Source organism: Lacerta agilis, chromosome 17, assembly GCF_009819535.1.
Source record: "Lacerta agilis isolate rLacAgi1 chromosome 17, rLacAgi1.pri, whole genome shotgun sequence".
In the NCBI taxonomy this organism is placed as follows: Eukaryota; Metazoa; Chordata; class Lepidosauria; order Squamata; family Lacertidae; genus Lacerta; species Lacerta agilis.
This window is the reverse complement of record NC_046328.1, coordinates 3,300,834-3,372,384: the sequence shown is the minus strand read 5'-3', so window position 1 is coordinate 3,372,384 and position 71,551 is coordinate 3,300,834. Positions and strand designations below refer to the sequence as shown.

The following is a 71,551-nucleotide window of genomic DNA, read 5'->3' as shown; positions in this document are numbered from 1 at the left end:
TTCAGTCTACCTGAGAATTTGGTGTGTGAGGAGGTCTGGGCTAGTTGCTCCAGCTCCGCTGCATGGCTTAAACCAATCTCTTTTTTTCAGACAAGAACAGAGTGTGAAATGAACATTCTCCTATACCAATACTGTAGTTTAGGAACTTGGACCATTTTGTAACCAAGCTACAGTTTACAGCCTGTGCAACCTTCTCTGAAATAAGTCAGTTGGTAGAGCATGAGACTCAGGGTTGTGGGTTTGAGTCCCATGTTTGGCAAAGATTCCTGCATTGCCGGGGGTTGGACTAGATGACCCTCGTGGTCCCTTCCAACTCTACAGTTTATGATTCTGTATGGAAAAGCACATGACTCTGACCTTTGGAGAGTTTGTAAGTAAACTATTCTTAAATCACCAGATGTGTGGTATGCTAGGGGAAGTGGGAAACATTGGTAGGAACTTAAAGGGCACATTTAAGGTAAGGTAAGGTAAAAGCCTTATGTTTGGCACACGCTTTATTTGCTGCATGTTTTGTGGTTTTGAATCTCTGTTGGGGTTCTTTCACCAAAGAGCACTTGCCCCATACTTGGATCTTGGCATCCAGGAATTAATTGTTTTCCCCAACACTGCTTCCCATTAAAACCCGGGACAGGGTTTACACACCACTCAAACACAACTTAATATTTTATGCTTTATTATGTTTTATATATGCTGTAAGCTGCCCAGAGTGGCTGGGGAAACCCAGCCAGATGGGCAGGGTATAAAATTATTATTATTATTAACAGCAGCCTTGGATGACAGAAAACGATAGGCTGCACATGAGGAAGACACATGACCCAATGATTCACTTATTCACAATGGTATCCTTCCCTTTTCTGCCTATAATGTGGGGCTTTATCATCACAACAGCCCTGTGAGGCAGGTCAGGCTGAGAAAAAAGGGAGTGTGAGTTGCTCTACAGCACAATGTGAAACCCCAAAGCTGAGGTTGTATGGCCATCTGTCATGCATGCTTTAGCTGAGATTCCTGCATAGCAGGGGGTTGGACTAGATGACCCTTAAGGTCCCTTCCAATTCTACAACTCTTTGATTCTATGAACTGGGGGGATTTGAACCTGGATTTCCTCAGTCTGACATTCTTATTATCTGACCCAGGTATGAAATTCCTAAAGAGCCCTACAGGTATCCCACACCTAACAGCTGTCATGTGGCTTCTCACCCTGCCAGAAAAGCCAAGGGCGCCAAGAAGATTTCAAGGAGGCAAGCAGGGCTCTGAAGGGCTACCCATTTTCCTAAAAGGAGGTGCTGAAGTGGGCCCAGAAGTTATCATTAACACAAGAATTGGTGGCCAGTTACCCTGGGAGAGCGTCTCTTAGCAACCCATGAAGCCTCCTTTGTTTCCACTGCATAAATAAGAAAGGAGTCAGGGGGAAAGGAGTTCAGGAATAAACAAAAAGGGAAACAGTGCTGAATCTATCACTGCCTCACACTTGCCCTCAGGGCAAGGTTAAGAATGACAAATTTAGTGGAAAGAATTGTAAAAGTGAGCAATATGCAATACAAAGGAGAAAATGAACAACAACAGAAATAAACATGGAGTTATGCAACTCCATACAAAACAAGGAAAGAGAGAAGACAGCCACTCGACTTTTTCTTACTTTGCTTCTCGATTACTCTTCATTGTGCAGTGCAGCAAACTTAAGACCCAGTTCACGCATGACACTGGGCAAACCTGGGTTTGTAATCTTGAAAACACACTGTGCAGAGGGATACAAAAAGACACCACACATTTAAAGCACACTTCTACCACTTTAACAGTCAAGGGTTCCCCAGAAAAAGCCTGGGAACCATAGTTCACCCAATTTCATAATTCCCAGTACCGATAAACAAACTACAGTTCCCAAGACTCTTGTGGGGAAGCCGTGTGCTTTTAAATGTAAGGTGCAGATTTGACCATCCATGATTCACTATCGGCAGATGTTTGCAAAAGGTATGTTTTTCCCTAACTGATCTTTGCAGTTTGCATTTTCAATTACACATCTAAGACATCTTTATGGCACAACCTTTTTAAAAAGGTTAACTGGGAATCAGGAATTACTGGGTTAATAAAGTGTCTTAAGCAGGCTCTGATTCTTGGTCCATCTTGCTCAGTATTGTTGATACTGGGGGGGGGTGCACCCCACACCTTTAAAGCATGGGCGTAGCCAGGATTTTTGTTGCGGGGGGCAGAACCTCAATTAGCTATGTATTTTTATTGACTGATTTAGGAAGGGAAGCTGCCCCTCCCTGCTGCCCCCCCCTGGCTACACCCATGTATTCAAAAGACATTCTTTCCCGCAGTCAGTTCTGGGCATTGTAGTTTACCGCTCTGGGACTTACAGTTCCCAGGAACCATTAACAAACGACAGTGCCCAGAATTCTTCGAGGAAAAGAATGTGCTTTGCACCTTGAACACATCATCTCTACCCAGTCCGAGTGGCGGCAGCAATCCAGGTTTCTGGCACGGAGCCCTACCTGCAGATGCTGGGACTGAATTAGGGACCTTCTGCCACAAAGGCAGAGCTCTCCTCCTGTGGCCCTTTCATTTCATTTTACAAAAAGCTAGTTTGATTTGCTGGATGAGTTTTTAGTTGGTTAACTGGTTAATTTCTCAGCTGGGGCCACATCCGCAGCTATGGTGCCACTTTAGACCGTCTTGCCTTCTCCCCAAAGAATTCTGGGAGATGTAGTTTCTTAATGGTGCTCAGAGTTGTTAGGAGACCCCTATTCCTCTTACTGAGCTACAATTTCTAGAGTGATATAACAGCCAGTCCCTCTTCATGGGGAGCTCTGGGAATTGTAGCTCCGTGAAGGATCTCCTCTCAGCAAAGTGCAGCTCCCATAATTCTTTGGGAGAAGCCATTTCTGCTTAAAGTGCTTTCAGTATTTGGTGTCAATGTGGTCTAAATCTAGAATGCTGTTCTATTACAGACTTCACAACTCCCACCAGCCCCAGCCAGTACTACTTGTGGGGCTGAGGGGGTTGTGAGGGGAGGAAGCCCTCCTCAATATTTTAGCTACTGTGCTAGCTTTGGCGTTTCCTACTGTTCATTTATATAGCTTTACTGTTTTCAGTGTATGCCAGAATGATCTCCTTAGAGAGGAACGGCAGTATATAAATGATTTTAAAATAAAGAAACGAACTGTAAATCACACCCACACCATAAATTTAAAGCAGACATAATGCTGCTTAAAGCAACATGGCTTCCCCCAAGGAATCCTGGGAGCTGTAGTGTGCTCCCCAAAGAGCAACAATTCCTGGCTATGTGACAGCATCATCCACTCTACCTGAAGAACACTTTCCCCCTTCAAAGAATTATGTACACCAGTTTGTTCAGCGTTGCTGGGAATTGGGAACTCTGTGAGGCTAAACGACAGTGCCCAGAATCCTTTGAGGGGGGAAATGTGCTTTAAATGCATGGTGTGGGCACAGCCACAGTGTGTCCATTCTGCTCCTAAGACCATCCTACAGAAACCAGGGTCCATTTCACTCGCACACATCGCTCAGTTACCAAATGCCTAGTGGCTCATGCTTGAATCAGTCCCATTGCGAAAGGCCTCTGGGCCTCATTTTGTCCGCCTCCCAATATTCCATCAGAGTTCCTTCCTTCCTGTTAATTTCCTCTTCATTTTTACCAGCTTCTTCAAGTTTCTCCTACCCCCCAGCTGTCTGAGAACAAACTGACAGGCTTCTGCACACTTAACTAGAGCTCCTTGGAGAAAAGGTGGGCTATAACTATAATAAATAACAATATAATAAAGTCAGAAAGGGGTTGCTTTCACTTGCTTTCCAAAACAGTAGCAATATTGGTCTATTGTACTAAAAAAAATAATCCTCAGGATATCTCAGAGCAACTCCATCAAAGTAGACAGGGCTTCCTACTAAGATAGACCTGAATAAAATCCTGAACTGGACATAGTGAAGATTAAAGCAGGCAGTTTTCGTTCAGTACTGGCTAATCTAGGACACTTTTGCTGCTGGCTCCACCCATCATCATCTTTGGCTCCACCCACTGCCACCAAGAGACTGTGGCCCCCATCTGCTGCAGTTTAATACGTCAAGCATGGTTTTGATCTACAGTGCACATTCAAGATTCACATGCAAGGCCAGAACTCAAGAGGCCAGAGCATCTGCTTACACTCCAGGTTCAAGCCCCTGAAACTCTGGTTAAAATCCCAAGAAGAAGGGATGGAAATGACCCTTCTTTGATTGAGAACCCCGGGAGAGCAGCTGACCTGGCAGGAGGTGGCTTCCTATGCATGGCCAGCCCACCTATGAGGCAAGCTGAGGTAACTGCCTCAAGCAGCAAAGTCCACAGTGGCAGCAGATTCCAATGTGGATCTTTATTCAGGGCCAGCCTACCCATGAGGCAAGGGGAGGCGACCCTTTCCAGTTTGCAGGGTCCAGAAAGGCAGCAGATCCCAATGTAGATCTTTCTTTCGCTCTTGTTCCTGATGTAGATTTTCCCTCACTCCTTCTCACCTGGAGGTTTTGGGGTCTGCCTCAGGTGCCAAAGGGGCACATTGGTTGCTAGATAGGGAAAAATTTCAGCTCACCTAAACCCCACTAAAGATGGATTTGTGCTTCTTTCATTTTTCTATCCCAGGATCCTTGGAACTCCCTGCCACAAAAACTCAAGCTCCTCCACATAACCCTTTCCTGCTGCCAGGCATTCCCGCAGCTACATCCTATTGGATTCCAGGAAAGAAACCCTGGATTCACTCGGTGATTCCCTTTCTGGTGTCCCCCCCCCCCCGGGCGCATCTTGCATGGGCGCATCAGGGCAGCCGCTTGGAAGCGGCCAAACACAATACAAGCCTGCGAGCAGCAGCCTCAGACGCAGCTGGAAGGGGCTCCGATTCCTGCGCGCTGCTGCCACGAAACCCTGGGTCCCCCCCCCCTTTTCTTCTTTTCCTTTTCAGCGTCACGTGAGAACGCTCCTCCTACAACCGAGCAGCGGGCGCGTGTATTCCCTCCCCCGCCCTCGCTTCGGAAAAAGAAAGAGAGGTGGTCCGGCGGCGACCCGTCCCCACGTCCAGCTTCGCGCCGCCGCCCCCCCAACCCTCCTCCGGGGCTCCAGCCACCGTGCCTTGGCGGACTCACCTCCGCGCCGGGCTGCTGCTCCTGGTGCGCGCCGCCGGGGCATCGCGTCCTTCACCTCCCCGGCCGGCGAGCCTCGCCCGGCCTGCTCTGCCTTCCCGGGGCAGGGAGGGCGCGCGGCTCGGGCTGGCAGGGTCGCCGAGCCGGGCAGCGAGCGCGGCGGCGGGCTCCCTATCCAGCGGGGACGAGCTCCATGCAAAGAGCAGCCCCGGGAGCAGCGGCAGCAGGAGGCGAGCAGCCTTCTCCGGCTCCCTCGTGGCGGCGGCCCTCCTCCTCCTCCTCCTCCTCCAACTCCTCGGCGGCAAGAGCAGCAGGGACCGCGCTGACAGCTCCGGCGCGGCAGCGGCTGCTACTTCCTTCTCCTTTGCGCACATTCCCGCACTGGGCGCCGCTGGGCTGCGGGGAAGAGAGCGGCGCGCGCGCGCCCCTTGCTGGCCGGCCGGCCGGCCTCTCGGCAAAGCCCTCCCGCCTGCAGGTTATTATGGTGGTTGCCGAGAGTACGAAAACAAAACTCATGAATATTAGTATTTCATTGGAATTAGAGGCAAAACCGTGGACAGTGCAATGGATGCAGAGCATTTGAAGGAATACGTTTCTATGTGCAGTGCATGTGGCAGTTTTTATTGTGAAAACTGCTCATTTTAAATAAATTGTCCAGTTAACAATTCCTCACTGCATTGGAAAAGTTAAAAACCATTAAAAAACAAACAAACTAGAACAGTTATAGCCCAGACAGTACGTTAGAATTAAATCAGAAATATCAAGGATATCTGGTTATACAACAGTTGAATGTTAACTGTTGGTTTTGCAAACAGAGCCCAAGCAGGTAGTACTGGTAAGTTTATAAACCTGTAGCAGCCTACAAAAAGCCCCCAACAAGGCTTTCCACACTTTCATTAAAGCACAGGTAAAGTCTCCTGTGGCAATAGGCCTTGAACATATTTGTCTGGACTTGGCAGTTTTCTTACCCAGAGATGCCTCTCGCAAGTGTCAAGTTTTCAAATTGATTCCTCACCCGCATTTTTCTGAAATTGGCCATCATCAGAAGGAGTGAGCATGTCTGCAATTTGCATCTGGAAGAAAAATTAAAATGTTAGAGAAATGTCCTTTAAAAAGGAATTGGTGGAGGGATCCCTGCCTGAAAACCTTTGTATGGATCTGCCTGAAATTTGGCAAATAAAAAAAAAAAACTGTATATAGGCAATTTTGGATTCCCCATTGCAGTTATGTGGAGGAAACAGAGCTTTAGATTTAACAAATCAGACCCAAATAATGAATGAGAACACAGGTCAAGTCTGAAGCAGATCAGACTGCTTTCAAATGCTTACAGATACAAAGTGAATGTACTGGTCACTTGCACACGCCTGATAAATAATTTTAACTAATTAATTTGCATTTGGGGCACTCATGGTTTGAAGCAGGAGTTCACCAGCCTTCTTGTTCCACCACCTGTGCTACCACAGCCCCAGCCAACAGCCATGCATTGTGGCTCTTGGGGGCTCGTATGGATTGTGTGGGGTCCCTATGCACAAACAGATGCTCACATGTAAGGGCTCTTCTGCAGATAACGGTGCTTAGAGGGTGGGGTCTCTCTGTTAGAGTGTGAGTACCTTACACATTATTATTACCCCCCTCCCTTTCACCCTAAGATCCCATGGCTGGTTGCAAACAATTAAAACATATACCTCAAGTGTCAAAAGCCTGGGTGAAGAGGTACATCTTCACACTTGCCAAAATCTGTATGATGAAGGTGCCAGTCACACTTCTGTGGGGAGGGAGTTACACAACAGGGGCCACCACAGAGAAGGCCCTCTCCTGCGTCATCACCCATGAGTTTCTGAGGCAGCAGAACAACCAAAGAGGGCCCCTGCCAATCTTGGCACCTGAAAGGGTCCAAAGACAGGGAGGCACTTCAGATAAGCCCTAACATGAGCACCTGGAAATAGCAAACAGCATGCCTGTTTTAAAATGGGGGTTGTGTTACATCCAAATGGAACCCCACCCAGTAATTTGGCTGCTACATTTTGGATTAATAAAATCTAAAACGTTAAGAGTCACTTAGGGTTGTAGCCAACATAAGTTCACTTCAGAGTAGATCCATCTAAATTACTGGGCATGACTGACTTAGATCCATTAATTGTAATATATCCACTCTGAGCAGAACATAGCTGGATTAAACTCATATATTGATGTGCTTTGGTAGGAACACTGTTGAAACATAAATAAAATTATCATTCACTTTATTGCAGGCTAAGGAAAGGTGGTTGTTTATTGGTGGAATACACAGGGCAGAACCTGAAAGAGAGTGGGGCTGAAGAGGTCTGAGGGTGAAGTCTTGCTCCTGAAGTCTTTGTCTAGGCCGGAAGTTGCTTTCCCTCGGTGACCCCACCATGTTGAAAAGTGTGCAAGAGAGGGGTTGTCTTCTGTCCTTTCCAGAAACACACGCAAAGAAAGTGCAACACCGAACAGCAGACCTGTGGCTCCTTTTAGATTGCAGTGAAATCCTTCTGCGTATCTAAAACTGAAGATATATCATTTGCACAATGAGCACGCATTTATAAAAATAACCAAATCATGCATAACTATTGCATGTGCAAATCTGAGAAAATACCTGACTTTGACATTAATGTTCAGTGTGCTTGCCATGGAGAGTCTCATTTGGGGAGGATAAAGAGCAGGGCACCTTCTTCCCATGTGAGGCTGTAGAAGTAGACAATGATAACCTCAGCTACTGTACAGCAACACCCACAGAGGACAGGGGAGGAGAAGCCCTCCATATCTTGGCTATGAGTGTTCAAACCAGCAAACATCTCACCCATCTGCCCTGCAAGAGGCACATGGGGGGCAGCAAGTTTCCTTTGACTGGTTGGAGGGATCGCTGCTTCTGCAACAAGGAGACAAACTGTCCAGCTGCCCGACAATCTTTCCGGTTCCAGGTTACAAAATGTTATTTGCCCAGGGATGGTGTGGTCTCTGCTTCACCTCAGTACTTCATATATTTATTATATGGTTCCATTACTCCTAATTTTTATGACTGGACACTGCACTGGAGGAAGGGTGGCCGATAACATTTAAAAACAAAACAAAATTGCTTGATCCCTATGAATAAAAATAAGGTCAATGCCCATGGTGGAGCAAGGTTGCTAAAGTAACCGTGGCACGTCCTCCATTGTGACACTGGATGACTTGGTGGAACTTTGGTAAGAGCAACTCATTGAGGAGAGTAAGGTGAAAAAGAGGGGCGCTGTGCGTGGTGGAGTTCCTTTAGTTCCTTTTTGTATTCCGGTTCTATCACCATCCATGTGACCGCTGGAGACCATCCCTCCCCAGTCATGGCGAAATTGTTTTAAAAATATTATTCTTGCGGCCAGTTTAAATACATTGCGGGAAACAGATTGCATTTTCCCTTGTGAGCTGAATCACAACTAGGTAATCTCCATAGGCACCAAAATATGTGGGGCTGCCAGGCCTCTTTGCAGCTGTGGTTGGCCCTACCAGGCCTCCCCACAGTGACGGGGGGCCTTGTTGAGCCTCACAGCCTCCTCCCCATGCACATGACATGATATCCCTGTGGGCATATCCAAGTTTGGGAGGGTCTTTTGACAATATGGCCTTGTGCATTCAACTCCTTGCTGCACTTTTCATAAGATGTTCATAGCAAATTCATTTAATATTTTTTTTTTTTTGCATTTTCTATTTTACATAAATTAATTAAATACATAAACAAATATTCCCTTTTGACTCCCCCCCCCCCCCGCATTGTGGATCTTAATGTAATGATTTTCCCCTCTGCATCTCATAACTTTATTTTTATAAGTCCTTTGTCTTTTTTTTTTTTACAAATCATATTTATTGTGGTTTCCAATAAAACAATATCATATGAAACATTCCAAATTACATTCCAAATTATTTCTCCAATTATAAAACAAAAAGAAAGGTTCCAAATTGTCCAGATTATTACTTTAAATTTTGTTTATAAGTCCTTTGTCAATCCATAGTTGAAGTTTTTACTACAAGTTTTCTGTCATTCCTATCTATGTATGTAATATTAAAGTTACAAGTGGGTAGCCGTGTTTCAGTGTATCTGAAGAAGTATGCATGCACACGAAAGCTCATACCAAGAACAAACTCAGTTGGTCTCTAAGGTGCTACTGGAAGGAATTTTTTATTTTGTTTGTAATATTAAAGACCTCCTCTTCCTGGTTTCTAATTCTTCCTGTACGCTTTGCCATCTCAGCATAGTTCATCAATTCTGTCTGCCACTCTTCTTTGGTTGGAGTTGTACCATTTTCGTTAGGTTTGAAACCTGCTACCTCTCCGAATTCAGAAATTTGTTCTAAAACCCTGACACCAGTCAAGATAGCTAAGATATATCCTGCAACAAGCAATGTGTGTTGGAAATGTAAATCTGCAGAAGGTACCTTTCATCATATGTGGTGGACATGCCCAGGGGTAAAGGCCATTTATAATGAACTTAAGAAGGTAATGAAAATTACCTTTAGTAAGAAACCAGAGGCTTTTCTTTTGAGCATGACCAATTGTGAGATACCCAGTCAGGATAGAGTGTTTTTTATGTATGCCACGACAGCTGCTAGAATTCTACTTGCAAGAAACTGGAAAGGTGAAACTGGAAACTGGAAAGGTGAAGAGATCCCGACAGTGGAAGAATGGCAGATGAAGCTAATGGACTTTATGGAACTCGCCGAACTGACCGCGAGAATCCGAGACCAGAGGGAGGAGAAGGTGTATCAGGAGTGGAAGAACTTTAAGGAGTACTTAAATAAGTGTGTAAAATTGAATATTTGAGCAGAATTAGCTAGATAAATTGGCTTTAGCTAGTTGATGTTAGAGAAAATTGTCTATAAGAAGTATTCTTATGAATGATTTAATTGTTCAAGAATTTTAGGATGTGCAGTTTAAGTGATGAAATATATTTGACTAATTAATGTCCTAAAGATTACTAAGAAGTGTGGTTAATGTTTATGGAAAAAAGATACAAAGTCACCAAAGTATATTGATATTGAATGCAGCCGAGTGAGCGGGGGAGGTCCCTGGTTAAAGAAGATAGAAACTAGAAAGATAGAAGGATAAATTTATGTCTTTGTTCATTTAGGTAGGTATATGTTTCTTCTTTTGTTTATTGTGATTTCTGTTTTAGATGTTTATTATGTTTCTTTTTCATTGTGTTTTTTATTGTGTAGTGTATGTGTAGTGTTTTTGTCCCTTATGCTGAAAATAATAAAATATTTTTTAAAAAAACAAAAAACAGAAATTTGTTCTAAAACCCAAGGTACAGATATCACCACATATCAGCAAATGCCTTGAGCATATATGCTCTCTGCCCCCATAGCAGCAAATTCAGTTGTAAGGTGCCCAATTTTAGTGCAGCAATAAAGAACATGAAGACATTGCAACCCGGTTTATCACCTTCTCCTCATTCTTCCCTGGGTTAAAAAGCCTATGCAAGCTGCTGGTCTCCTGCTGCTGGTCTTCTAAACTCTATCTCCTGGTTTGCAAGGAATAGGAGGATGAGGTGGAGGTAAAAATTCCCCTTATATTTGTTTGGACAAGGGAATGAATGGCACCAGCTCTCTCCTGGTGAGAAATTACCTGTGCAACTGTTGTGAGGCCATTGGGTAGGAAGGAGGCAGGTCTCTGATTCAATAAGACTTGAGGGGCACCCCTTCTGAGGGAGAGAGCCATTTCTCTTTATTTCTGATTTCCCTAATTATTTCACTAACAGGGTCACTTGATCCTGAGATTTCCAGTTAAGAAGCCAAACCAGCCTTCAAAGACAAAGTTTGGGAAACAGCCCTTAAAATCTTCCAGCAAAAAAATTGAACCTGTACAAGGACAATTACGAAAAACTGTGGACAGAGATAAAGAAAGATTTGGAGATATGGACGAGATTAAAACTGTCGTTAATGGGAAGAATAGCAGCGGTTAAAATGAATGTCCTACCAAGGATGCTGTTTCTATTCCAAGCCATACCAATTTTGGATAAATTGGACTGTTTTAAAAGATGGCAAAAGGACCTATCGAAGTTTATATGGCAGGGCAAAAAGCCTAGAATCAAGTTTAAGATTTTGACAGACTCTAAAGAGAGAGGAGGCTTTGCCCTGCCGGATTTAAGACTTTATTTTGAAGCAGCGGCCTTTTGCTGGTTGAAGGATTGGTTTAAATTAGAGAACGTGGACGTGTTGGACTTGGAAGGACATGACAATATGTTTGGTTGGCATGCATACCTTTGGTATGACAAGGTTAAAATCCACAGAACTTTTAAGAACCACATAGTTAGAAAATCCTTGTATCAGGTTTGGATAAGATATAAAGACTTATTGGAGAGAAAGACTCCTAGATGGATTTCACCAGTGGAGGCCAAGGCCTATAAGAGACCGAATATGTCTGCAAGTTGGTTACGATATATGGACATATTGCAGCAGGAAGGGGACTCATTTAAGCTGAAAAGCTATGATCAAGTCAAAAGTCAAGTCCCCGACTGGCTGCAATATCACCAGGTACATGAAACATTTAAATTAGATAAAAAAATTGGTTTTCAAGTGGAAAAATCAAAACTGGAAACAGAACTGATCGAATCGAACTCTAAAAACCTTTCCAAGATGTACAATTTGTTGCTAGAGTGGCATACGAAAGATGAATTGGTTAAATCGACAATGATAGATTGGGCGAAAGATGTGGGACATAATATTATGATGGATGACTGGGAGAGATTGCGGCAGAAAGGTATCAATTTTACTGCTTGTAACAGTTTAAGAGAAAACATAATGAAAATGGTATACAGATGGTATCTGACACCAGTTAAGATAGCTAAGATGAATACTAAAATGTCAGATGTGTGCTGGAAATGTAAACATGCGAAAGGGACCTTTTTTCATATGTGGTGGTCGTGTCCAGGGGTAAATGCTTTCTGGGATAAGATTTATAATGAGCTTAAAAAGGTAATGAAAATTACCTTTAGTAAGAAACCAGAGGCATTTCTCTTGAGCATGACCAATGAAGAGATACCCAGTCAGGACAGAGTATTCTTTATGTATGCCACAACAGCGGCTAGAATTTTACTGGCAAGAACTTGGAAAGGTGAAGAGATCCCAACAGTTGAAGAATGGCAGATGAAGCTAATGGACTACATGGAACTCGCAGAACTGACCGCCAGAATCCGAGACCAGAGGGAGGAGAAGGTGTCGCAGGATTGGAAAAAATTTAAAGACTATTTGGTTAAATCTGTAAAATTGAATATTTGAGCAGAATTAAGCAGAAGACTGGCTTTAGCAGGGTTATGTTAGTTAAAACTGTTTAGAAGAAATTTTTTGAATGAATGATTTAATTGTTAAAAAGTATTTTAAGATTTTTATGTTTAAGTTATGATTTATATTTGATTAAGTAAAGCTAAGTGCATCAAGAAATATGGTAAATGTTAATGGAATAAGATATAAAGCTACCTATAACATATATATGTTTTTGAAGACAGTGGAGGGAACAGGGGAAGTCCCCTGAATAGAGAAGAATGCAATAAGAAAATTACAAAGATAAGTGTTGGTTAAGGTTAGTATATGTTTTTCTTTATGTTTGTTCATATTGTTACTGTTTTTATTGTGTTTATGTATTGTGTTTTTATGGTGTTTATGTTTATGTTTATGCTATGTTTTTCTTTGTTTTAATGGAAAATAATAAAATCTTTATTAAAAAATAAATAAATAAAATAAAATCTTCCAGCATCCTGTACCTAATGAAAAGCTGATCACCACCACTTTCCTTGCTGCTTTTGAAGTGTCTGTGTGGTGCAGTAATTACAGAAGGACACCCCCCCCCCCAAATCACCTATCAGACTACAAAGTGTGTGACATATGTGTGGTGCGACACACCACCGCTGTCATGGTGAGATCAAGAGAAGCTTCCCGTCCTTCTCGCACCACAGTAAAATTATTTTTTAAAGGGGAGCACTGATGAAACTCCTTGCCATGGGTGTAATGGAGCCTAAGCCCTCCTCTGGCTACAGAAAGCTAGGTGGGTCAGGGCTCCAGTCCATTAAAAACACCTGCCATCATCTATTAGTCTTTAAGGTACCACAAGCTTCTATTCTGTTTAGAGCTTTTTCCCCCAGCCGGAGCTCCCCCAGAACTCAGTTCCGGCATCTCTTGGTAGGTTCCATTGCCATTATAAGAGACCAAGGGAGGCATTCATGGGGAGTTCTGGAACCTCTTTTTCTAGAAAAATAGCACAGCTTCTGTTGGTCTTTGCAGTAATAATGTAAAACGACTGCCCCTATGGAAATTATTGTGACTGCTGTTGCGGCAGATTTACATTTCTCAAACCATACTGAGATTTTTAATTTGGCGATTAGAACTGTTGCAGAAACTTCTCTCTCTCTCTCTCTCTCTCTCTCTCTCTCTCTCTCTCTCTCTCTGTGTGTGTGTGTGTGTGTGTGTGTGTAGGAGGCCTCTTATATGCCCCTAGCACTTTGAGAACACAGTCCCAAAATATTTTGAAATTTAAAAAATGGATAGTTTGTCATAGTGTCCATTCCAACACTGAACTGTGCTATCTTGCTTTTTCCACTCTTGCTGAATCACAGAGATTTAATTTGTCTAATAAATGGTGATCTATTTTAGAATATAGGTTCCCATCGTGGGAAGATATGTTTTAAGAATTGCTCAGGCAAAGTTTACCATTAAGCCATCAGGCTGGCTTTGGGTTCATATGGCAGAGCCTGCCAGGGCCTTGTGAGCCACTCATTCTTCAAGCTAATTCAGACAACTCAGCTACTGGGCAAAATTAAAAGAAAATGCCAAGGGTACATTGAGGCCCCGCCACCCAATCATCCACAGAGCCTGGAAACACATTGATGGGTGAAAATTGGACTCAAGGAACGGCACAAAAGGTTTCCAGAAGTCTGGTCCAGTTAATTAACACGTCAAACTGGATTTCTCAGGGGATAATGTAGCGAATTAGAGAAAATGCAAAAGGGCAGCTTAGAGAGGACATCAGCTGCTGGGTGGTTGGGGTAGAGTGGATTATCCTTTTCATTTATTTTTTGTTTAACTTAGTGTGAAGTGAGGTCTTGTCCAGGCAAGTTAATTTATTTGTTTGCTTTGTTGTGTTTGCAAAATGTAGCCATTTGCTGTGATTGATCAGTCCCCCGGAGATTGCTCTATAACTGCAAGGAGGGCTTCTGGGTAGAGGGTGCGGCCTTATTCCAGAAAGCCGCTTGCACTTTGACGTCCTTTCGAACTGCTAGGTTGGCAGGAGCTGGGACTGAGCAACGGGAGCTGACCCCGTCACGGGGATTCGAACCGCCGACCTTCTGATCAGCAAGCCCTAGGCCACCCGCGTCCCTACTTGGGAAGTAAGTGAGGCTTAATTCTGGAGTCGGGCTGCACCAGGGCGTGGCTCCCAAAATTGTAACCAGTTTTGTGTAGTGGTTAGAGCATTGGGCTAGGGACCTGGGAGAGCTGGGTTCAGCTCCCCACTCAACCATGAAGCTCACTGGGTACCCTGGGGCCAGTCACCCAACCTCCTCGTGAGCCATGAGGACTTTCCAGCTCTCCCCCGTCATTTCAGGTGAGAGCTGAATTATTCATTTGCCAGGCCCACATGTATAGGGCAGTCATGCGCAAGTGAGGAGATGCCTGTACTTAAACCTAGATTAGGTTTAAAAAATAAAATAAAATAAGTAAGTAAATAAATACTGAATTTATTATGTGTTTGTTAAATGGTTTGATTTTTGTCATTCTTTTAATTTTCTTACATGTATGCTGCATATTTGTATTGGGGGGGGGGGCTTAACCCTTTGTTCCCTCCCATGCTTGTCCCACTATCTAAATTCAAATAAAAAGCTTTCATTGACAGGCATGTGAACTTTTATGCCATCAGAAATAACAGGTGTGGGTCCCTGATCTGGATAAGGAAACAAAAGCGTAAAAGCCTCTATTCTCCTGACACATCGGGTCCCAGTTTGGATCCCTCTATACCTTTTTCCTTTAAAAAAAAAAGCTGTTCAAGCAATCACTAAGTGAGGGAAGGGCATTTTGTCTAACTTGGCCTTTACAGAGTAGCACTTGGGAAAGTTGTTGTTTTACTTTCTCCTCTGCTACAGGCAGTTTATTGCGGACATTAAAATCAAAACAGAATTTGTTTCACAAAGGTGTCCTGTTATTTCCAGATTATTATTTTTTAATTCCCTCACACACACGAAGGGTGACAGGTTTAAAACCTGGAATATTTGTTCCTTATTTTAATTAGCATAGACTGTGCTCATAATATGATGTGACAGGGACAAGCACTCCGCTCCTTCCTCTGCCTGTGTGCAAGGCCTGAGCAGAACCAAGTGGAGAGAGTATACATCAGCCTTTGTGACTAAGCCTCTTGATTTACCAGAATAAAAGGCAAAGAGTTTGCTTCAAGGAGTGTGTGATGGAGGTAAATTTAGGCCTGGAATGATGGGAAGGGGGAGGTAATGGAAACTGGTATCTGAAATTGGAAAGCAGTGGGCATATCAATTACCCAAGGAAGATTGGTTTAGCTGCAGAACTGAGTGAAGTGAATGAGGCCACAATAAAAACAAGATGACAAGGAATGGAGACCAATCCAGAGAGAGATTCCTCAGAGACAAAGGTTTCTGAAATGGAATTTTAATAGCACAACAGAAATCAGGGCAGGGCTGACCATTATGTGTTGAATTCCCCATGCCTGCAAACTGGAATTCATGCAATTGTGCTTTTCTCTAATAACATATCTTTGCTATTGGCCTGTTGCATTGTATGTGCCTCGTTGTCTTTCTAATTCCCCAGAGCTCAGAATACAATAGGTCAATGTGGTGCAGTCCAGATGTTGCTGGACTATTGCTCCAATCATCCATGGCCGCTAGTCAAGTTGGATGGGGCTGACGGGAGTTGGAGTCCAGCAATATCTAGAGGGTCACAGTTGCCCCATCTCTGACAACGCTCCCATATTTAGTGGCAAACACATGGCTTTAAAAACAATCACATTTCTTGTGGTTTTGAAAACTGCATCTCCCACCCTTGCTTTGTTCTGTACTGAGAAGTAGAGCTGGGTCTGGATGCCTTCAAATCAGCTGAATTATGCCCTAACAGTTCAGGTGGCATATAGTGAGAACTACGAACTTGGACAGCATCAAAAGGGATTAGACAAATTCATGGAAGCTAACAGTGGCTACTAGTCTGAATGGCGATGGAGATAGCCTCAGAATGTTAGTTGCTGGGAATTGCAGCCTGGTGTAGTGGTTAGGAGTCTTTCTCAACTTTGGGTCCCCAAAAGTTGTTGAACTACAACTTCAATCACTAGGGATGATGGGAGTTGTAGCCCAACAACTTTTTGGGACCCAAGGTTGAAAAAGGCTGGGTTAATGTGTTGGACTAGGACTGGGAGACCCAGGATCATATAATCATAGTATTGTAGAGTTGGAGGGGACCCTGTTAAGGTCAGCTTGAATCCCAATTCTGTCTTCTGTGGCATTAGGTACCCCTTCCAGTTTGGTGTCACTTGTAGATTTAATGAGCACCCCCTCAATTTCTTTGTCCGATGGGCGCAGGACAGAACTCTTTGGCAGCCTGCTTGCCACTTTTTCCCCAGGATGATGAGGATCCATTAATGAATATTCTGGGTTTGGCCAGTCAACCTAATAAATCCACCTAATAGCAAGCCCAAAGAGGGAGGCAGCTACCTGTCAGAATCAAAACATCACTTTGAGACAAATCCCTGCACAGCCAGGATGCTCACTGGGTGACACTGGGCAAGCCAGGCTCTCTCAGCCTATTACTATTACTAATTAGGAAATTTCTATACTACTCTTCATTCAAGGATCACAGGACAATTTACAATATTAAAACATAAAAATGCATAACATAGTAAGAAACAAAAACAATACCCCACAGCTTAAGAGACTGTTTAATTAGACCTAACCCACTTCACAGGGTGTGGAAAGGGGTGAATTGTGTAGGCTACTTTGAGCTCCTTGGAGGATGGGTGAGATAGAAATATAATAAACAAAAAACCTGTCCTGCTTGTGGGCTTCCCTAGTTGGCCACTGCAGGAGTTTGATGCTGGACTAGATGTTCGGATTGAGCAGGGCTGCTCTTAGGGCCAGGAGCAGGCAAGAACATTGCATCAGTGCCCTGTCCAGCACCAGCGGATCACCAAAGCAAGTGAGCCACCACAAAATGGCCAGTGGGTTGCATCAAAAGCAATTAATAAAATATCACTTATATGTGGTGCTGGTGGAAGGCTGGAAGAACAAGTTACACAGCTGATTTTTGAAGACAAAACATTTGAGGCCGGTTTGCGCCGTCTCCAAGGAGAAAAATAAATAACAATTTACATTAACTGTATGTATTTATAATGTATGAAGGCACTCCACTGGGGACAGAGGCAGGCCTGCACTTGTGACTTGCCTCTCTGCTGCGCATTTATAGCACCCAGGCTCAGACTAAAGTGTGAACACAGCCACTGGCAGTTAATTGATGCTATTTGGCCTCCTTTAGCAAGGTTTGGGTAAACTTTGCCACAAACATCTCCAAGATGTCCGGAGGGATCTGTGCGTCAAGCTTTCCATTTCCAGTTCATAGATATTTTTTGTCATTTACTGTAAAGGTGTCTTTTGCTTTTCATTTATAGATCTCAAAGAGTTCACGATCTAAAGCTAGTTGTTTTGCTTTGGGTGCTATTATACAGCATTAACTCACTTAGGGATGCAAGCGCAAACTCGACAGGAAACAAAGGCTGCCATTACAAGGTGTGTCTGAACCCACATGGGTATGCAGGACTTGTGTGCAATGGAGAGGTAGTTTGCTCAGCTGAAAGGGTCAGCAGGAGCATTTGTCTTGGGAAGGAAATAATGCAAAATAATCTAGCTGCTTTAGAGCCCCACTCAGGTCCTGCTTGCAGGCTTCCCATTGGGGAATCTGATTGGTCACAGTGAGAACAGGATGCTGAGTTTAGATGGACTTTTGGCCTGATCCAGCAGGGCTCTTCTTAGCAGCCTGCCTTTTGTCCATAAGGACCTTAGAAATAGGCATAGAGTAAATAAATAGCAGGAACCTGCTTGTTCTGAATTTATGGTGCCAAAATGTTATGGATTCTCTCCAGCCTGGTTGATAATACAGCAGAGGGGCAGGGAGCACTCTTACAAGTGTCCTTCTTGGTGTTCAAACCTGCCCCCTTGAGCTACCATCTTCTGAAATTGGAAGGTTTCTTCCCAATGGATTTGCAGATGCACATTATATATGGGGAAAGCTCAACACAGTGGTAAGATATAAAGAACTTCCATCTTTCTTCCACTGATGTAGAATGTGTTCTTCTGGTGTGTGAGCTAAAGTTTGGGCTAGTTCAGATATGCCCATCCATCACTTCAGCCACTCACTGCTCAGCTGATTTGGGGGTAGAAGACACACCTGAAAGTCATGTTTAAGGTCACATGACAGTTCTGCAATAATTAGTTGGCATGGGTCATTCACACATGCATACCTTCCTCTTCTTTATTGCATTTATATCCCATCTTTTCTCCAAGGAGCTCAAGGTGGCTTACATGGTTCTCTGTTCTCACTTAATCCACACAACCTTGTGAGGCAGGCTAGGCTGAGTGAGTGATTGGCCCAAGGCCACCCAGCAAGTTTCATGGTGATTCAACACAAGGTTCTAGTCTGACACTCCAACCACTACCACATTGGCTCTCAAATCAAGAAAAGGAAAACACTCCCAATCCACAACTACCATCAGCCCTAGCAAGCATAGTGAAGGGTCAGAGGTAATGGAAGTTTAAACAATCATCATCTGGAGGGCCACAGGCTCCCCACCCCTGCTTTAAAGAGCGGTCCTAGCCAAGAGGTAATTCTAGGTAACAAAAGATGGATGCAAAGCCGATCTTATTCCAATCACATATTTCCAGCACCCACTTGACCTCTGTTTTGATGTCCAACAACTGCCCAGTCCATTATTGGATTTCATCCAACAAAGTATGACTGAGTCGGGAAAGGTCATTACTCAGTGGAACAACACATACTTAGCATGCAAAAAGGTCCAAGCTGTAATCCTTGGCATCTCACAGAAATTTAGAGCTACTGTATTGGTTTAACCTTGGAAGACCAGGGTTAAAATCCTCAGCCATCAAGTTCACTGGGTGACTTGGACCAGTCACTGTCTCATAGGGTTGTTGTGGTTAACAATGGGATAAGCACGACAGGTGGGGTAGGTTTGTAATAAAATAATAAAAGTCCTGGAGAGCCCCTTCAATCCAAGAATACTAAGCTAGATGGACCAATGATTTGACCCCCTTTAAGGAAGCTTCTTCTGTTCTTAGATCTCTCAAGAGGTCAATAGCTACATTTGTTGGCATCTGTCTGTCTCAAGACGTACGCTGCCAGAAGGCAGTGTAAAAGGCACCATCCAACCACCTGAGGGACTCCACTCTGGATTTCTGTAGGGTTTACTCCTTAGCCTTTTTTATCTCCTGATATCCTGCAAGGTACAAATTTGGCTACATTATACCTCCAAACATCACTTAAGAGTCAAACAATAACATTTAGAAGAGTTAAAGCACCCACTTGGACATGTTCACTCCAGAGAGTTCAGTATACTCAGGATTACAGCCTAAGAGGATGCAGCGTGTATTTCAGTGTCTCCAAATGGTGCTGCTAAGATGACGAAGACAACAGGAGGGAGGGGAAGAAACAATATCAAGTGTACTTGGGGACCCACTTCGTTAAATTTTATGATGACAAATTCAGAAATGCTGTTAGCAGCACCTGCTACCGTAGAACATTTTATCAAGGAAGAGAGGCCTTTGTGGGATCTTCTATTTAAATGATTATAGCAATAGTTATTTCTTAATGATTCCAGGTGGAGTCTTTAATTGGAAAATATGGAAGGTGAGGTGTGTGCACCAATGACTTACTTTTCCAACTGACTTAAAGAAGAATCTATAAAAGAAAGATTCAAGGGAAACAACAGGGTTCTGCATTTTAGACTACAACAGATCTGTGGGGTGGAGAAGGCTAATTTGCTAAGTTCTATAAATAACAGTTGGTTAATTACAGATGCAGCCCTATATGGTGCTTCACTGGGTGCCTTGACTATTGGAGGGACACAAATTGCTAGGAAGATATCAGGGCCAGAGAAGGATCTTAATGGCGCTGCTTAGGAGCTTTTGCCCATAGTTGCTGATGAGCGAGGAGCTGCATACTTTCTCTTTTGGTGAGTAATGAAGAAAAACTTGATCATACAAAGGTCTTCGTGCTTTGTGGATCCACCCCAAGTAGCCTGAATAAAAGCCCCCCCCCCCCAGTAATGTTTCCACTGAGATTTCCCTCCCCCTCCCCAAATGACAGACAACTTCATTTTAGACAATTCAGTTTTAATTAATATTTCAGTGACAAAACATGCAAAATAAAAACTCTTTAAAAAAAAGAGAAACATTATTTTTGCCTTTCTAAAACCCCTTGCTGTGCATACTGTTATTTAAACTGACATTTGCAAACTGGACTTGTGCAGCTGTGGAAAATATTGTGCTGCAACCGAGCAAGAAGTTGAAGAAAGGATATGCAATTTCTGAACTACAAGGTGTGTAGCATTGGTGTAGCACTTCACAATGAGAAGCTATGTGTGTGTCATGTTTAGCATAAATAAAAATTCAATACTTCACTGTAACCTACTTTGCAAGACAGGCTACAAGCTCTATGAAAACACTGAGCCTGGTGCACCACAAAATCGATTTCAACATGATCACATTTTGAAAATAAGCTGCTCCTGTTCTTATAAAGAATTCATGTTCAAGGTTTCAAAAAAACTATTAACACTTCTTCAAAAGTAGCAAAATACAGAATTGTCAGATTGATCCCTTCAGGTGTAACAAAAATAGGTTTTAAAATATATGTGGCTCAATACAAAATAGTGTGTAAAGGGTAACATGATTGCAAAACTGCTGCACAGGGCTTACAAAAGATACAAAACCACTTGCATTTTCAGAGTGCATAATTATTATACTTTTAGTGCAAACAAAAGGATATCTAAATTTAAACAGAGACATCTCAAATATTTGCTGAGGTACGTAAAACATGAAATCTCTTCAGGATCATGCGGATTGAGCCCAATTCTCTATTGACCCTTTCCAAGCGATCTTCCAAGGCTTCCTAAACAAAATATTCAAACACCCACATTAAAGACCAGGAAAAGGCAAAACCCAGCTCTTTCCAAATGGAAACTCTGTATGTACTCTTTTACCCCACAAGAGAGCAGTTTTCCATTTCCATAAAGATACGAACAACCCATTTAGAAATTTTGCTGCCCATTGGTACAATTTGGGGAAATATGAGAATCCCAAACACTTCCAAATTGTTCTTCATTTAGTTTGTAAGATTTTGCAGTGGCAAATATCCCCCATAAAGGCTAAAGGGACATCCCTCAACTCCACTGTGAACAAAGCATAAATTTAAAAAAAACTGTGCTTGAGACAAATATAAAAAAACTGCAGTGGTTCATTCCCACATGGAAGTCAAACATTAAAACTCCCAAATGAGGAACATGCTTAGAAGAGAGAAGGGAAATATACTTTTACTGTAGTTTTCAGTTCCGTGCAAGATTCAACTTTCCCCCTACCCATCAGGATTTCAACATGAGAATTTAAACCTGATTTAGTCTTGCCTGCAGAGTCATTCTCCCTCCAGCACAAGGTATTCGACTCAGCTGGGACTCAATCTGGGAAAACAAAATAAATGCCAGTGAAAATTATGAAAGCTACAAGAGTTGGAATAAAACTAGCTTGAAATTTTATCTGCAAGGAAGCCACTACTTTTCCAGCTCAACAGATCTTAGGATAGTACCATCCTGGGTTGTGTTAACAGATATGCCCACATCGGGATATCCCATTTCACTTCCCATTTGAAGTTTTATTACCCAAAAGACAGTTTTGAAATAGATACAACAACCACTGCGTAGCTTGAAACAAGAAGTGTTGCTTTGCGTTAGCCCAGGTCCTGTTCAGGGTCATAGCCAGTTAATTCAGCCAAGCAGGGTAAAGGCTTCCCATTCCTCTTCCTGCCCCTCAGTTCTGCTTTCCTTTTTCCAAAAGCCACTCTAGTTTGTAGCCCAGACCTTACTGGGCAATTATTTTGCGGAGGGTTGCCCCTTATCTGCAAGCCTTGGGGTTTCCCCAACCATACATAAACTTTCCTCTTGTTTCACAGTGGCCGTGTTTTGGCTACAATCCTGCTGTCATTCATACAAATCAGAAGATATAATGGGGTAGAGGGGTGGAGAGGGTACAGAGCAAATCAAAGTGACATCACAGCAAACATAGGCTTGCTCACATTGACACTATTCAAATTAGAAGAGGGCATTGTCACACTTCATTCTTGGTTGAGGCAAGCCAAGTTTACTTGGCATGGGTGCAACTGTAATCCGGCTTAAAAAACAGATAACCAAGTTTAACATACTTGCCTTCTTTTCCTTGAGCAAGAATGAATTCTGCTGAGACCATATATTTTGCTTAGTAGGCATTTAAGACCATACTGCGAGATAAGAATATCAGAACAACATTCATGGATGAGGCTAAAGGCCACCTAACAAAACAGACAGCCAACCAGATGCCTCTGGGAAGCCCGCAAACAGGACCTGAGTTGCAGCAATGTTCTCCTCACTTGCAATTCCCAACTACTGGGATTCAGAGACATACTGCCTTGGATGAAGTTTCTGATACTGAATATTAATATACAGTACCTTAAACACAGGTACTGCAGTGGTAGACATTTTTCCAAAACAAAGAACTTTAACAAGAAATGTAGGAAGTCAAAGCACTTGGTTTCTACCTGCTGCTTTTCATGTGTGAGCTCATCGAAGAGTCTCTCTGTTTCAGTCAATGTCTTAATCCTTGACATGTATTTGAACTCTGTCTCATAAGGTGCTGGTGCTGCTGAAGACAGGCTTGTATGCACAGAGCTCTCGTCTTCCCAAGTTCGCCCTGTTACACCTATCTTTGCTCTTGCATGCAAAGAATCTGTGGAAGAGGAAGGCTTTGCATGGCTGCCTTTGCCAGGGCCAACATGCTCCAGTTCTGTCCCACCACCGAAAAGAAAAGGAAAAGAGCAGAAATCAGATTTTAAGCTCTTCATGGAAAAATTGTTAGTACATAGAATATATTGGACAAGCAAGAAAAAATTGAAACATGAACATTTTCTAACTTCAGCAAAGCCCTCAACAAGGTCTCGGACACTTTGAATTTAGTCAGCTCCACGGCATGTGGCAAAGTCTTTTGAAGCATGTAGCATTTTCTGAGAGTCAAATAACCAGCAAAAAATAAACAACCCAATAAATGATTTGGGATGCAAGTTTCCAAAGAGCCTCTTTGATTTCTCTCCAATGCTATGCCATGGACTTAAGGCAAATTATAGTACCTCTAAATTGAGTAACTATCCAAAAAAAAAAGTCAACACACAAACATGTAAAAGTAAGTAAGTAAGCAAGCAAGCAAGTAAATAAACAAACAGAATATTACCTACCTTAGAGTTGGGTCCAGACTAAAGCTGCAGTCCTAATCCTGGTTACCAGAAACTAAGCCCCACTGAATTCAATGGGACTTTCAACTGACAGGCTCTGTTTGCAGGACTCCCAAAAGTGTAATGGAGTCCTCTTCCTGCCTTGGCTCACGCAAGCCAGAGGCAAAGTGGGGGTTCTGCTACACTTCTCCGTTGAGGGGCAAGCAGCCGTGCGCCCCTGAACAGAGTTTAAAGCAGCCGCCTGCCTGCACAAGCAGCTGAGGCAGGAACAAGCTATATCGGCCCCAGCTGATGTAGCTTGTTCCTCCCTCAACAGCATGAGGGCCAGAGATGATGGCTGCTTCACCTGGCAATATATTGTGGGTGAAACTGCCGCTGCTTCTGAGTCGTTCTGCTGCCAGCACCTGGCTGTAGCTTGTTTCTCCCTCGCATGCTGGTGGCACTCAGCAGATGTGGTTTCACAATATACTGCCAGGTGAAGCAGTCATCATGGTCTGGCCCTCATATCGGTCCTGGGCAATGTATTGATGCATCGCCCAGGCCTAGAACTGTGCAATTAATTTAGTCTGGATCCAACCCCATATATTTAATCCTGAAAAACATAAAACATGACTGATGTAAATTCAAAAGCCTTTATTACTCTAGAAGTACATCTGTCATTATACAAAACAGATAGGAGCAGTAGAGATTAATTAAAACAGGAGCCCCAAAAATGCAAATTGTGCCACAGGTTTTGTGAATTTAATTTAATATCTGAAAAATTTAAACAGTAGAATTTTATAAAGAATACACACACACACACACACACACACACACAGAGAGAGAGAGAGAGAGAGAGAGAGAGAGAGAGAGAATAACTACTGGTACTATTTCTAAGTACAGTGGTACCTCTGGTTACGTACCGTACTTAATTTGTTCTGGAGGCCCCTTCTTAACCTGAAACTATTCTTAACCTGAAGCACCACTTTAGCTAATGGGACCTCCTGCTGCACCACCAGAACACGATTTCTGTTCTTATCCTGAAGCAAAGTTCTTAACCTGAAGTGTTATTTCTGGGTTAGCAGTGTATGTAACCCGAAGCATATGTAACCCGAGGTACCACTGTATAGTAAGTGAAGAGTTACTTCTGGGTTTGATCTTACAGAATTTAAAAATGTTAATCTCTATTGTTATGGTTCAAGAGTTGTTAAAAACAGACATTACATGTGTGCACGTTTAAACTTACAATTTACTGAAATTTTAAAACCGATTGCCATGATCTGTCTCATGTAACCATATAAACAGACAGAGAAAATTGCCAAAATCCACAGACACAGACTGAAGGAGAGAGACTCCAAACAGGATGTTGCTCCAAGCTGAGACAGCAAATGAACTGAACCTCAAGAGCAGAAAAGTATTTTGTGGAAGTTTTGGGCATTTCCTGTCTCTGAGCTTTAGGGTAGGCAACACAACCCACTTGGAGACCTGTTACATCCAGAGGTAAGTAGACCATTCTTATATTTATAGTTCTCTTGATCATGTCTGATGTTAACAGCAAAAGTGACTATCAATTTTTATACTTCTAGACAGCATCTGCTGGGTACAGCCGCAAAGAGGCAGGGGTTGGAAATGCAAAAAAAAATTATTCCAAGCAACAGAATCCTAGCTACTGTGAAGTGTTACCTTCAGTATCACCTACTGAGCAAAACTGGAGCCTTTTCCTTGGATTGCTGTATTGCGATGTAGGTGTGGGAGCAGCTTCCAACTCATCAAGCAGAATATCAAATCTAGTATTTTAGGGAGGAAAGACACAAAATCACTTGAAAATACTGTTATTCTGTTTCCACATCACTGAGTCCTGGTGAGATTTACCCTTTGTGGTCACAGGAAATGGCTAAATGGAAGGGTTCCAAAGGCCATTTCTGGTCAGTTAAAAAAGGAAGGAAGAAAAACAACTAAATGTGAGCTTGAGAAATAAGACTAAGGTCTGCTTCTGCAAAATTCTTACTTTAATGGCAATTGCTCCAATCCAATACATGCAAGCCACAGGTGGACTGGCAGTATAAGCCATATCCAAAGCTTTCTGAGTAAGGGAAACAACAAAGTAATGTAAGAGCAATTGTTTCGTGCATTTTCCTACAATGGAGGTGGACTTTCGTCCCAAAGGGCTACTCCTCCTCCTCCTATCTCCACAACAAAGGGCCAATCCATCCTCCATCATCGTTACTGACACACAGGTTCAAGAAAGCAGCCTGTCCATTGTGTATCCAGGGATGCAGAAGCAGATGAGCAGCTTTTTGTTGCTCCTGTGGTTTGTTTTATACAACTATTTGTGCAGATTGTGAAAATATTTTTAACACCACACAAACCCAACTCTCTCCCCCACAGCCCTTAAGTGAGTATTGACAGTTACCTTGTCACCATGTTCTCAGTTTTGCTGAGCAAGTGGCTAAATCCTGGAGACAGGTTCTCTTTTGGAGACCGCTTTGGGCTGTAGGTCACAGCAACTGGAGTCAGCATTATCTCTCTCCTTGCTGCTGAGAGAAATAGCTTATTAGAATTTAGTTATGTCTTAGAACAAGCATCTGATGCTTTGTAATATTATGCTCCTGTAGCCTTTGCAAAAAAAAAAAAGTGTTATTCAAGCATTTTCCCACAATACCTTCTGCTTAAATGGTATGCTATGGTGAGGAGCTGGAAGCCTATGGTCCAAATCCATCTCCCAAGCGGTGTATTAGCAGCCCCCTCCAGCTGCAAAAAGGTACATGGAGGAAGGGGTTGCTGTGGAAATGGACTTCCTTGTAATCCACTGTGGGGCAACCTTGCTGCTCCCCCCCACCCTCAGTGTAGTTCATCTTAAGGTTAGCTGGATTGATCAAGGTTGTGTGGGAGCAGTCATTAAATATCATAGCACCTTCCTGCTCTGTTTATTTACAGGATTTAAAAACAAAACCTTTGCCATTCCTTGAAAGTTCAAATTTTAAAAGAACAAGAGCAGCAGAATAAGACATCTTCTACAATAGCATGGGCACAATAAAAACAGAAGCCATGGAGCTATGAAACCCTCTTAACATCACTGTAAGTAAGCTGGCTCTGTACACCCTAATTATAGGCTGGGCAGCCTGCAGCTGCAATTCCTACTTGGAGTGTTTGACTTCCTGTTTGAAGGTGGAAGAGATGAGGACCTCTGACCATTAGGTGAGCTGTATCTTTTGTGTCTGAGTTGGTCTTTGCTTTTCTCTGGGGACCGGCTGGCACTGAGAGCTGTTTCATCAAATCCAACAGTGGGACGTCGAGTGGTTGCTTCTGAAATATACAAGCAATGCAAGAAAGTGACTTTATTTTTCTTAGGATTTCCCATCCTGCTTTCCCCCTAGAAAAAAAATGGAGTGTTCCCAAATCAGCTTAAGAAAATTAAAACTAACAAGACCAAGATAATCAGACCAATCTCAAATTTATAGATACTTTCAAATTGGAGGGGAATCATAACACATTATTGAAAGCAAGAAAAAGATCAAAAGCTCACTGAAAAAACATGTCTGAGTCCTGTGCTATAGGTTCTCAAGACCTCCATACTTCTGTAGAATGTGCCAAAGAATGAGTGATCCAGAATAAGCTGAAGGGATGGCACCAGGGGTTTCTTAGAAAAGGTCTGAGGAGTCTTGCTAGGGGGAGAAGACTCAGGAAAACACCCACCACTACACTTCCTATGTTTTAGGCACACAAAAGCTTGCATCTCATTTATGAGTTAAAAAGCTGGCTTTTAGCTGGCTTGGCTAACAATCTCATACAACTCACTTTTTGACCACTCTACTGCCTTCTCCTCTTATTAACAAGACCAGCTAATTTTATAAGGCTAGCTGCCTTAATACAGTTGAATGACTGCGTCCATCTAGCTTAGTATTGTCTGCACCAACTGGCAGTGGCTCTCCATAGTTTCAGGCAGACATTCCCAGGCCTATCTGGAGAGGCAGAGGATTGAGCCTGGGCCCTTCTGCATACAGATAGATGCTCTACTGTTCTTGCATATTACATAGAGGCTCTCTGTCCTTTAAAGACTGAGCCATGATTATTCTAATCCCTGGGAAGAAAAAAATAGCAGCAAAACCCTGGGACTGAGGAAACCAAGGAGAATTCAAGGTGACTTACTTGTAGGAGCAGCTGCTTCCTCTTTCTCTGTCTGAGTGGCCCAGTTTTTCAACGTCTTCCTTCCTTCAAGTTCTTTAAAGGCTTTTATGATGGGCGCTTCTGGGACTTGGGTTTCTTTTTTTGAAATTTCACTAGTCAGCGATGGGTCTGGGGAAGAATCCTTTTCTGGAGGTGTATGGTATCTAGAAACATACAATGGGATGACGCACATTCAGGATGGGCTGTAATCATGTTGACAACATGTCAAAAATGTTGTACTCAAAGGATGAAGGAATTTCATAAGCACCAATTTAAATACTTGGGGATCGAGCCACACTAAAGCTGCAATTCTAGTCCAATTTACCTAGCAGTAAGACCTATTGAAATCAACATGGTTATGGTTTTTCTGCTATGCCCCATTGAAATTAGAGGCACTGAACTTTCAGCTAATTCAATTCTATCCACTTAGGATTTTGGAGTGAAGGGAGATGTACTGGATTATTTGAATTTCTGTCACTGCTGTTGTAAATGTATTTCCACTGTGGGACTGGCAGGTAAAGGGTGGATTATAAATATTATAAATAAATAAAATAAACTCAGTCTGGATCTAACCCACGGCATACAAAGGAGACAAAGGGACAAAAGGCCACAGAAAATATTTTCTGAATTCCCACCTAACTGCAAAGAAGTCACAGCAGGCTCATTTTTTATCTCTTCCCTGATACGAAGCCCATGAATAGTGGATTAGGATGAGCTACCAGTGGAAGAGCGCTCCTTATGCTAACAGAGTCCTCTCCTTGGGGAAGAGACTATTTGCCAGTTTAGCATTCAAAGTCACCCTACCTGCAAGAAGTGTATGTTTCTTCCAAACGATTATCTTTGGAGCTCTCTTCGGCTTCTAACGGCTGGCCTGTGAAGATTGAATACTCTGATCCTGGTATCAACCATTTCCTTCTGCTGACATCAGAGCTTGCTAGCTGGCTTCTAGGCAGAAAACTTGAGAATTAATGGAAAGCTCACATTTCATTTCTTGTACAGTACAGCATTTAACTAGCCAAAATTAATATGAACAATCATTCCCACAACCTCACAGAGCTAGCTGAGGAAAACAGCTTTAGGAAGCCACCTTGGAAAGTACACAATAACTAAATTCAAGTGGGAGAAATCTATAGGAAGGTCAAACAGTCACAGGAGCGGAGCATGATGGGGGGCTGCTGGTGTACCTCATTGAGACAGGCATCCAATAAATGTTAGTTCTTATCTCTTTTGCTTTCCTATAAATTGCCTGCTGTATTTCATAATATCTCAGTCCTTTCGCTTTCCTAGAGGTTTGGGACAATCTCATTTTCTTTTTTAAACAATCTCATTTTCTTTTTTAAACTAGCCCTCCACATACCACCCTTCATGGCAGTCACTGTTAAGCACAATATGAAAGGTCCATATAAAGAAGTCTTAAGGTGCAAAAATCAGCAGAATTTATTTATGGGGAAATGCAGAATTTATTTACCAATAGACATTCTGAAGGCACTAATTTTAATAAATGCACTATCATTTTAGCCAAGTATTATTAAACTTAAGCCAGAATGCTAGAATAATTCATTTGGGGGACTAAAGAGTTGATGTAAGGAGCAAGTGTTTTATTTCTACTGCACATAATAATTTATACACCAGAGGTTTCGTAGGTAGTATATTAAGACTGAAATGAAATATTGCTGGGTGTCAAGCATAGTAACCAAGTCTGAGACTATCTGAAGAATATTCAACATCCAAAAGTGAAGTAAAGAACTTTCAGAGACTGTTTAAGAACTGATTTTCTGTAATTCATTAAAATTACTGTTTGGGGGCTGAGTTCTGTGGGGTAGGAGAGGGAACATTTTTAGAGAAGTACTTGTTACCCCTAAAGCTGTGGTGGGGTGGGAACTTCAAGCCCAGGAATCAAACGCAGCTTCCCAGGCTCCAACCTTCTCCAGGCCACACTCCTCACTGGCTGTACTCTGTGCCCTCTTTGAGCTCCTGCCCCTTGTGAAGCTATCAGCAGTACCTGCTAAGTGCACCTCATTAAGGGCACCTCTTCATGCCTTTTGCTGGCCTGGACAGAGAGAAGGGGTGGGTGTATGCTGAGGCCTCTGGCGTTTACGTGGCTAGAATGTAGGCCACTATTTCAAAACGTAGGAGCAACCTGCTTTTGCCTTTGGTCCCCCTCAACCTGGCGGTTTCTCCAGGAGTGGAATAAACAATAATAATGATGTCGTTTTGGAGGGGGGCGCTATTGGGTTGTTGTTTTTATTTTTATTATGTATTTTGTGGCTTTATATCTTGATTTTATTCTGTGAACCGCCCTGAGACCCCTGGGTATAGGGCGGTATATAAATTCAATAAATAATACTACTATTACTACAAATAATACTAATACTAATAATAAATGTGACCATTGGGCTGAAAAATATCACTTAACCCTGTCTTGCAAGGTTCATATAATAGACAATCAGACCACTGTACATACAGCAAGAACACACAGTACCATGAGAAAGTATCATTGCTACATTACTGAAAATTGACATTTGCAATAAGTCAGTGTGGATCTTGCTATATTCAGAAAGCCTCTTATTAATGCTTTATTATGCATCTGTTCTGTTGTGATTATTCTGTATCAAGGAAAACTGACTAATAGTTACGTTTATCCTTCTTAAAAATCAGAGTTTTGTGAGACACGTATCCTTTACTTTCTCACAAGGTAATATTTATTATTTGCTTACTTGGCATAGGATGTTCTGAAGTGACTGTCTGCAAAATGACGAAATTTGAGCAAGTTTTCATGTTCTAACTGCTTGATTTGAGCTTCAAGTTTTGAGACAGTTCTATAGCGGAAGCAAAAATATATTCAGAAACAATGGTATAAAATACGTTTGATCCAACAACTCTGCCAATCACTGTCAATGCAGATATTTTATAAGCTAGTCTGACTCAGTGCAAGACAGCTGCTGATGTTCTCACACAAAAGAATTCATTAGTTGTGCCTGGACCAGGAAACTCGAGGCTTTGAAATCACCACCAAAGTGTCATTGGATTCCATACACCTTTTTAAACAGTCAAAAAAGAACAAAGTGTTGTACACAACTTGAGCTGCAATTCTAGGTGCAAGTACCACAAAACTCTTTGGGGTTCACTTCTGAGAAGAGCCACATAGTAGTTTAAATATGTTGCATGGTATGAATGCTGCAAATGAATAAATAAATCATAGAATTGTAAGGGACCCCAAGGGTTATTTAGTCCAACCCCCTGCAATGGAAAAAAAAATCTCAACTACCGGTAAAGCATCCATGACAGATGGCCTTCCAACGTCTGCTTAAAAACCTCCAAGGAAAGAGAGTCTACCACCTTCTGAGGCAGTCTGTTCCACTGTCAAACAGCTCTTACCACCAGAAAGTTCTTCTTGATGTTTAGTCAGAATCTCCTTTCTAGTAACTTGAAGCCATTGGTTCATGTCCCTCCAGAGCATGAGAAAACAAGCTTGATCCATCTGCCATATCTCCAGATATATGAAGATGGCTATCATACCTCCTCAGAGTTTCCTGTTTTCCAGGCTCAACATACCCAACTCCTTCAACCATTCCTCATAAGGTTTGGTTTCCAGACCCCTGATGATCTTGGTCGCCCTCCTCTGTAAATGTTCCAGCTTTTCAATAGCCTTCTTAAATTGTTATCCAGGTGGCACAAAGAGTTATCTAGGTGTGGTCTGACCAAGGCAGAATTGAGTGGTACTATTACTTCCCTTGATCTGGACACTATACTTCTGTTGATGCAGCCTAGAACAGCATTAGCTTTTTTTGCTCCTGCATCACACTGTTGACTCATGTTAAGCTTGTGGTCCACCAAAACCCCTAGATGTTTTTCACGTGTATTACAGGCAAGCCAAGTGTTCACCATCTTATATTTGTGCATCTGGTTCTTCCTGCCTAAGTGCAGAACCTTACATTTGTCCCTATTGAAATTCATTGTTAGCTTGGGCCCAGTTCTCCAATCTGTTAAGGTGATTTTGAAAGGTTTACAACATTATTTGAAGCAGTAACATTTCCCCTCACACAGTATTAAATGGCACATTTACCTTTTCAAATCAGAAATCTGAGTTTGTGCATCCAACAATTTGTTCTCAGTGATGTTTAAGGTATCCTGTAGGGAGGCAGAAAAGGTCACATGCTAAGCTTGCATAAAGTGTAAAGCAAATACAGAATTGGTCTCTCTACTAATCTTGAAAGATTACAACATGTAACTACCATTTATAGGGGCATCAATCCAATTTGGCTTGAGCTTCCTCTGGAGTAAGTTCAGCATACGTTTTGCTTCATTGTCACTTACCAATAATTAATCTTCATACTTGTACTCTGTCAGGATTGCTGCAGACCAGCAGATCATCTTGGGCCTTCCCCCCCCTTTCTTACAGGCTTCCTACATGCAGCCATGTTCACTTGCTGAAGCAATCTGTCTCCTAAATGATTCTCTGGTGCTAAGCACCTTCAGTGCAGGCCTATCTAGCCCCTTGCTGCTCTCTCATCTAAGAGACACTATAATCTGCACAAGATGGGTAAATGAATAAGAGGCTTGGTGCACAACAAATTCTATTTATGGCTGGATTAGTGACCATTGGGTAGTTATCATTTCTTACATAGTTAAAATGTCTTGCAGAAAGGCTGAATTCTGAGGAGTAAAAAAAATAATTCACCCTTCTTCCTTAATGTATCAGTTTCTGCGGACAGTACAATGCACATCTGGAGGATGTCCATTATGAATTTAAGGCAATAATCTAGAGAGTGTATATCCCACTGAACCTAGTAAGGCTTTCTTCCAAACAGACTTCCCTGCAAGGCTTCAGCCCTCCAAAACCCCTCCAGCTTTTGGTCCTCTCTATTTAAATACACATAAAATTCTGGTACAAAGTGAATTTGCTTCTCACCTTTACTCTTTCATGCTCCTTCCCAAGGGATTCATATTCTCCTAAAAGCTACAAAGAAATAAAAGTAATTACATTTTCCTCCCTCAGTTAGTGATTATACTTTGAAACAGACATCATAGAAAAATGTTTTGGGTGGATAGGATCAAGATGCTTGGGCAAGAACCCTGCCCTCCTAAAAATAACAGCAAATGTTCAAATAGGAGAGGATGTTACCTTTGTGGTGAATATGAATACCAATGATTCACTCCCCTCTAACATTAGAGAAAATTCCTCAAGACTACAGATTTCAACAACTGCAGTGCTATACAGATAACCTACTAAGCTTTAATCAGTACCATTATCAGGCATGCCCAACAAAGCAGAATTGAAACAAATTCCCTCAACTTTTTGATGAATTTCAGCCTACCCCTAGTTGGTCTAAAAAAATACCCAAAGGAGGAACCTAGAATTAGTTTAGAAATACCAAAAAATACAGAGTGTGAACTAAGACAGCACATCTATTTAGCTGCTAGAGACAGAAAAGAAATTGAGTAGGCAGAGACACCAAAGATCTGCCTCCCGAGCTGCTAAAAAATCAACACTTTGCCATCTGGAATTAAACAGAATAGAAAAATGCTCCCCCCAATGCCTTTAAAAGTCACAATTTCTTTGTTAAGAGCAGCATACCACAAAGGTACTATTGTTTTAGTAGAGACAATTGTAATACAAGTATAGAGACATTTCCATTAAGGGCTAGCCAAATCTGCAGTGTCCAGAAAGAGGTTCCTATTATAAAGTTCCAAGAATATCATCTCAATTAGAGGTTCATTCAAGCAGCTGCTTGATTATAGTGGGGCTCTCATTTGCCCTCACAAATGGATTGTTCAGCTGAATTTACTCAAGCATCCAAGTTACCCTGATTTTTCCAACCTACATTTTGGAACATTTTATTTTCTTCCTTTAACTTGGCATCTTTATTATCTGAGAGCTTGTAGGCTTTTTCAAATGCTTCTTCTAGATCTTTAAGCCTCCTCTTCAGGCGGCTGATGGTGTTATCTTTCTCTTTACCACTGGTGCGCATTTCTTCAATACGTTCCTGCAAGGCCTTGGTGGTATTGCTGACAGCACAGAAGCGCTCTTTCCAGTCTGTCTGAAACAAAAGAAGGCCAAGTATCAGACAGGTACACACATAAACAGAAAACAGAAGCCTACTTTGAAAACAGAAGCAGAACCAAAGCTAAGATTGTAAGGAATATCATGTTTTGAGACACAAGATATTGCTTTCCTTTTTTTCTCAAACCTTTTAGAATGAAAGTCTGAGGGCTGGGGCTGGGCCATTTTTAGTCTTTACACAACACCTAGAAAAACATTAAGTGCTTTAGAAATAATAAAATTATCTGCACTTCAAGTTGTAATGTATTAAGGTTTATTATCAATTATATTTTACTGCTTATATTGCAAATAAGCTGTCGGGTGAAAGGCCAGATTGACTGATTATTTATTTATTTAAAGCCAAACCTAATAACTAGGATCCTAGTAGGGAATCAAGACCTCGGGGAAATGAGGCATCTCTACAAGAACTGCTGACTTGTACCAGATAAGGACTCCCAAGTTCCAGCAGAAAAACATATAGCTCAAAGGGCTGACAGATCAGACTTGTAGCGTCTCACTTGGTAATCTTTCTATATAATTGAGCTCAATTCGACGTATGACATGTACTTACCACTTCTGTTTCCAGAGTGCTATTTTTATCTTCAAGTGCTCTCATGCGATTATTAGCTTTATCCAATGCTGCCTGTAAGTGGTCACATCTAAAAATGAAAATATAGCCATGAAAATGATTGAAATGAAAACAAGATTTTTCAGTATTTTTAGCTGAGTTGCCTAACTAGGCTATGAGAGTGTGACCAAAACTGCATTTGAAAATGATTTGAACTCAAACACTGTGTATCTAGTTTCTAAAGCTACAATAGTCTTCTTTCCAAATGTGGCACGTACAACAAACATTGAAGAAATAGTTCACTTCCAGCTAAGCAGCATAAATAAGTTACCCAGAAGATTCGTGCTAGAGGAATTCTGTATGTGAATAACAGCATTTATCTCTTTTCTCTGTCTAAAACTCACCCCTAATTAACGGGCATCTCAAGGATTCCACAATATATGTTTTCATGTAGCCATCAATATCTGTGCCCTAGATCTTAAAAGTGAAGGAAGCAATATATAGAAAGAGTTGCTCCAAGAAACAATTTTGAAAGGAGACAGAGACAGACACACACAGAGAGGGGGGGGGGGGCTGGGAAATATGCACATTGTTCCAAGCAGCTCTATTACCTGTCAGTAAGATTTTGATTGATCTTCTCAAAGTCTTCTGAATGAGGTTTATGGCTTGCCTCCAGCTGCTGTTTTAAGCTTTGAATTTCTGAATCATAATAAGCCCGTAGATCAGCAATATGCCGGGCATGTTTTTCTCTCAAATTCTGCCTAATCCTGTTTTTAAGATTAAAAATATGTCATAATGCATTTGCAACACTATTTTTTAGAGACAGAAAATGGCCATCCCGGCACATGTTTTCAACAGATGGTGAAGTACAGCCACTGAAATTTGCCTCCACAAACAGATGCCAAGTGATCTTCCCCACCAAAGCACTTGTATAACAGGGCATGTGTACAACTAGTTCTGAATACAGAAGCTCTGATCATGTTTAAAGTAGATAGGGGAGTGAGTGGTGTTTAGAGCAAAAAGGTGGCACAGATGAAGAGTGCAAACTCACCGCCTCACAGTTTAACTCCCCAACTAAGTTCCAAGTATCCAGAAGGGACACAGCTCAGCTCCCTTTGTCCACGTTTCCCTGGGTTCTAAACAGGCAGGTCTGTTGGCATCATGTCTAGTTTGGTCCTTAGTCTGAGATCTCCTCAAATGACATAATCCTGCCTGAATCCAAGTTACCGTATATACTCGAGTATAAGCCGACCCAAATATAAGCCGAGGCACCTAATTTCCCTACAAAAATGTGGGAAAGCTTATTGACTCAAGTATAAGCCGGTTCACCTTTGCCACTGTGGTAGAGGAGGAACGAGCAGCCCAAAGCAGCCATTTGGGCTGCTCCTTCCTCTTCCTCCTTTGCTGCTGTGGAGCTCACCCCGTCGCAGGGTTTCGAACCGCCATTCTTCTGATCGGCAAGCCCTAGGGCTCTGTGGTTTAACCCACAGCGCAATGTTCCCTTGTGTTATACAGAGAAGGCTGGGATCCTGTCCTGTTTAAGCAGGAGCCAGGGAAAGTGAGCACCTGTGGGGTTTTAATACTTCCTTAACTGATAGGCTTTCTGCCTTCTGGGGTCTAAAGTTTGCATTTATGTGAGCAGTTCAGGAATGGAACAAGCTTCCTGGGGAGAGTAAAGAACCGCCATTCTTGTACGCTTCTTAAGGAATGGTTGACTTGAGTATAAGCCGAGGGCAGCTTTTAAAGCACAAAAAGTGTGCTGAAAAACTAGGCTTATACTCAAGTATATACGGTAGTTACTTTCCACAAAACTGAAACTCAAGCCTTGCAAATAAATCTAGAATAAGTTACTGGGAGTGGTCTGAAGGCATATAAGACTTTAGCACTTTGCAGAAAGACTTCATGAGACCTCCTGTGAACCACAAGTATGCCACTTGGGGTTCCATGATGGAAGAATAGTTAAATATAAATGTAGAAAAATAAATAAGCTACATGCTTCCTAACCCCCCCCCCCCGGCCAAAGTTTACTATAATATTTGGTCTCTAAAGAAAGTTTTGCCAGGTTTTGTGGCCTGGTCACCTGACTACAATTCAGACACATCCCAGGCAGCCAGAAGTGACTACTTTCAGGCCTGTAAAAATGCTTAGTGTCTTCATTTAACCCAATGGAAGGCTTCAGGAAAGGAAAGTAAGCAGAAGTTTCAAATTACTGAATATTGCAATGCTTATTTGAAGGTCAACATTCTTACTGACATCAGCCTTACTTGGAGAATACCACAGGATCTTCCATGCATGTCACTGAAATATTGTATTCCGGCAAACTATTATCGGCAGACGGAAGCTGGGAGTGGACAGCTGAAGATGGCGTGAGTGTTAAGTTGTCATCCTCTTCAGTGTTTAAGAACTCATTACTTGGATGACAAGAACTGCTGGCGTTAGTTTCATTTTGGAACATGCAAGTATTCCAGGGGTCACTGTGCAAAGCTGTTGCACTCAAAGTGTATTTTGGAGATCCAGGAGGCAGAGGTGATGTTACTGTGCTCAGGTGGGACAAAGAATCTGAGTCTGAATGCATGAAAAAAGGAGGATCTGCCATAGAGTCTGGAGAAAACAAAACCCTGTCAGGTGTCCCGTAGGAGGAGTGCGGAGGCAGTCCTGGATTCTGTTGGCCAGGTTTCATGTGCAATGTTGGGTCGAGGGTCAGGATCTGGGAAACAAACATCACAGTGATTAGAATTGAAAAATATCGTGAAGCAGATTTCATTTTGATAAAAAAACAGGAAGCTTTTTAAATTTTTAAGAGATAAGTTAAAGCTGTAATTTCATAATTGTATGTGCATAGCTGGGAAGAGAACAATGTTAGTTACTTAAATCTGAGCTGCATTTAAGCTTGCAGCTTCTGCTTGAAAGTTAAGCTGTTCATTTTTTGTCATGTTTTGTAAGTGTGGAAGGTGAAATTATTGACATATGCCCCCCATTGTTGTGTGTTCCTGATTTAATAAGGAACAAAGAACCATCTGATTTTGTGATAAATAGCACAGGTAGGTGTGTGTGTAGGTATGTATACACTTTGCAAAGATCTAATTATTGGGCTTGTGTCAAGGGAGTACTTCACTATATTTTGGAGTCTGTAACAGGTGAGATTTGTCAGGGAAAAGGGTGGTATTTTTATATACATATACATATACATACACACACACACACACACACACACAGAGAGAGAGAGAGAGAGAGAGAGAGAGAGAAAGAGAGAATATATCTTAAGTGTGAGGAAGCCTGGAAGGCTTCCAATCCAACATATGGCACTGAAATGCAAACGATTACCTCAGGAGGGTGAGTTGATTGTGAGGAGGGAAAGTTCCAGTCTACAAGCTGTTTACATTCCCTTTGTTTCTTATGATAAATTTCCTTTAAGGATGATGGCTTCATCTCATCACCAGAAGACAACTAAAAAAATAATAAAGATTTGTTTAAAATAATACCAAACACCCAATATTTAATGCAAAGATGCCAAAGTGAACTTAAACATTTGGGGGAGGGGAGGGGAGGGGAAGGGGAAGTGAATACAGTGGTGCCAATTCAAGTTCCAATGTGTGGTCTAAAGTATTATTGTTATATTATTAACATAATAGTAATTCTTAATAATTCATTGTTAATATTGTTGTTATATTTGTCATGTGTTTTTCTCACAAAGTGCCTCAAAGCAGCTTACATTAAAAACATTTAAGAACAATCAATTACAAACCTAAACACACACACAGCTATTTTATGTGCCTGCCCATTCATACCAACAGCTCTAGATACATATGATGCTAAAACAAAGTCTGAAATAAATCTTGGTTTACCATGAACAAGCAGTATACTAGTGCATGATGCTCAATCATGCCTGCTTCACACCTCCCCTTTCAAAGAGTGGAAACAAGCCACAGAGGGCCTGGTTTACTGTTACAGTATGTGTGAATGCTCATTTGAGTTAGTTTCCTAACAAACAAAGAATAAGGGATCGTACACAATGCTAAGCTAGTCACTTCATAGTTTGTTTTCTCATGCAATAAAAGGAGACACAAAGTAGGCATAATTGAGGCGTTGACCCTAGCATGCTGCTTGTTCAAGGTAAACCATTATTTATTTCTATGGCTTACCTTTAGGGCCATGAGTAGGCTTTAGGGAAATGGGAAAGTATGTACCCACAGTAATTCTATGAGAACATAGCCAAAAAAGGGGTGAGCTGTTGTAAATTAATGATAAAAATATTATTATTATTATTATTATTATTATTATTATTATTATTATTATTATTATTATTATTAATTCAGTTTATATTCTGTCCTTCCCACTGAAGGTGCCCAGGGTAGCAAGCACATCAGTGAGCAAGAAAAAAAAATACTCTAAAAGCTAAATAAAATCTTGGAAATTTTCTAAGACCTTTCCTGGAAATGTCAACTTTATTAAATAAATAAAGGGAATAAACCTATAGCCTAGGAGTAGCTTACATAACACCTTCTGGATATTGCTGGACTACAGCTCCCATTATCCCTGACCACTAGGCCATGTAGCCTGGGGCTGGAGCTAGGAATCCCAACAACAAGTGAAGGGTACAATGTTAGCTACTTCTGCTGTAGCCCTTTCATTTATGGAGATGTAGGAAAAAGCCGAAGTCTACCTCAATTCTTAGTAAGACACAAAGCTGCTTCTGCCTCCTAGTGTTCTGGACAGTAAGTGCAAGGATACTTTGATTTGCTTGGATTGCCGTAATCAATCAATCAATCAATCAATCAATAGAACAACATAAGGGCTCCCTACAACTAGGTTTCTCTTGTTTTACATTGACTTACGATGCTCCACTCCTGGGTACTTTCATATTCCTCCAGCCCAATCCCCCACAAAATTTCTAGCTATAGGCATGGAGCAATGCATGGCAACCAGAGAATATGTAAATGTCAAGGATCCTTGGATGAGGCCAATTTAATTCAGTTTTAGCAAAAGCACTTTTCTCCTTTTATCTGGATTGTTTTTTTAAAAAAAAAACAAGGGTACGTAATGCTTTTAGTTGATAGTGCAGCAAATTCTGCTCAAAAGGAAAGCAGAGCTCAGCAACTCAAGTACTTGTTGTATAGTCTCTTTTTGAAAACAAGGAGTGATCATAAATCAAGAAGAGGCAAGCATAACTCTAAACAGGGCCAAACCAGAGGAGGCACTGATAATGTAATTTAAAAAGCCATTCATACAATTCCTGAAGTAAACGGGAGGCAAAGGGGAGACTGATCTGGAATAAGACCCCAGGGGTATAGAAAGGATGTAATACAGTATATTCTGGCATATAAAACTACTTTTTAATCCAGGAAAATCATCTCAAAAGTTGGGGGTCGTCTTATACACTGGGTGGAAAATCTGTGGTCGAGTATATCTCAAACTCTATATTTTAACTGGAAAAGTTGGGGGTCGTCTTATACGCCGGTATATACGGTACTCTCCACCCCACCCCACCGAGTCCTGTTATGGACCAGCCACCCTACACCTGCTATTTATTTTATTTATTCCTTTTCCATATATGCAGGATTAGAATGACAGAAGCAAACTGCTAAGTGAAAACCACTGTTCCAAGGCATGATTGGCTGAAAAGGGAAAAAGGGAAATTATGACTCTTTTCTTAGTACAGTACTGAAATTTATCCATCTAGGTAAACATATTAATACTTTATATCACAAAAATGACAAGGCCTTCAGAATTTTTTTTAAAGACCAGCTATTGTTATCTGCTGTAGCCAGAATTCAATTATTTGAAAGCATTTCCTTTAATGTTTTCTGCCTCTTTTTATTATAGATTTGCTTAGTTTTTAAGAAAGGTGCATCAAAGTCTCATGAAACAGAACTTCAGAAACCATCCATTCTTGTCAACAGATACAATTTGCAACAGCCAACTTATAGCAAAGAACTAGAATTAAAAGCTTGGCACAAGAGCTTAAAATATTCATTTAAATTGAGCCCTGAAGATCTTGAAACCCTTTTGCTAATGCCATGTCTCGCCTTCTCCTATCTTGTATTGGCTCCCTGTCACCTTTTCCAACACTCCTGAGTTACTACATGGAGAGTTCTCCTCTCTCATTCCTCTTCATTCGCCTCCCTAGTCACTCTATACAAGTATACCCATTTTTATTTTCCAACTCCTATGGCAGTTCTGAGTTAAAGATAATAAAATGATTACTTACATTTATCAGAATCTATCAGTTATGGACACTAAATAAAAGTTTCAGGAGGTGGTTAAGAAAGCACAAAAAACTGTTCTCAAATGCCCTGCAAATAGATCCTTGAAGCAACAGGAAAGAGAAAAGGGGCCTGTTTCTCAGCTCCCCTAAATAAACTGGCTGGGCAGCAAATGCCTGCCAACCGACCCAAACAGCAACAGTGGCAGAACAGGGGGAAAAACATCCTAACATCCATTAAACTACCAAAGCAAACACCACACAAAAGATACCTGGTCCGAGGACATCTTTGTAGCAAATGCACTAAATTCATTTCTGAAGTTCTCAGGCAAAGTATGGTACGTTTCCTTCTCATCTAGTTTCCAGTATGTCAATCCTGAAATGGAGAAATATATCAAAGTTTACTTCTGTATAGAAAAGAGCTGTGAAGCCTGACATTCCTTTTTTTGATTTTCACATTACGGGTGCAGATTTGCAACGTTATGAAAAACTCATGTCTGAAATGTTATGCTTCAGAGCTTTAGCAGTAACAGGGTTTGACATGAAATAATGTTAAATATAATGTATTAATATTGCAGAGAACTCTGGGGAAACTAGCGCTGAGAATGTAATGAGAATATTTGTCCTTAACCATATTTCAACATGATCTCCATCTAAATCAGTTCTTCCTTATCCTGATTTAAACAGCAACACTAGTTCATTGAATCTGAATAAAAAACAGTTGGCCTCCTTGCACTTTTCACTTACATTTGCAATATGAGAAGCAACATCAAAGCCGTTGGCTATGAAAATGGGGTATAAATTATATAACAAAAGGATTACATTTTAAAAACAACTGGCATTCTTCATGTTTTTTCTCTGATACTAATCTCTCAAGCTTATTGTGCTTGGGGCAAAATAAAGTAGTTTGCCAGTTTTACTAGTTGGAAGGTGCAGAGGAGGGCCACCAAGATGATGAAGGGTCAGGAAACCAAGCCTTATGAGGAATGGTTGAGGGAACTGTGTATGTTGAGCCTGGTAAAGAGGAGACTGAGGTGAGTTATGATAACCATCTTCAAATATCTAAAGGGCTGTCACATGGAGCAAGGTTGTTCTCTCCTGCTATGGAAGATAGGACTTGAACTAATGGATTCAGGTGTTTTACAACCCAGTGTATATTTTATTTATAAACAAAATAAACCAAAAACAAATAGCATAAAGAAATACTGTTACAGCAAGTTGAAAGCAGCATAAGATGTTCAAAAACATCACAAATACCAATTTCCCCCATAAACCTGTTATGCTGGTTTAGATGTATACATTTGTCATATGTTAGCTTAATCACAGTTACTATGGACCAAATTATCTCAACCCCTGTAGGTATAGTTGGAGATATGCTTCTTTCCCAATGTTTATGGGGTAAAGTTTTTATTATTATTTTATTTTATAATGTATGTAAAACAGAGAACAATTATAAAAGGTGAAAAACAAAACTATAAAGTAGGCATGTAGAATGAGTAGTTGCACATGAGTTAAAATAACCAAGTTTAAGTAAAGATGATAGGTATATAAGTATAATTCCAGATTTGTCTGGCTTGTGACAAGGGTGGACTTGAAAATGATGGTTCCACTGTATATGTCAAAGGAATACCATATCATATAAATAGTGGCTGGAAGTTCTAGTCCTTGTTGAAATCTCAAATTATGTGTGATTTTCTCCATTATAGGTATATTCCAGAGCAGTACCAAGCATTCAGTTTAAAATTTTGTTTTCCCAATTTTTAACTGTTATAATCAGTTATAAAGTTGAACACTATTTCTTGATAATTTTCTCAAATAACTTACTTTACATAAATATGTGGAAATATTTTAGGTTCCAAGGGTAAATGTTATCCTAACATATCAGAAATATTAGGCTGAATGGAGTTCCAGAATATTTCTATTTGAGAACCATTCCAAAAGATGTATATGCAATCTGCTTTATTTAATCCACATCTCCATTTACCCAATCTTAACATTTATATTCAATTAATAAGATGTTAAATACCATGGACATTTTAAAGTAGCTCTCCTGAAATTATATTAAAATGGAAGTTATCCCAAATCCAGTTCTACTGTTTCCAGGTTTGATCCAAATCTCATACCTATTTGTTCATATATGTATCCTGGTTCATTTAAGGTATTTTAAAAACAAAATCAGGGCCAAGCTCTTACAAGGGGACTTTCAACAGAACATTATCATATCAAAATTTATAAAAAGCAGAAAAACAGCAGCATAGTGCCTTACAGTACAATCCTATACATATCTGTTCAGAAGTACATCCCACTTAGTTCAAGGGTGCTTGCTGCTGGGTAAGTGGGTACAGTCAACTTGCACCTTGCGTGGGGCTTACGTTCCAGAGATGGCACATATATGCAAAAGCACGTCTAGTTGAACCATCTTATCAGATCTGCATTAGTGTTGCTCACGAGTAATCAGGCATGAGTCTCCACTGTCTTTTAACAGTTTAATGGTGCAGACTATTTACAGCGCAGAGAACATGAAAACATGACCATCCTAGTCACTCGCAGAATCCAGGAATGCCGGTTTCTGAATGTGACCCCAACATAAGAATTTTGGCACCCCAAAGCGCCGCCTCCCCGGTCTCCTTTTGACCCCTCTGTGCAACTGGGGCAACGGAAGTGGCGTGCTCCCTTCAGAGCGAAACGCATGAGGTGTGCTGGCGCTCTCAGCAGCATCTCCAAGCCCTTGTCTCGCCTGGCTGTTTTCAGCCTGCCCCTCCCCGCTGGAGGAGGTGCCGCTTTTCCTGCTTGAAGAGGGTTCACTACCGAGGAGGTGTCGGGGCTCTCGGCACATCGACAGGACCTCCTGCCCTGCCAAGGGCAGCTCCCTGACACATCTCCTGGGAACTGCCCCCATGCAAGCAATCTTATCTTCTAGAGCCAGCACACCACACAGGTCTTCTTCCCAAGTAAGGCAGAACGTTTTCATGCTCTCCACCTTGCTTACAGGACTCTGGGAAGTTCCCAGGAAAACCCTGTGCAAAACGTTCTCTGTTATCTGTGCCTTAGTTTGTGCAATTTCAACCAGCCAGCCATCAACAGCATAAAGTTGAAATTATTAAATTATACATGCACAAGTTGCAAGCTGACTGTATAGGGCATGGGTGGTCAACCCTTTTATACCTACTGTCCACTAATGCATCTTTCTTGATGGTAAAATTTCCTCACCGCCCACCAATGCTCGATGGAAAGGAGGATTCAGCTTGGGTCTGTAGAACGCCCTACTGCCCACCTAGAATCCGGAAATGCTCACTAGTGGGCGGTAGGGACCAGGTTGACAACCCCTGGTAGAGGGTTTATTTTGGGGACTGTGATCTTACCAAACTGCAACATACAGAGTCACCAAAAATAAGGAGACACAAAATCAGTCACAACACAATTTACATTTAGTTGCAATTTTGAAATAGTAACAACAAAAGCAAAATAGAAAGCAATTAACTATACCTGAAGTACCAGAACTGAAAGAAATTTGGCTTCCGTTTTGTTCATTGAGGTAAAAAGTGTAAGATGATGATGGAACAGCTGCAGTAGGATTAGTCTACAATTCCACAAAAGGGGAGACACAATGATTTATAGATCAATAAATAATTAAAAAGTTACATAAATTATATCAAGTGGAAGAAAAAGTGAGCATCAACCACAAAAATTACTGAAAAAATATTTTACAAGAGATTGTCTAGCAGGGGTGTCAGACTCAAATTCATCGGGGGCCGCATCAGCAGTTTGGTCACCCTCAAAGGGCCGGTTGTATCTGTAGGACTATGTGTCCACTCTTTATTATCATAAATTATTCTCACTGCATTCAATTAGGACTGTTTTTTGTAATAATGTAAGTAATAATGTCGCGCATGCGCACTCCGTCGCTGGGCTCCTGCTGCTGCTGCCGCTTCCACAGCGACTTTGCAAGCCCTCTGAGTGAAAATGCGGCTTGGGGGGGGCCTGCCGCGCACGATCGGCAGCTGCCCCCAAGCCGCCTTTTCATGCGGCAGGCTCGCAGCATCGCTGCTGATAGCGGCAGCAGAGCGACAGCAGCGGCGGGAGCCCAGCGGCGGAGTGCGCACGCGCAAAATGTCGCGTGTGTGCACTCCATTGCTGGGCTCCCGCTGCTGCTGCCACTTCTGCAGCAACTTTGCGAGCCCGCCGGATTAAAAGGCGGCTTGGGGGCAGCTGCCAATCGCGCACGGCAGCCCCCCCAAGCCGCTTTTTCACTCAGAGGGCTCGCAAAGTCGCTGCGGAAGTGGCAGCAGCAGCGGGAGCCCAACAACAGAGTGCGCACGCGCGACATTTTGCATGTGCGCACTCAGTCGTGACGCCCCGCCCCCAGAGGGGGTGCCTCCTCCGCGCTGCCGCCCCAGGCAGCGCGGAGTCTCCCTGCGGCCGCCGGCGGCTACACGGGCCACATGATGAGGTCTGGCGGGCCGGATGCGGGCCTTGTGTTTGACATCCGTGGTCTATAGCCATTTAAGCAAAGTTCTCACTGAGGTCTATGACCTCACTCCCACAGGAGGCAGTGATGGATTTAAACAAGGATTAGACAAATCCAGGCTTGAGGAATTCCCACAGGCCACAGCAAGAATAGAATGCTAGACTGGATGGGCCATTGGCCTGATCCAGCAGACTCTTCTTATGTTCACTAAGAGCATAGAGGTAAAGGGAGCCCTGACCGTTAGGTCTAGTCGCAAACGACTCTGGGGTTGCGGTGCTCATCTCGCTTTACTGGCTGAGGGAGCCGGTGTACAGCTTCCGGCTCATGTGGCCAGCATGACTAAGCAGCTTCTGGCGAACCAGAGCAGCGCACAGAAACGCCATTTACCTTCCCACCTGAGCGATACCTATTTATCTACCTGCACTTTGACTTTTGAACTGCTAGGTTGGCAGGAGCAGGGACAGAGCAACGGGAGCTCACCCCGTCGCGGGGATCCGCAAGCCCTAGACTCTATGGTTTAGACCACAGCGCCACCCGCTGTTAAGAGCATACATTATATTAAATCCTATTGTATTTGTTACAGAGAAGCTCAGGTGAACTGTAACTCATCACATGAAAGTGGTGGGGATTTCAAAACCAGTTTGCAATAAGGAAGGGGTGAGGAGAGGAACCGCAATGCTGTTCAAAAACTGATGAAAGCTGGTTACTGTTGGGCATGTGCACATATACTTGGCCATATCTAAATGTAGCTCTTTGGATCCCAGAAAGAAAATGCAGCTCAATCCTATATACATTTACTATTCCAATGAAGGGGTTTAGGTGGAAGGGTGGTCCACTTACATTCTCCAATGTTACAGTCTGTGAGTGCTCTTTTACTTGCACAGGATGCACATCCCCTTCCTCCACATTTGTTCTTTTCAGCTGGTTTTGCTTTAATTTTTGAGCCCACGATGTTAAAGATTTACTACAATAAGGGAAATAGAAAAAGAGAAAGAAACATGTTTGCCCCAGAAACATTTATTTTAGATCTATTTCATGCTACAGCCTGTAAGGTACTATGGTAGATTGAACTCTCTATGACTTTATGCAGGGGGGATTTGACCCCCCCCCCGCAAAGTGGTTTTCAACAAATATTGGCAAGAAAGCAATTGTTCCCTGGAGTCTACAACAGGACACCCTGTAATTTATTTAAAATAAGATCTGTACCAAAATGAAGAGATGATGCAACTCACAATAAGCAATTCAAACCCTGCAGTAGCTCAAATATCAGGGCAACTGTAAAGAACTAACCACACTGAAACACAGAACTTGCAGAATACAGTATGAGTAAAAAGACTCAAGAAAACAATGGTCAGATCCAAAGTACAAATGACCAACTCCACCTTAACCAAGGGAGGCTTTGGATTTTTGTTTCTTGAATAAAAATACAGGTAGTCTTCCATGCCATGTAGCAACCCCAACTAAAGGGAGCAAAATCAGTATGTTACAAGGAAGGTCTGCTGATCAGTAGAAAAATATCAGAAGCCCCACTAATTGCATCCCAAACTCTAAGCATCGTAGTGAAGACATGCACACAGACAAACACAAGTGTGTGTGTGTTTTAGAAACTTCACCACGCTATAAAATATCAGAGTGTGAAGAAAACTAAATATAAATATAAAATATAAACCAAAAACAATCCAGATAAAATAATGGCACAACACTAGAAGATAATCTGGAGACTCATTCAGAAAAGAATTAGGGAATTAAAAAGGTCTGAAGTCTGTGTCTGAAAGAGTAGATTGTTGAAGCTGCTTGTCTTCTTGCTAGCACACAGAGGTTTAGTGTTATGTTCAAACAGGTGAGTGTGTCTTCTTCCAACTAACAAAGCCAAGAGTAAACATCAGTTACAGAATAATAATAAAAAAATCCTTCCAGTAGCACCTTAGAGACCAACTAAGTTTGTTCTTGGTATGAGCTTTCGTGTGCATCTGAATAAGTGTGCATGCACACGAAAGCTCATAGCAAACTTAGTTGGTCTCTAAGGTGCTACTGGAAGGATTTTTTATATTTTTTATTTTGTTTTAACTATGGAGACCAACACAGCTACCTACCTGTAATCAGTTACAGAATTTTTGTTGTTGAGAGCAAGGCATCATGGTTTGTTTCCTTCCAGTGTGAACAGAGAGGAGCAATGAGGTCAAAGCCAGTGCGTTCACAATAAACAGTTAACTATGGTTTATCACGATGTGTGACTGAGGCCACTGAATATTTCTATTTCATAAGTATAGAAGAGAAGCCTTGAAGGTTAAGGCTATATAGACAAGGATGACATTCTAACAATGGCCAGTCAGATGCCTTGGAGAAGGGCCATAAAAAGACCAGGAGGGCAACTGCCCCTCCCCCTCACAGTGCCCTACTGCCCTCCAACATCGACTCTTGTTTTTTTTAATTTATGATGACTAAATTGCCACTGATACAACTATCCTCCAGGAATTGGCCTAATCTTCTTTAAAAAGCTATTTACATCTAGTGACCATCGCCACATCTTGCCACTGCAAATTTCTAAAGATTAATACCCTGTGCAAAGCAGCACTTTCTTTTGCCTGTCCTGAGCCTACCGAGAATCAGTAGGACCTGGAGTTCTAGTGTTTAAAAGACCACACCATATAGATTATTATTGTTTAAACCCATTTAGAGCCCATTTTAAACATGTTTAGAGTCTGCAGCTTAAGCTTCCGTCCTATTTGGACTTTCAGTCATATCAGGCAATTATCCAATGGTTCTAACAAGCGGAACGTTCAAATCCTAGGAGCAGACATCCACTTTTTAGCATCAAAAGGCTAGGCTGCAATTCCCCTGACCTACTACCCACTATTCTACCATGCAGCACAAAACCTCCAAACCAAAACCTGGCAATCCAAAGGCCTATATCGCCTAATAGACTTTTATAAGAATAACAAACCTCTGTCAACACAAGAAATACAGGACAAATTAGAAGACACCCAAATGCCCTGGTTAACACAACACCAATTACATGCCCTTCTAAACAATCCAACAGTAAAATCAGCAGCAACTAGACCCCTGACAACCTTTGAAAACCTCCTCCTAATGACAAAGGGACGCGGCAGAGGGCTGGTATCCGCAATATACAAATTACTACTCAAAAATCCCACAAGCTCCCTAGACACAATCATAAAACAATGGGAGGATGACATAGGATACAAAATCAACCCCACCCAATGGACCAGAATGTGGTCTAAACCCCCCTTTAAATCCATATCAACAAAAAGAAGAGAACTCACCCTAAAACTAACCTACAGGTGGTATCTAATGCCAAGAAAATTAGCGCTAATACGCCCAGGAACCTCACCAAAATGCTGGAGAGGGTGCACCTCCACAGGCACATACTTCCACATGTGGTGGGAGTGCCCCAAAATCCAAACATTCTGGACAACCACACGAGAAATATGTAAAATAACCAAGCAAGTGTTAGAAACCACCCCAGAATTGGTCTGACGAAACATCTTCCAAGACAATAATGCCCACTTACAACACAAAGAACTCATAATCCATCTACTCTCAGCAGCCAGAAAACCATAACCAGACACTGGAAAGACCTGTCAGGAGTAAACATGGACCAATGGTACCAAGTAGTATGGGAAACAGCCCTACTAGAAAAACTAACCAGTAACCTGAAACTGACACGGGGACAAACAGAAGAAGACACCTTCACCCCAGTATGGTTCCCCTTCATCACACACACAGCCCAACAAGACAATGACAAAAATCTACCGACAGCATACAAATCAATATGGCTAACCTGACCCAAAACACCCACCAACCCCACTCACACAGGAAACCAAAGATCACCACAGCCAACCACAAATGAACAATCACACCCCACGCCAACCCCGACCTCTCTCACCGCCAAAGGAGCACAAGCAAACAACAGAGAACCTACACAAAAAACGCTGACACCAAACCCAACTCATATCAAGTAAAAAAGAAACATCGTCACCCCACCCCACCTATCTCCCCATCCCACCCACCTCTCTCCCCCTTTTCTTCCTAATGTCTCAACAACAAAAACTGATTTGTAAAAATGTTATATGGAAAAATACGAGAGACATTGCACTACCTTTGTAAATCAAGAAAATCTTTAATAAAAATATATTTTTAAAAAGGCTAGGCTGCCACATTCAACAGTTAAGTCATCTGTACCAGCAGCTTAAAATGAAGCAAGTATATATGCAATGGATGTTTTCTCAAGTTTCATAGAAAAAAATATGAATAAAGAGTAATGACCCTATGAGTCAGCTTAGTAATTTCTTTCTTTTTTCAGAGAGTTAATGAACAATCACATGTCCCCATCACTGTTCCCTTGGAAATAATGTGCAGGTGAAGGCATAATGGCATTCTGTCCATTTTAAAAAAAACTCATCAGACCACAGATACTAAACTATCTGGTTGACAGCATGTAATTGTCACATTTCAGTTCATTCACAACAGAATGTGTATTTCATCTGAAGAATTCTGAGGGCTAAGCACACCCAGAACATGCTCTCTTTGCTATATAATTTACAGCTGATGCAGCTGCTTTTCAATCAGGTCCTCTCACACTTAAGGGTGCACATAACAGTAAGTAAGTACCTTTCATCTTTAAACCTCCACAACCCAGTCTTGGGCTACTTCTAAAGCTTTAGAGGATGAAACTGTTTGAAGAAAGTGCTAGAGTGGAGCAGGCTATACTATTTCACATTTGTAAGAACTCAAATCATTTCGTGTGGCAGCAACACCACTTTGGAACTCCCTACCTATTGATAATAAATGGGGAGAGACTGTAGCTCAGTGGTAAAGTACATGTTCTGCATGCAGAAAGGCCTGGGTTCAGTCTTTGGCACCTCCAGGTAAGGCTGGTAAAGACCCGTCTGAAACCCTGGAGACACATTGCCAATCAGTGAAGAACAGACACTATTAACCTAGGTGGATCAGTGGTCGCACTCAACAAAAAGAAGCTTCCTATGTTATTTTAACACCTCTCCTTGTAGACTTTCAATGCAGAATAGCAACATGCCACACACCTACCAGGAATTTGAAAAAAGCCTGAAAATTTCCCTGGGAATAAGCAAGATTTTAAAATATAGACACTCTCATTACATCAGTGATAGCATATCAGGTATCACAAACGCAAGGAATGTATCTTAAGATTTTAATGTAAGCAAACTCAATTGCATACCCACAATGTAACTGGCTATGTTTAACTATATAAATTCTTTATACATCATATAAACATAACTCACACAACTCTTATCACATTATCTAATTGAGTAGAAGCAATTAAGGACCAATATTTAGAACTGGAAATACAAACAGATCAGTTCTTATATACGTCCAAATAAAAGCTTTTTGTGTCCACGTATGTCTTAGCGAATACAAGACATATGTGGAACACAAAAAGCTTTTGGTCCTTAATTGCTTCTACTAAATTAGATAATGTGAAAAGAGTTGTGTGAGTTATGTTTATATGATGTAAAAAGAATTTACATAAACACAGCCAGTTACATTGTAGGTATATTTGTTAGCTGAATTTACGTAACTATTGGTTTGATAAGTGTTGTGTGAATGGCATATGTAGGCAAGTAGTGCAACTACTTTTCTGTTAAAAGCAGAGTAGACATACTAAAATCTTACTAACTCTAAATATAAATCTAATGACTCCAAGATTGGTCACTTACCAGTTTGTTTTTCCACAATGACCTTCGCCGATCTTATGCTCAGATTCATCAGAAAAACCTTTATCATCTTTTTTCATTGATGGACAGTGTTCTACAGCTGTTTGTGTATATTCTCTTGTGTTTTGAATACTGGCTGTAACTAGACCTTCTGGCACTGGTGATCCACCTTCCTTTCCTTTGGTAATCTTCTCTGGGTCTTCCATGCACGTCTGAATGTCTTTATATTTGCTAGGACTCAGTTCTGCGGCAGAACATGTGCCATAGCCACTGCTCATTGAAACACTATTCGTGAGGCACTCCGGAGGCATGGCCGAAGCTTCCAGATGACTCTCATGATCACTGGTTTTGAGATGACTGGTAAAGAGCTCATTTTCTTCAAAGGTTTCAGATTGCAACCCCATTTGACTTTCTAATGAAGAGAAACTGTTCACAAATTTGACCTGAGATGTTTGTTTCTTGCACAAACACACATTCTGGCTTTGCAGCTTCATCAAGTGTTTGATTTCATTCTGTATGTGCTACAAAAAAAAAGTGATTTAAAATAAAAATTGGAAAACATTGTGGAAATTGCACACAAGGGTTATTTTAACCTTAACTTCCACAAGACCAAGCTACAGACGTAACATGCAGAAATGTGTTATGGGATACAAATGAACACCCAGAGTTGTTCCACTTTTGCCATTAAAACACATGCGTGTGCACATTCAGTGTTGCTTGGTTAAGACTGTATTAAAGGGAAGTACAAGAAGAAAATGGAGGGTGGGAGAGTCCATCCCATAAATGAAACAAGGAAACCTTCATGTCCAGAAATAATTGTTACTCACCCTGCAAAGTTGACCTAATAAAAAAAATTAGTAAAGTTTTAAAGCCATGGAAGCCAGCTTTTCCAGTGATAGGCATAGCACTTCCATGGGCAATTCTGGAGACACAAAGCCACTAACCACTCCTAATTCACTTTTCCTGCTAGCTTGCCTCAAAATCCATGTATAGTACTTAAAATATCCACAATTCTTATTCCCAATCTCTACCCCCTTCCCCAGCTGCATCCCAGCTACCTCCACCTCCCCAAGCAGACAAATACCGGTAGCAGCTATAATCCTCCAATTGGAATTACTTGTATAAAGAAACCACGGGTTTGCTCAGGACCAATGATTGGTATATGTGTATTGTGTCTCTAAACTTGGAATTAAGACCTGTCAGGGAACTGCCCTCGGCAGGGCGGGAGGTCTTGTCGATGTACCAAGAGCAGAGCTCACACCTCCTCAGTAGTGAGACCTCTTCAAGTGGGAAAAGCGGCACCTCCTCCAGCGGGGAGGGGCAAGCTGAAAACAGCCAGGCGAGACAAGGGCTTGGAGATGCTGCTGAGAGCCCCAGCACGCCTCATGCGTTTCGCTCTGAGGGGAGCACGTCACTTCCGTTCCCCCAGTTGCACAGAGGGGTCAAAAGGAGACCGGGGAGGCGGCGCTTTGGGGTGCCAAAATTCTTATGTTGGGGTCACAGCCGGAAACTGGCATTCCTGGATTCTGCGAGTGACTAGGATGGTCATGTTTTCACGTTCTCTGCACTGTAAATAGTCTGCACCATTAAACTGTTAAAAGACAGTGGAGACTCATGCCTGATTACTCGTGAGCAACCCCAATGCAGATCTGACAAGACCCATCAATTTAAATTAAGCATATTCCACACCAGGCATAGTTATGGTTGCATTTATTCTTCAAAATAGAATGCTTAGAAGTGAAGATGCTCATCTTTTAAAAGATTTCTGGACCAGACCTAGCAAAAAAATGTTCAATTTTTGTGGTCTCATTGCCAAAAACAAAACAAATCTTCATGGGAATTAGCCAAATGCAAATACAAACATTAAGTTTTCATCCTGACTAATATATAGCATGATTGTTACATGCAACCAACATGTTTCTGTAAGGCCACGAATAATGAGAACATTTCTATCTTCCTGAAAACTCAAAATACAGAACCAGTCTCTCATCCTAAGAAATGCTGTTCAGGTGTGACCAACGCTTTTCAGAATGACACACAACAACTTTAATGAATCTGCATAAGAAATGCCAAGTGTTGATCAGGCAAAGTTTGTGCATCAGCGGCACTTCCACCGGGTTAGTTTTGAAAACCAGCAACCCCGGCAAGCACCTTTCAGTGAGCAATCAGGCCTCTCCATAGCAACACATGATCGTAGACGCCTACACACAGAGAAGAAATAATAACATGGATGAAAAAAGATGCAAGACAAAAAGAAAGTAAGGAGGAAGGAAACAGGAAGGGTGGAAAAAGAATGAAAAAGAACAATACCTCTTTGTTATTTGTTTCAGGAGCTGTTGGTTACTATTAGTGCAGAGAACCATCAGGAAATGGAAGGGAAAAACAGTAACCAAAAGGGTATAAATATTAAAAATGTACTGAAACATCTATTAAATGTATCAAATATCGGTTTTCACATATGGAAAGTGACTCATATATGCTGACTTTATTGTGAAATAGGCATGAGGGAGAATTTGAACTCAAGAGAAAAATCTATTATTTATGCCAAGTAACGGTTTTCACATATTATAGTAAAGAAATGTAGAAATATCCCAAGCATCTGGTCACCCAGATAACAAGACAGTTTGCTGAAACATGTCTTCAGTTCAGCGTAGAGCTTATGTCTAAATAATTGGTACCTAGGAATTGAACTACTTTTCTAGTCATTATTAGAATGGCTGCTGTACCATGCTAAGCTCCATATGGTCCTACATAGCTAATGAGAGAGTTGAGGCTGGAGACGTACCACTGCTCTTGAACAGGACCTCTCCAAAAGGCATTTAGTTGAACTCTTATTCTGGTGTTAAAGACTCAGTTCATCCTACTCAGCTATTCTAGATCTGTACTCCTGATGCCCTGCAATTATGGGATAGCAAGATGAGAAAATTTAATTCAGGACTGTAAAGGACAAAATATTCCTTTTTATATACCACATGGTGGCAAAAGCATGCATTTGGTCTCTCAGAATACTGCAAATTCAAAAGCACATTATCACTTTCCTTCTTTAAAAAAGTCAAGGCTATGCTACCAAGCACTCTTTATAGTACACCAAAAATGAATTAAGTTATTCACTTCTCTACCGCGCACACGCACGAGCGTACACACACAAACATACAAACCTGCTGACACCTAAAACTATGTACAGTTAAGCAGTTAAAACAGGATCACAATTATGGTCCAGAAGACAGCCATCAAATGCATCATGTATTAGCCTAAACAGTGCACCAGATGGGGCTCACACTTCCCCCTAGCTTAAGGGCAAAAAAATCAGAAGCAATGAAAAAGTGAAAAACTGTGGTTCACAGTGGAGAGAAAAATGGTTGCAAAAAATTGACTGCTAGCCCCATGCAACGGAAAGCAAGAATAGGGGCAAAACTTTCTACGGTGCAATAATCAGGATGACTAACTTCAAGACACTAGCAAATGTATTGCAATAAAAAAATTAAAAGAGAGATAATTTCAACAGGTGTATGAAATAGTATCCTAGGCTGACAGGAGTGTATGTGCTTGTACACAAAGCTGTTTCATTTATAAACATTTTTATCTGTACCTGTGCACACACATCTCTGCCAGCTTAGGAAATGTTGTGCATCTTATGCACTAGGAAAGCACAGAAAGAAGCATTCACATCACTAACAGCTGTCTTTGCTTCTGTAGAGAAACTGCTTCAATTTAAAACAGTCAAGCAAACCAAAATACTTACATGGATCTGATGATAGAACACTTTTTGCTGGGCAACTATTTGTTCTTGGCATTGCTTCTCTACCAGCTGGAACAATCGCAGCCACCTTATCTATTAAATATGAATTAAAGGAGGGAAAATGAAAAACACATTTTCTTCCATTTTTGTTTTACATTTAGCACAGTAGAGGCAGACAATGAAATCTCTCATACTGTCTAGCACTGTGTGTATGGAGCTATGGAAGCCCTGACAATCAGTGGTGTCTGCAACCCAGCCACTTCTTTACCTGTCATCATGTGTAGGTTAACCGGGTTAGCCAAAATGGCTTTACAAGTCTAATTGGGCCTGTGGACTGGAGGTTCCCCAATTAAAAACAATCCATGGTTTAATGATGAATATGCAGCATGCTACTGCATGGTGTTGAAAAATTCTCAGTCTATTCCTCCCTCTCTCCACTGCCAGGAAACAAGTTAGAGTCTGGCTTTTCAAGTAGTTCAAACCTTGGCTCACAGTTTGTTTCTCCCTAAGTAAATTAGAAGCAATAAGTTGAGAACAGACCTTGAGTGTGTTTGGAGGGGAAAACTTCAAGCATTGGACATCACAACAAGCTAGAGTCTGGCTTATTTCCTGAGGGTGCAATGGCAGGACCAGGGGTTTTGAGCAGTGTGCACTAGCATGCTTTGCATTCACATTAAAACTCCCCGCCCCCCAAACTATGATTCAATGTGAAATTCAAACCAGTCCTGGGGAGTGTGTCCACAGCAAATTAATAGTTACACTTTCCCCCTACAATCACAGTACAGTGGTACCTCGGGTTAAGAACTTAATTCGTTCTGGAGGTCCATTCTTAACCTAAAACTGTTCTTAACCTGAAGCACCACTTTAGCTAATGGGACCTCCCGCTGCCGCTGCACCACCAGAGCACAATTTCTGTTCTTATCCTGAAGCAAAGTTCTTAACCTGAAGCATTATTTCTGGGTTAGCAGAGTATGTAACCTGAAGCGTCTGTAACCTGAGGTACCACTGTATAGACTCTTACAATTTTTCATAACACAATGCTTTTGTAAGATTTTTTTAAATGTTTAAATGTTCTTGATCACTGAGAAAAGAACATTACATACTTCACAGTTTTTCAATAGTTCTGAGTCGCTATTCTGTTGAGCGTCTTGCATGAAGGAAGACAGAGGACCAACATCACAATGTATTACAGGAGGGATGGTTTTCCCTGAGAAACTGGAGATGCCATTTGGGTTTGAGAAGGGACTGCTGGTGCTGAAGAAAAAGTAAGTGAATTATTTATTATGCCAAATGCCAGACAAAGACGTCTCTATAGTATTATGCTAGCAGCATAACTGCTTTGTGCTGAAAACAAAAAAGAACAGACCACAAGAAACACCCACAAAGAGGTAAAGAATTTCCAAAACTTGACAAAAAAGTTGTTAAACTCAGTAAAATAATTGTCTCATCAATGAGAATGAGTGTATAGCACTCAAAAGGTACAATTATTACTATACTATTAATATCCAATAGTGTGGATTCATTAGCAAACTAGCCTTTAGTGAGACCACTGTGTTTCAGACATAACTAGGCACACACACATTCCAATGAAATGCATGAGACAGAACTACTTAAGAAGATCTCTTCCCATTGAGTTTTCCCTCACATACTGCTCAAATTCTTCACAATGGAAAATATAGGGCAAATAGTGGTGACAAGAGATGTGAGTTTTAGGCCTTACTGGCCAATTTAAGAATTGATAATTTACCAGGCCTGGATAGCATCCACTTGAGTGTTCTTAAGGAACTCAAATATAAATGCTGATATTTTAACAAAAATATGCAACCTGCCTCCAAGATCAGCCTCCATACCAGATGACTTTTTCTTGATGACTGACACATTCGGTATTTTTCTGAGTATAAATATGCCCTCATGCATAAGATGACCCCTACTTTTTTGAACCCAAAATTAAGAAATCAATATTTTAAACATCAAACCAAACAACTTTGATATTTTATTAAATATTCAAAGTTGTTAAGCCGGGCACACGGGACTGACAGTTTCACCCTGAGGCCCAGGTACGCCCAGTGCCCCCCCCGCCTACCTACACAACTGAGGACCGTATATTTAAACATCAGCAGTGGCAGTAATGGTTAGCTGAGGTGCATGCACTGGTTGGCAGAAGAGGTTAAGTGAAATGATTGGTGGTTCCAGCAGCTTCTTCATGGCAGCTACAGGAAGGTAAGTGGTGCTTTTTTTAAACTCCTGTGCATTCACCAGCCGTGTATAAGATGACCCCCAATTTTTGACTAATTTTTTAAACAAAAATATCATCTTATACCCAGAAAAATATATTAAGTTGCACTGAGTGCTGTACTTTTTGCTGAAATGACTGTTTATGCTAGAGTGCCTTTCTACTCTATTGGGGGGGGGGGGAATCAGCCTATCACATTTACCTGTTATTACTGACATCACAGCCAACAGAGTTCTGATCATCTCTGGTATTGGTGTCTACAGAAGCAGCCTCTTGCTCAATTTTCACCAAGCCCAAGTTTTCCATATCTCATGCTTGCAAAGCATGTGGTTATCCTTTCAAAAAGAAAAAGAAAAATACATGACACACCCACTTCAAAAGGAAGGAAGGAAGGAAAAGAAGGTACAAGTACATCAACATTCAGGGTTTAAAATCATGGCAACTATTTAGCAGTCAAACTTCATTAAGGTGCTTTCAGAATCTAAGCTTGAAACCAATATCTTCAAAGCTACAGAAACCAAGTTGTTACTTGGCTGAACGCAAGCAATTGTTCCACATTTTCCTACACACACCAGTCAAAACTGAGTAGCTGATTGTCTTCATCAAAAAGAGTGACTTCAGCAATTCAGCTAAATAGTCCCCATGTCACAGATGAAGCTAAGAAACAGTTATAGAAAGTCCTCTAAAATAGTTAATTGCTCTATTTTGATTTGAGCCTGATCCACTCTTCCTACTACACCACATGGACATCAGCCCCTGCTATATTCTCATGACCAGCCAACATCTCCCGGGAAAATCATTTATTTAAACAAACGTTTTCTAAGCACAATAAAACAATTCTACCCATCACAGATATCCACAACATTCTAACCAAATTCCCTGTCATTTCCATCAATCTACCAATGTAGCTAAATATATGAATGCCACATCAACAAGGAGGAATCCTTAGAGGTTAAGAGGTTAAGAGACCACACTGAGAAAGCAGGAATTAACAATTTTCCAGTACAGAATGGCTGACCTACTTCTTCCCTTCCTCAATTCTGTATGCATTAATTATTTGTGCTACATCCTCAGTTTCTCACAGCACTACAAACATAACATTTCCCTTCAAAAATCTAGCTAAACCAATGCAATGATAGTTGAATGTAAGATTAGCTAAGAAATTAAAATACTGAATAAAAGCAAATCGTAAACTGGTTGCCAATTGTCTCCTAGGCATACCTCAAGTTACTTGCATTGATTTTTAAAGCCCTAAAAAACTGACTAACAATATGGGGTTGCAACATTAGACAACATTGAAGGAGGGATGTGGTTTGAGAAAATGAAAAAGGCCCACTCATATCCTGAGCCCAATGGTTTCCTGAAACATGGAGCCACCCCTTGCTGTATGGTAATAATAATAATAATAATAATAATAATATTTTTTATACCCCGCCCTTCCCCGCCAAACCGGGCTCAGGGCGGCTAACACCAATAAAATCACAACAAAAACATAAACCAGTTCATTAAAATACAAATTAAAATACAATTTAAAACTAAATCTAAACTTCATTTTTAAGTAGCCCACCAATCACCCCAAAAGAACGAAACATCAGGGTTAAACTGAAACCAACCCAAAGGCTAGGTGGAACAGCTCCGTCTTGCAGGCCCTGCAGAAAGATGCCAAATCCCGCAGGGCCCTGGTCTCTTGTGCCACTGTTCCACCAAGTCGGGGCCAGTACTGAGAAGGCCCTGGCCCTAGTTGAAGCCAACCTAGCATCCTTGTGGCTCGGGACCTCCAACAAATTAGGTAGGCAGAAATTCAACAGGTTCAGCTGTCACATTTAATCAATTGATTAGTTACTGTATATTCTGGCATATAAGACTACTTTTTAATCCAAGAAAATCTTCTCAAAAGTCGGGGGTCGTCTTATATGCCAGAAAATACGGTAATTTAACTCATTTTGAAAAAACCTTAATTGACTAAATAGGGGTCCCCAATTCATTGGGCAGATTTTTTTGATAATTTTTTTTTTCTTAATACATGTGGTTATAAAAACTGCAAATGGCAAGTACCGTGGTTAAAGTGGCATTCTCTTCTCTCTCACACAGGAGGAATGCCTTTACAAAGATGATATTTGCTACAATGCTTGCAATATTTAAAATCAAAGTAAGTATGTTTACTGGTTCAGAAATAAATGCACACACCTGCAAATTTAAATATTAGATGAATCAATAAAATAAAAATCTAAAAACTGGGTTCAAGCCCTACAAATCTGTGCCATTCATGATTACTTGGAAATAACCCTTAGTGAACTTTGAAGGAGTTACGATACCAGCCAATGCAGGCATACTCAGAAGAAAGTCCTAATGAGTGCAATGGGACTTAGGGCTGCAGCCTTAGTTCTGAACAAAGCAGTTAGGATCAGGTATTCTCTCATATGTGTTGTTGCCATCTGTTTAATTTACACTAAGATTTAATTGTCATTCTTTCACCTTCTTCCAGATTTCCTAGCTATCACCAACCATCACATCCAGTTGGTGAAGGGGTTAGGATATCACTAAGACTGATGGGAATCACACTGAAATATCCAGTTAGTGATTAAGCTTGCTGGGTGACCTTGGGCTAGTCACTCTCTTAGCCTAACTTACCTCACGGGGTTGTTGAAAGGATAAAATGGAGTGAGGGAACCTTGTATGTTGCCTTGAGCTCCTTGGAGAAAAATGGAATAGAAATGTAATTAATAAATAATAAAATAAATTTTGTGGTAAGCACTGGCAGAAGAGGGGGAGAACAATGGTGTTTTGCCTTCAATTATTTACCTGCAAAAGATACACGGAAAGACTTAACAGATGGAAGCTAGACAAAGTTGTTTTTCTTCCATCATGCCAACAGCAAAATCTTTACCTGCTTAATTTCTACCAGTGAGAAAGCTGTTAAAGGCATATGAGCAGAGCAGGTTTTCTGAAAGTGGCTTGAGTGTATAACAGCAGTTAGAAATTGAGCCTGCAATCCAATTCATACAGATTTGGGAGCAAATTCCATTGATTTCAGAGCAGCCAACTTCTGAATCAACCATGAAACTGCACACATGGAAGAAAGGTCCCTGTTCAACCTTCCCCTCAGCCATTACAAATGGCCTTTGGTAAAGCTCTTGCTCACAGATTCCCATTTACAATATGGAGAGAAAAGTACAGGTATTAGTCTTCCTTATAAGGTAGTTGTGGCTGCCAGTGCTTTTCTTCTAGAAAAAAGGTGCTGGTACTGTGTACCATTTAGCCCCAGAAAAAAGCACTGGACTGGCTTCCATACATTAGTTAAACTACAAGTCTCATCATCCCTGACCATTGGCTATGCTGGCTGCGGCTGATGAAATCTAAAGTTCAATAAAAATCTTATAGGCCCCCCAATTCCACCACTCCTATTGCATAGGGTAAGATACAATCTACATGAAGTGCTCTGAAAAATCTAAAGCAGTTGAAGTATGATGAAGTGTGCATGCACACAAAAGCTCATACCAAGAACAAACTTAGTTGGTCTCTTAGGTGCTACTGGAAGGTTTTTTTTTTTTATTTTGTTATGATTAAACATGCTCTTTTAACATTCCCCCAGTATCAGTACTTTGCTCTTCCTTCAATCCTTATTTTTTAAAATCCTTATTGTATTTATTGATCTAGTGCATTTCAGACCCTACTGATCCTTCAATAAATGCATTTTTAACTACCACGCTGCTTTTTTACTTCCACTCCCCCCTTCTGTCTTTAAATTAATTTATTAAAAGAACACATGTCCCTACTCACAAAGGTTATTGTTTTTAACTATCACATCACGTTTGAGGCATTTTATAATTACTGCTGCTTCCATCTTATCTCGCCCTTTCCCCTCTACTGGCTCTAATGCAAGCAACTTATATTTAATATGTATATACTGTCACCCAGATACAGGGCACCATAGAAAGAACAGTCATCACTATTTCCAACCCCAAAAGGGTTTATCATATAAAAATAGATATCAGAAGCAAAAGGGGGAAGGCAGTGGGAAACGGAAGCAGGGACAAACATAAGAATAAATTATCGTTTCACTTATTACTGTATACACACTTTCGGCTTAGTTACAATATAGCATATAGGGATGATCTTATATAAGATAAAGAACTAGAAAACATGAAAACAAAAATAGGAGCACTTAAAAAACAACCTTCCTCTACATCTACACTATATTTTTTAAAAATTATTATTAAAATCACATATCCTCTCATCAAAGAGCTCAGGAGTTGAATCCCGCCCCCCCTTTTCCGTAAAGTTGTTTATTTTCCCTTTGACCCTCCTCTAAAGAACCCTGCGAGGCAGGCAATGCTGAGAGGCAACTGGCTCGAATTCACCCAGCTAGAGTCGGAGGCTGAGAGGAGAGAAGATTCAAACCCAGGCCGCCTCACTCTTCATATTACACGCGCACGCCTCCGTCGCCCCGAGGCTTCCGTGAGACCCACTTCGCGAATATATATACTGTACAGTATATATATTGTCTCCCATTCTGCAGCCCAACCTTCCTGCGTCCTGATTGGTTGGCTCTGGAATGTTGACGAGTGAGGCCAGCCGTTGATTGGGTAACAGGAGCGCCGCTCTGCAGCCCGAGGGCTTGTGAGAAGGTGGAAGGGAGGCACAGAGGCCCTAGCCCAGGCATAGGCAACCTTCGGCTCTCCAGATGTTTTGGCCTACAACTCCCATGATCCCTAGCTAACAGGACCAGTGGTCAGGGATGATGGGAATTGTAGTCCGAAACATCTGGAGAGCCGAAGGTTGCTGACCCCTGCCCTAGCCAAACCTGCCCTCGTCAAAAGGCGAACAGCCGTTATATTCCAGAAACATCCGGTCGCTTACCTGCATTTCGAATCGCTGGCCTAATCGAGGGGTGGGGGAGGAAGAAAAACAGCGGCACCCGCGTTTTTCCTTCCCCCGCCTCAGAAAGAGAGAGGTCAGGCTGTAAACAACCGCGAACGAAGCGGGCTCCTCTATCCCCCCCTCCCCTCAGGGTTGGCGGTTGAGATTCGAAGCTTTTTCAAAGCAGACGCAAGAGGCTCGCGAGGCGGCTTCACCCGGGCGGTTATTGGCTGCTCTGAGCCGCGCGCCGGGGTGGGACGCGGGATGCGATTGGCTACCCAACAACGGGGGCGGGAGCGGAGGGGCAAGGTTATGCGCGAGGGGAGGGGCGTGGATGGGAGCTTCGCGGCCATTGGGCTGTGCCGGGCAGCGGGCTCGCGCAGCTCGGCTTACTCCAGGCTACGATAGCGCGGTGGCAAGGAGAAAGGCCCGTCGCGTAACGGGTCGTGCTCTGTGATTGGCTTTCCGCCGCCCCCTATTGGAGTGGAACCTTCATGGAGTGGCGGGTGGGGGCGCTCTTTTTTCTCTTCCTCAGGGTCAGTGAAGTAAATACATGGCGGCGCATGCGCAGACAGGCTGTCGGCGGGGCCTTCTGTTGTCTCAGGCGAGCTGACCCGTCCCGCAGTAGGTAAGAGATGTTAGGAGAGCGGTTTTCTGCTTTTCCTCCGACCTAGGTGGAAGTGCAACGTGCAGGGGTTCTCGGTCCCCACCTCGGCCATCGATTGAGAGGCCGTTCGCTCAGTTGGAGAAGAAACCCAGGAGTCCTGCGCCCCCATCCCCAAACCTCCCTTGACCTACAAAACCGGAATCCAGCAGCCCTTCACCAAGGACGACCCAGGTGCCCTAACCTTATTCATGTATTTTTTTGCATTTATTTCCCACCCATTTTGTTCATGGAGCTCAACGTGACGAGCACACTATTCTTCCCCCTTCCTTTAATCACCAGAACAAGCCTGTGAGGTAGGTTAGGTTGAGAGTCAGTGACTGGCCCAAGATCATTCAGGGAGCTTCATGGTTGAGTGGGTGTTATGCCTGTGAGGTCCTCGTCTGACACACTAACCCAGACTTTCTCGATCTTGGGTCCCCAGATGTTGTTGGGTTACAATTCCCATCATCCCTAATGAGAAGGGCCATCAGTCTGGAATGATGAGAGTTGTAGTCCAACCACGTCTGGACCAGAGATTGAGAAAGTCTGCTCCAACCACTGCACCACCTGGCTCTCAAACTTCTCATCACTCCCCTCCAAAAAAGACTCCTCTCTTTCTGTGCCCAGCACAATCCACAGCCAGGAGAGACCCAGGAGCCTTTCCTCCACACTGCATCATTTGTAAAGCCAGTGCTCAGCATTCTTTCTCCCCCTTCCCACCCTCATCTCCAAAACGAAGAGCTTTTCTATTTTCCCCACAAAAACTGCAAAGCCAAAGTCAATGAATCCTTCTCTTACCCTGCAATCACCTTTAAGCCCCAGGAGTACTGACCACCTCCCAGCCCACAAAAACAGGAGTCCTGCCCTGTCTCCCTTGTGTGTCAAGGATGGAATATAGAAGTTCTGCTGCATCCTCACCTCAGATGTGGAGCTGTGATTGCAACCCAGAGTCTTGCTGCTCAGGTACATCCAGTGTTAGGAATAGAGCCCAGGAGTCTTTTTGTTGCACCTACAGCATGTAACCTGGAGTCTTCCACTTATACAACAGAGGCAGGAACATGACAGGCAGGATGCCTGTTACCTTTTGACTTTGAAACCAAACCCTTAAAATTGGCAGCTGCCTTAGACTTGCACCATGGAAACCATGTCACCAGGACATCCAGGGAGACTGAGAGCAATTGGGCTGCTAGACCACCATTAGGCTGGAAGGGTCAGCAAACAAGTTTGTATTTTCCCCTGGCAGCTGCCCAGATGCTTGCAGAGCCCTGCCTCGTTTTGAAAACCCAGACACAAAAGTATAGCAACATCTACTCACTCTTGCCATGATGAATGGTGGCCAACCTGTGTTTAATCTAGCACTTGGTTGCAATGCCTTGCAGTCTTCCTACAGAGGAAATCCTGATGCAGCCTTTACCCCTGGCAACTAATGTTGCCAGCAGTGGATTGTGACTTCAGTGCAGAGTGAAATGGGGTGGGTGGGTGGGAAGATGAGCAATGGGGAAGGTGTCTTCAAAACAGTGTACTTCATTTCAAACAAAATGCTTGAGGGGATATGTTTTGTTCATTGCTTCATTTTATTTATTTTTTACTTTTAATTTTTTTAAGTCGCATGCATCATCATCATCTGGAAGACCACATTTCTTGAACAGAGAGGCTGGAGTTTGTTTTGTGACTGGTGGACACATTCTGTTCTATGATGGTGTTGCTCTGGAATGGTTACCTCCAAATGCTCTGTTGGTATCTTGGAGGCAAGAGAGAGCAGAATATCATTAACAGATGCTGGCATCAATAAAACCTTAGAAGGGAGGTGTACTTTAACGTTTTTTAATTGTCTTCTGGCTTTTACCTTGAAAACTGCTGCTGGCATGGCTTTGAGCACTTAAACTAGAAGATACATACAGTATTTATTTTAAAAACTCAGCACCATTATTTATCAGATCTCATTATTCCATTGTTTGACTTTAGCAACCTATTTTGGCTTAGTTACAGATGTTGGTCTGCCATAGTCGAAACAAATTTTAAAAAATCCTTCCAGTAGCACCTTAACCAACTAAGTTTGTTCTTGGTATGAGCTTTCATGTGCATGCACACTTCTTTTTAAAAAAGCTTAATCAACTATATTCCATTTTTTGCTAAGCTTTCCTTTCTTCCACCCACTACATATTTCTTGGAAGTATCCTGAAATTCAGTTTAAAGTTACTGGGATTAGTTGCCCTATTAATTTAATACTGTGGATGGTAAGAGGAGGAAGAAACCTGCACTATGTATTTAAATTTCCAAATGCACTGAGAGATGAAAAAGCAATATGATCTCCTGCTCTCTCCTTTCTGTTCTTGTTATGCACTCCCTCACCTGCCTGTCATATTATTTATTACAATAGACATGGGAGGGACTGGACAACAGAATAAGAACATAAGAGGAGCCTGTTGGATCAGGCCAGTGCCCCATCTAATCCAGCAGCTTCTCACAGTGACAAACCCACATGCAGGACCTAAGCACAAGAAGATTGCAGTATTCAACTTGTATAGGTAGCCTTTGCCATCATAGTGCTTTTCAGATGTTACAAACTACATTCACCACCATCACCTGGCTCAGTCTAATGGGAGTTGTAGTCCAAGAAATCTGTATGGTAGAGCTGTAAGGCATTGTTTTCTATTTCACCCTGTATTCATTGCAAGCAGCACTGTTTCTGTTGCACTGCAACTTATCTTCCACCAAAACCCACATTATTCATCTTGCTGTCCACTGTAGCAAAATTACATAACTTACGTAATTGATTAGAAGTGTGCATGCACACGAAAGCTCATACCAAGAACAAACTTAGTTGGTCTCTAAGGTGCTACTGGAAAGAAATTTTTATTTTGTTTTGACTATGAAAGACCAACACGGCTACCCACCTGTAACTGTAATTGATTATGTAAGTTACATATCCATGCAAATGGAGAGGGGAGTACCGTATATCGCGGCGTATAAGGCGACTTGGCGTATAAGACGACCCCCCAACTTTTTATGTGAAAAAACAGAGTTTGGGGTATACTCACCCAGCCCGGGCTCCATGGTGGCTGAGGTGGTGGCGGCGGCTGGAGCGGCGGGGAGAGCGTCCCCCGCGCCACACAGGAGATCTCCGCGCTTGCCGGCCAAGCGTTCAGCGGCCTCCATGGCTGCTGAGGCGGCGGCAGCAGCGGCTGGAGCGGCGGGGAGAGCCTCCCCCTCGCCATACAGGAGCCCTCCGCGCTTGCCTCCATGGCGGCTGAGGCAGCGGCAGCGGCGGCTGGAGCGGTGGGGAGAGGCTCCATGGCGGCTGAGACGGTGCACGCACACACTCAGCCAGTGGCGGGGCGGATGTTGCCGGCGTATAAGACGACCCCCGACTTCAGAGAAGATTTTTTGGGATTAAAAAGTCGTCTTATACGCTGCGATATACGGTAATCAGTTGCATATTGTTTGTGGCGTCAAAGCAGCAACAACAGTGAATACTGATAATATTCACTGGATTGATTTGTGTGCTGGATGGGCACACAAATTGGCAATTTCTGCTTCCGTTTCTTTTTGGTCAGAATTCTCCAGCATCCCCAGTGAAGGGTACTGTGCTAGCAAAGGTTTTCACTGCATTGTCGGGGAACATAAAGTTACTTTGTAGACCAAGTTGCAGCATGGCAGTCGTAAGGAAGAGCAAAGAGCTGCTTTATTCCCATTGCTTGATCACTTTCTTTGCAAACTGTTTTATTACTTTTGCCAAATCCAGACATATTTAAGCTGGAAACCCAAAAGGCATATATTTAGAATAATTTTAGCAAAATGAAGCGCCTCTATTTGCCCACAGACCAGTTCAGGGTTAAGCATTCCAGGGCAGTGCCATCATGGAACATGTGACCAGCAGCTGCAGCATGACCTCCTACTTATCTGTATTATCAGTGCTCTTCTGGATGAAGATGTGTTTTCCACTTCTGACTATTGCTTGGTATTTGTCCAGACAAATCAGTAGTGATAGTGGTGATTTCTATAGCCCTGTAATTTTATAATAGTTACAATTCTGGTTTTGCAGGAAGCATTTACCGTACTTCCTCCCCTATCTCTTGGTTCCTAGTGCCACCAAGTGAGCATTTTGGCTCATTGAAAATATTTGGTTTTTCTGTACCCTTTGGATCAGCAATTGCTAAGGGATACTGTGAGCAAAAACCTGTTTGGTCTTCCTCTACAGAAATGGAAGTTGCTCAGTTTGTTTTTAATTTAAGCAAATAAATGATTTACAATTGGTCCAATATACATAAAACAGATGGTCAGATAAACCGCTCAAATAAAGCAAAAGATTCCTAATAATGTGTGTGTAGCAGCATTATCTTGACCCTGAAGCCTTTTCAATTTGATCGTGTAAAGATCTGGGTACCTGTGGATAAATACTTCTGAGGCCACATTCCATGATTTGTGATCTTGCACAGTCGCCATGCGAGTGTTCAGATGTGGCAGGTGTTAGAATCAGGCTGTTAGTCTTGCTCCCTTAATCATAGAGTGGCTTTGTTCTCAGAAAAAGAGACATCAAGCTGGAAAGGTTAATTGCCACTTGTCTGAGTAACAGAAAGACTGTGGCCAGGTTTTTTTTTTACTCCTCTCTTTTTTCCATGAAAAGATTAACTTCAGCCAGGAGTTGGAAAATCACCCTGTACTGTTTAGTAACAAGGTGATATTTCAGTTTGGGGACTGGGAGGGGGAGAGTGTTCAGGGGTGGAGAAGGCTCAAAGGGAGGATAGCAACCATATTACAGCCCTACCCACATAATATGAGATGTTGGTGTTGTGTGGTGTCATAGGTGGGATTAAATCACCAGACAGGATATCATTTCTTTTGACAGTAAGTCCTCTCCTGCTACCCTGGAATGTAATGTGAAGTCAGCAGAATCAATGAAAACAGACAGCTTGCATTCCACACTGCAGTGGTGTAGTCTGAGAAAAATTTAAAAAATGGGTCCCATCCTCCACCACCACCACCAAAAGCACAGCACCATAAAGTGCATGTGTACAAAAGGCTGTGGCTCAATAGTAAGCAAATGCTTTGTGCCCTCATGGTCACAGGGTCAATCCCTGGCAGCTTCAGATAGGGCTGGGCAAGAACCCTGCCTGAAATCATGGAGAGCCTCTGCCAGTCAGTGAAGACAGTACTGAGCTAGATAGACCAATGGTCTCACTCAGTAAAATGCTTCTTCCTATGTTCCACTGAATGTTAGGGCCAGATATATTGACTGTTACTTATGAGTATTTTCTTGGCTTCTCTCCTATTGTTTAAATTAGAAGTCCTCATCTCTAGAGCTTTCTATGCCTCCCTCAAGTTTACCACTCTTGACAAACACATTGAATGGACTAAGTGGCTTCCCTCTGGCATCAAGGCTTTGGTGGAAGCCACGTTTTTTAATGCCTTGGTGGCCCAGACCTTTGCTCCTTGAAGTGGGAAAGAAGAGCTTCAGAGACGTCCTTCCTCTACACGATGCTGACCTAGAAGAGCAGTTTGTCCGTGGCTCTGGACCCGGAGGCCAAGCAACCAATAAAACCAGTAACTGTGTGGTCCTGAAACATCTTCCTTCAGGAATTGTAGTCAAGGTGAGTCGCTTGACTTTGCTCCATGTCTGCTTCTGTGGCAAGTTTTACTAGTTTTCTGCTTCATGTAATACAGTGTTTAGTACAACAGAGGTTTATAAAAAGCTTGTCCACTGCAGTAAGAGTCATGTTCTGGTGATCAGCCAGGAAGTTTTCATACCACAAAAAAACTATACTATTGGATAGGCATATGGGCCAATAAGGCCGAGGTGTGTGTTCTTCACATTCCAGAGAACCCCCATATGTAGCATCCAGGTCACATCAGCTAGAATGGGTAGAGCAGGGATAGCTAAAATTTGTACATCACTTGATTGTAGAAATAACCTTAAAGCAGTCTTCCTTGACAGTGATGTTGCAGCGATCCTGGGAAATGTAATCCGAAACATCTGGTGAGCACTATCTCCAGTCAGATTCATGAGAAAATCCATTTTGGGAGTCTACTCCAAAGGAATTGTGGGCATGTGGTGCATCCATAAAGAGTCTATAGGTAGTTATTGAAATCATGATTCTGAGGGGTAGGAAACAGATGACAAAGGCACCCTTTCAGCAGGCGGAGACTGAACTGCCATTTCATCAATAGAGTAGGGGTGGGCAATGTCAGGTTTTCAACACTGCAATGTATCACCAGGCATACATTGCGATCTGGCAATACATCGCAATGTTCAAAACCCTGCTTCCTACCACAGCGCTGCAAGATGGGGTGAAAACACTGAGGTGATTTCATCCTGGCGCCTTGCGGCACCAGAGAGAAAGGAGCTAAGCAGCCCCATCCTCCGGCTTGCACTTGTGGGGCAGTGGCCGCATCACAATCCTAGCTTATTTTAATGGTTTACATCTCCCCCACCCTCAAGAGCTGCCAAAATTGCATAAACATGGAGAACAGTGAGTGAGGCTTGGTCCATTGTGCTGCCTTTATGTCTCCAGCCCTTGCCTTTCTTTCCACTCATCTACAAGACTTCTGCCACTTTCCAGCATCCTATAGCCACATATGGATGGCTCCATAAATCCTTCTTCAAGCTTCTACAGCCCTTTTGTGCCTCTCCCAGTCTTTTCCTCTGCTTCCTTCTCCAAGAACTCTCTTTACCAGACAAAGCAGTTCTGTATCACCAAGCCTGCAAAAGTATTTCTAACTTTCAGGATAGGGCTGGCTCCAATCCCCTAAGCAAATTATTTTTTCTCCACGCCCCCGTTCTAGTGCCATCAGACAAGATCACTAGAGCAGAACCGCAAAAAGGCTAGAGAGATCCTCCAGGAGAAAGTGGATGTTTTCTACAAAGGTGAAACCAGTGACGTTGTTAAGGAAAAACAGGAATTTCAGAAGAAAAAGCAAGAGAAGAGGCGGCGAGCAAAGGAAAATCTTGAAAGGAAAAGGCATTTGAAAGAAATGCAAGCATTAGAGGACAAATAAACAGGATCGGGCATTTGTGGGTTTTGTTTTGTTCTTTAAAAACTCATCTGATTTGGTGTGCATGGGAAGGTGACACTTGCGTGGTTGTGGTTTTTTAGAATTGTGAGAAAAACTGCCTGCATTTCAGAGGCAAAAATGCAAGTGATGGTACACTGTGATATTTGTAGATGTTTCTCATTCCATCGTTTCAGATGGAAAAGAGCTTTTCTACCTTTGCGGTAACCAGCAATTGAGCCTACAAACCAATCTTGCCTCCCCCTTAAGAAGTTACTGCATCAAACATGTTCCAGATGGAACCCAGATGGATGCCCCATGAGTAGGGCGACTTCCTGTCCACACTTTCAGGAATTGGTGCCCAGGTGCCTTTCAGTAATCACATCAGTGGTTTTGTGGTCATGGACAAGCAGCGTTTAGCTGCAAGTCCTGCCCTAGCCTCTGTCAGGTCATTACCCAAAATAGGTCAGGTATGTGCTGGCCACTCTACTCTGCAGCCATGAAGCAGTAGGTGTGGCATGTTCCCAGAATTGTCAGAATTTGGCACAATGCATGCAAAATGAGAAGTGCATGGCACCCAAGCAGACCCCATAAAACTAGAGCAGCATGACAAAGCCACCAAGTATATGGTGTCTAACCCTGAGTTCTTCAACCTTGAGTCCTCATGTGTATGTGTGTTGGGACCCCCAATTTTCCCATCATTCCAGCCATCTTAGCCAATGATCAGGGATGATGGAAGTTGTAGTTCAACAACAGCTGAGAACCCAAAGTTGAAAAAGAGTGGCTTATCCCAGAATTAGCCAAATTGCTTACTTTGCCGCCTGCAGAATATCTCAAGCACTACAGCAGGGATTGAGATCCTGTTGCGCTCTAGTTGTTTCTGGACTTCTTTCCCCATCAACCCCAATCATTGGCCTTGTTGAAAGAGGCTGAAGAGAGTTTGACAACATCTGGAAGGTCATATATGTTCCCCATCCATAAATGTACTGCTTTGCCTCAACAGTGCTGGAGTGGATGTCCAGTGGGTCCTCTCTGTGGCAGAGACAAAGCTGTAATGGAACAAGCAAGTATGGATGCTGAAACAAACAAACAAACAAACCAAAAACCTCAAGCTGAAAGTTGCTTTCAACCAAGCTGGAATGATACTTCATTATAGGGACATGCTAGAACAGTGGTCCCTTTTTGTCACCTGCTGCTGAACTTGAAGCTCTCTGGCTAACTGATGTCCTAAACACAGCAGAGAACAGAGCAACAACTCCCTCTCCTGGCAAATGGTGGTGGCACTTTATGGGGCCAGTGGAACCCTCTAAGGCAAGGATGTAGCCCTCCATATTTTGTTGGGCTCCAATCAGCCCTGTTCATCAAGGTCCAATGGAAAAGGGTGAAGGGAAATGTAGTCTGATAGCTGGAGGGTCCCAAATTTTCCACCTCTGCTCTATATAATGTATAATGAAAGCCTGCTCTACTAAGGCTTCTCAGCTCAAGTGAAGGTGTCAAGGTGGCATCTGCCACTCCTTCCAGCATTCCTCTGAGTTTTTGGGTGATTGCATACACTCTGGCCAGGTACAGGTGGTCAATCAGGAAGGTTTAACACCCACCAGCAGAAGCCTCCATCTCTTTGAAGCAACAGTTGACACTGCTGGAAAGTGGATTTGGAGGGAAACGGGAATGCATGGGTAGTATAGTACTGGCTGATCACCAACTATGTCATAGACCAGAGCTTTTCAAACTGCATGTTGGTGACACACTTGTTAGACATGCATATTTCACGACAGAGTAATTCAGTTTTACTAGCAAACCGACAACCAAACTAACCCCTTATAAGAGCATTCGTGCAGCACACCTACACTTTGCAGCCAACACACTAACGTGTTGTGACACAGTTTGGAAAGCTCTTTTATAGACCAAGTTCATTGAGCTCAATGGGCCTAGTCAGAGAATGATGTCACTGAATATTGCATGTTCAGAATGGTGTAAGGGGCAATTCCCCCATCATGCTTGCTTACCTTATTTTTATCCTTTATGCTTCCACATCACTAAGTTCCTGTGTTGGATTTCCTGAAGGATCTCTCAGACGTTCCAATAATTCTACACTTTAATGCTTTTGAGTAATTGGGCCTCTGCTGCTTAACAGTACCAAATTGTTAATGAAAATAAGCTTTATTACGTCAAGTAATAAATACATACAAAGATGCAAATAACAGTTTTAGTCACTTATTTGGATTTTTTTTTGGCAAAGTTACAATTTAAATCTGGGGGAACAGAGTTGCTTTGGGGGCCTGTGACAGGTTAGAATAATCTTT

At 42.1% G+C, this 71,551-nt stretch overlaps 2 protein-coding genes across 14 annotated transcripts; one reads left to right on the top strand and one right to left on the bottom strand.

Moving 5' to 3' along the window:
• Nucleotides 1–20,486: 20,486 nt before the first annotated feature.
• MPHOSPH9 (M-phase phosphoprotein 9) lies at nucleotides 20,487–61,693 on the bottom strand. 11 transcript variants are annotated; one of them, XM_033174733.1, is made up of 25 exons: nucleotides 61,613–61,693; nucleotides 59,384–59,444; nucleotides 56,955–57,087; nucleotides 55,623–55,773; nucleotides 54,523–54,612; nucleotides 50,784–51,301; nucleotides 45,907–46,030; nucleotides 44,085–44,178; nucleotides 40,871–40,974; nucleotides 37,721–37,843; nucleotides 36,661–37,103; nucleotides 35,008–35,163; nucleotides 34,400–34,487; nucleotides 33,611–33,826; nucleotides 32,698–32,745; nucleotides 31,852–31,916; nucleotides 30,503–30,604; nucleotides 28,590–28,742; nucleotides 27,768–27,949; nucleotides 26,760–26,924; nucleotides 26,032–26,152; nucleotides 25,303–25,405; nucleotides 22,953–23,210; nucleotides 21,775–21,843; nucleotides 20,487–21,278 (listed from the first exon to the last, which is right to left on the bottom strand). In XM_033174733.1, the coding sequence occupies exons 3-25, from the start codon at nucleotides 57,056–57,058 to the stop codon at nucleotides 21,177–21,179; spliced, it is 3,579 nt and encodes a 1,192-aa protein (XP_033030624.1). In that variant the 5' UTR covers nucleotides 57,059–57,087; nucleotides 59,384–59,444; nucleotides 61,613–61,693; the 3' UTR covers nucleotides 20,487–21,176. The 11 variants fall into 11 exon arrangements, with proteins under 11 accessions (XP_033030624.1, XP_033030630.1, XP_033030629.1 ...); XM_033174739.1 differs by having other exon boundaries at nucleotides 21,790–21,843; XM_033174738.1 differs by having other exon boundaries at nucleotides 28,590–28,727.
• Nucleotides 61,694–61,975: 282 nt separating this feature from the next.
• C17H12orf65 (chromosome 17 C12orf65 homolog) lies at nucleotides 61,976–69,267 on the top strand. Of its 3 annotated transcripts, none has more exons than XM_033174745.1 (3): nucleotides 61,976–62,240; nucleotides 67,544–67,849; nucleotides 69,042–69,267. In XM_033174745.1, the coding sequence occupies exons 2-3, from the start codon at nucleotides 67,568–67,570 to the stop codon at nucleotides 69,252–69,254; spliced, it is 495 nt and encodes a 164-aa protein (XP_033030636.1). In that variant the 5' UTR covers nucleotides 61,976–62,240; nucleotides 67,544–67,567; the 3' UTR covers nucleotides 69,255–69,267. The 3 variants fall into 3 exon arrangements, with proteins under 3 accessions (XP_033030636.1, XP_033030637.1, XP_033030635.1); XM_033174746.1 differs by lacking the exon at nucleotides 61,976–62,240 and adding an exon at nucleotides 62,302–62,450; XM_033174744.1 differs by lacking the exon at nucleotides 61,976–62,240 and adding an exon at nucleotides 63,724–63,808.
• The last annotated feature ends 2,284 nt before the right edge of the window (nucleotides 69,268–71,551 follow it).

Bases quoted from the DNA above. Each gene is read 5' to 3' on its own strand.
- MPHOSPH9 (XM_033174733.1), bottom strand. From the start codon at position 57,058: ATGGAAAACTTGGGCTTGGTGAAAATTGAGCAAGAGGCTGCTTCTGTA. The intron at 35,164-36,660 runs GTAAGGCTGATG...TCTTAAAAACAG, and splicing joins GATCCTGTGGTATTCTCCAA to GATTAGGCAGAATTTGAGAG. The intron at 21,279-21,774 runs GTTTAAATTCTC...TATTTTGTTTAG, and splicing joins TGCAGGCAAGACTAAATCAG to GAAGCCTTGGAAGATCGCTT.
- C17H12orf65 (XM_033174744.1), top strand. From the start codon at position 63,725: ATGGGGTGGGTGGGTGGGAAGATGAGCAATGGGGAAGGTGTCTTCAAA. The intron at 63,809-67,543 runs ATATGTTTTGTT...TGTTTAAATTAG, and splicing joins CAAACAAAATGCTTGAGGGG to AAGTCCTCATCTCTAGAGCT. The intron at 67,850-69,041 runs GTGAGTCGCTTG...CCCCCGTTCTAG, and splicing joins CTTCAGGAATTGTAGTCAAG to TGCCATCAGACAAGATCACT.